Here is a 61,999-nt window from a genome sequence, read left to right as displayed (position 1 = left end):
TTTGTCTCTATGTCTTCTTGTTTAAATATATATAGGATATATAATATATAGGATATAATATATAGGATATATATAATACATAGAAAATTAAAACTAACACTTCTGAATTTTTTGAAGTTTTTGTGGAGCACATTTCTTTAAGTGAAACAACAGAGCTGGTGGAGGGAAAACACCTAGGTAAGTAACAGGATATTGGATACCTGGACTATGCCCCTCAAAACCCCACAATGCATGAGTGACCCAAGTTTAAGAACCACAGAGGCATCACCCCGCCTTCCCCATGCCCATCCCCACGCCCTCAAGTGCCTCACTCTCACTCCCTCCTCCACCCTCTTCCCGGACCTCTTGTCCTCGTACCTGCCCTCTTCACCACTGCCCCGTTTCTCTCCTTCTGCCCATCCTCTCCTGCCTCCCTGCATCCTCCCAGGACCACCGCCACCTCCCTGCTCTCACCTCCCTGGAGGCGGCAGCTCTCCCCAGCTCTCTCCAGTCTGGTCTGGGTCCCAGCTCCCGAGAGACTCCAGCTTTTATGCTTGAGGAGGAGGAGGAGGAGGAGGGAAAGCAGGGGAGGGGGTGCTCAGCAAACCAGGAGAAGACCAGAGGGAGGAGAGTGCGGGGTGTGGAGCGGGGCCCGCTGAGCGGTCGCCCACGGGAGGGGCTTTTCTTAGCTGCCCTGTGAGGTCAGAACAAGGATGCTTCTGAGGTCAGAACAAGGATGCCTCGCGGAGGGAAACGTTTCTCTGCCTCCGTTTCCCCCCAAGCCCCTCCAGCCCGAAGCATTTGCTCTGCCTTTATCCAAGGACCTCCCCCACCCTGTGTCTGTGTTTGTGGGCAGGGGTTGTCGGAAAGCTTGGTATTCTCATTTCTATCCACACCCTTGATTTCTCTTGACCTGCCGCCGGTGTTTGCAGCTCTCTTGTGGCATCCATGTCTCCTCTCGTGCACAAGGCACCTGGGTCACCTGTTTCCTTGTTCGTTGTGAACCTCCCCCTCCCTGGAAAATCAGCTCAGCGTGGGGGGGCGGGGGGCAGTTGAGTCCTCCTCATCCCTCAGTGGCTAGCACAGAGGTGCTCAACCAGGTGGGCATGTTCGGCTGTGCTTGTCGTGACTTGGGAGGGTGCTGCTGGCATCTGGTGGGTGGAGGCCGGGGTGCTGCTTGGCATCCTCCCGTGCAGAGGGCAGCCCCCCGCAAAGGACAATCCAGCCCACATGTCAATGGTACTAAGGATGGGAAGCCCTCGAGCAGGCCCTAAAACGGTACCCGGCATTCAATACATACTTGTTGGATGGGAATTCTTTGGCTGTCCAGTGTTGAGGTCTCTGCACCCTCATTGCCTAGGGCCCTGGTTGACCTCTGGTCGGGGAACTAAGATCCTACAAGCCATGTGGCAAGGCAAAAAAAAAAAAAAGTTGGATGAACAAATGAAATAAATGTGTGTGTGTGTGTGTCTCTCTCTCTCTCTCTCTCTCTCCCCCTCCCTATGCATTTCTGTTTCTCGGTTTATGTGTCTGTTTGGCTCTCTGCCTCTTGGCCCCGGACAGAGCAGTTTTCCAGAGGAAAGAACCCCGCAATCAAGGGGGGCACGTACTCCTGGCTTTGCCCTGTATTTCCTGATGTCTTGGTCCTCATGGGATACGGTTTCCTTGTCTCTAGGCTGAAGAGCCACGGCTCAGCCTCCGAGAGCCTTGCCTGTATTCCGCAGGCTTTTTCTCCAGCTCCTCATCCCCACCCCAGCCCTCCCACCCCCACAGAAGGACCTTCCTGGACCCCCATCCCGTCAGTCTCATTTTGAAAGGAAGACCCCAACGGGGCGTAGAGTGAGCGTGAGAAACAGGGACCACAGAGACCCCTGTGGGCTCCTCACCCCGTGTTGGTCCCTCTCCTCCCTTCCTGGCAGCCTTCATTTCTCATGGTGGGGGCAGTGGAGAGTTCCGATGGGGAGGAAATGACAGGAAGGTGTAAATGGCTTTGATGGGAAAGGGGGGGGGGGTGGAGAGGACAGACCGTGCTGAAGCCTAGAGGTGGTTACCTGGAGACTGACCTGATGGCAGTGCAAGGAAAGGGCTCAGGAGACCCGGCTTCTCTGGTTGACCAGTTTGTGAAAAGTAAATGTAGCTGGTCCAAATCTCATGAACAAAAACAAAAACAAACAACCAAACACACAGATGATGCTGGAGAAATGTTGCTTTCCTCACGTTTCTGTGGCCGAGGCAAACATCTCTCTGGAGCCTGCATCCCTCTTTGTTATCTGGAAATGTGGAAATGGACACCTCTTTCCCAACGTGGACTCTGAAGTGTCTGCCTGACATGTATTTGGCTCCTACTGGTGCCGAGTCTGCCGGGTTTTGTCTAAATGTCTGCGTTTCTTCTAATGTGCCCCTCACGCTATGGTAGACACTAACCTATACCTGGTCCTGGGGGTACGGCGGGGGGCTGGGGTCCAAACTGACCCTTCCTTCCTCCCTCCCTCCCTTCCTTTCTCCCTTATTTCCTTCCTTCCCTCCTTCCTTCCTTCCTTCCACAGATGGGTATTTTGTAGCTACCTGTACAGGGTCCCCACCCACTACCCTGATGAGCCCATGGCCCAGTTTTTCCACCCAGTGAAGGGAGAAAAGATATTTGTTGGGGGTTCCTTAGGAAGAAAAAATCTTCTGTGCTCTTTTTTCAACTTCTTATTTTGAAATAATTTTGGATATACAGAAAAGTTGTCCAAATAATTTAGAAATACTGAGTCTCTACATGTTTATGTTTTACCACATTTGATTTCCCTGGACACCCCTCCACCCCTCTCCTCTCCATACAGGTGCACAGAGATACTCTGAACTGTGAGAGTAAGATGTAAACATGATGCCCCATCACCTCTATATGCTTCTGTTTTTTTTCTAAAAGCAAGGACATTCTCTTACATAACCTTAGTAAACTGCCAAAATTGCAGAATTAACATTGATACAGTGCTAGTATCAAAGCTACAGACCTTACTAAAATTTCACCACTTGTCGCAGTAATGCCATTGATAGCAAAAGAAAACAAAAAGCAAACAAATACCACCTCCATGCCATGCCTCTCTAGTCTCCTAAACTGGAAGCCTTCCTCTACCTTCCTTGTCTTTCTTGACCTTGACATTGTCCTTGACATTTGGGGGCACACCAGTGACTTGTTCTGTGGGACGATTTCAACGTGGGTTTGTAGGAAACCCACAGAAGTTATTGTTGTGTTGTTGTAGGAATGATCTCCTTCTGGGCACATCCTATCGTGGGAGCCCGGGAGGTCCGTTCTTCCGCTCCTGGGATGCTAACTTTAATCACCTGGCTAGGATGGTGCCCACCAGGTGTCTCCACTGCAAAGCTCATTTTGTCCCTTTGTAATTACTAAGTGTCTTGTGGGGAGATAGTTGGAGAGTATGTAAGTGTGTTTCCTTGCTCTTTTTTTTTTTAAAGATTTATTTATTATTTTATGCTTTTATATATTTTTGTCTGCATTGGGTCTTTGTTGCTGCGGGCAGGCTTTCTCCACTTGCGGGGAGCGGGGGCTACTCTTCATTGTGGTGCACAGGCTTCTCAGTGAGGTGGCGTCTCTTTTTGCAGAGCATGGGCTCTAGGTGCATGGGCTTCAGTAGTTGTGGCACATGGGCTCAGTAGTTGTGACTCACGGGCTCCAGAGCACAGGCTCAGTAGTTGTGGCGCACGAGCTTCGTTGCTCCGCGGCATGTGGGATTTTCCCGGACCAGGGCTCGAACCTGTGGCCCTTGCGTTGGCAGGTGGATTCTTAACCACTGCACCACCAGGGAAGTCCACTTGCTTTTTTTTTTTTTTTTTTTTTTTTTAATTGGAGTAGAGTTGATTTACACTGTTGTGTTAGTCTCAGGTGTACAGCAAAGTGATTCAGTTATACGTATATATATATTCATTCTTTTTCAGATTTTTTTCTCATATAGGTTATCACAAAATTCCTTACTCTTTTGGGCGTCTTTGGAAGCATGTCTCTCTACAGACATGGCAGTGACTATAGGTATGCGTATATTATACATACACAGCTTCTCAGTCTCTTCCTAAAAAACCCGACACCCCAGGGGTTGTCATACCACCCTGTCACCATGAGGGGGAGCCAAACCTAGGACCATCCCGCACCTCCCAGAGTTTCCTGGTGTCCCTCTGTCATTGTTTCGTGTGTTAAACAAAGTTACAAATGAAACCTCTTTACAAGACAGAAATTGAGCCGCAGATGTGGAAAACAAACTTATGGTTACCAGGGGGTAAGGGGAGGATGGATAAATTGGGAGATTGGGATTGCCACATACACACTACTATATATAAAGTAGGTAACTAATAAGCACCTACTGTATAGCACAGGGAACTCTATTCAGTACTCTGTAATTACCTATATGGGAAATGAGTCTAAAAAAGCGTGGGTATATTTATAAGTATAACTGATTTACTTTGTTGCACACCTGAAACTAACACAGCGTTGTAAATCAACTATAATCAATGTTTATTAATTAACAAAAATTAATTTTTTAACAAAGAACACTTTGCGTGAGATCTCCCCTCTTGAAGAATCTTGAGGTGCCCAAGATCTCTGGAACACATTCATCTAGCCATACGGAGTACCTTTCCTGACCACAACAGCGTGAAACAAGAAATCAGCAACAGAAGGAAAACTGGAATGTTCACAAACACATGGAAATTAGACACCACACCCCTAAGCAACCAGGGGGTCAAAGAGATGGAAAGGCAAGTCAGGAAACACCCTGGGTTAGGGTGGATGACTCCGATTTCTGTAACTTGCCCCGAAAGCTTCCTGAGAGATTACACCTCCCACCCCCACTGTTAGAGCTAAATTTTCCTGGGGGGGGGGGGGCAAGGGGCTCATAAGGCCAAGGTATCAAGAGCAGCTGGTCCTCAATGTGCTCATCCGAAGGGTGGCAGAATATGCCACCCCAAAGTATGCCATGTGGGCCTATTGAGTCATCTGAGCTGTAAGAACCTGAAAAATGCAGCAAATGCGAGGAGAGACTTCCTCCCCGCCCCCTCCACACACACATTCTACTTCTGCTGGGAACACTCATTAGCATCCAAAGGGACTGATTATCCACTCCATCTATTTTCTATCAAGTACTTGAAGAAATGAGGTAAGAGGACTTAGCCTGCTCCCAACAAATAATATATTTAAGTGTCTACATTAGGATGAAGGTTGTAAATTGACAGACAGAGGAGAAAACCTGGGCAGGAAGCAGGAGGAACTGGGTTTTCTTTCTGTCTGCTGTCCCCTGCTTTAGACTCCTGAGAAACAAATAGGGAAGTAGAGATGGGGGGGACAGGGATAGGTAGGCAGGTAGATGGATGATTGATAGATGATAGATAGATAATGGACAGATGATATATAGCTGAAAAGTAGGGAAGATAGGTAATTGACAGATAATACATGGTAGATAGATACAAATAGATATAGACAGATATAGATATAGATATAGATAGATATAAATATAGATATTTGATAGATAGTTATAAATGGAAGATAATTGAAAGCTAAAGCTTAATTATAACTGCCTTACAGACTTTTGTGAAGACTGAATAACTTAATGTTTAAAGTATTTGGAACAGTGCCTGCTACTTAGGGAGGACTCAAAAATAGGAGATACAATTAGGTAGCTACATAGCTAGATATCTGCATGGATGGATGGATGGAAGGGAAAAACAGACAAAAAGGCAGAGAAAAAGACACAGCGGGTCAGAGAGAATATCTTCATCCTCAGAGTCGAGGGAACAGAATAGAATGTTTCCAGAGCAGCGCTGAGGGGATGATAAAAGGATAACTTCTGTACTGGATTTTTCCTCTATGCCAGGCACTGTGCTAACATCTTTGTTTAGACTGTCTCATTTAATCTGAAAAAGAGCCCGATAAAATGGGTACTATTACGATCTCATTTTACAGAGGGCAAGTGCAGGTTCTGAGAGCTGGAATAATGTAACTGTCCCAGGGGACAGAGAAGAGCTTGAGCCACAGCTCAGCTGCTCTTCAGCCAGCACTCCCACCACATCCTGGGTTCCACTGTCCGTCACATGAAGCAGGCAATGAGCATCTCGGTACATCAACGTCCTTAGGAATTTCAGAGTAATTCTTTAGTCTCAAATCCTAGAGGAAAGGTAACTCAGTTAAATGGTATACACATTCTGAGGTTCTCAACATATATTTACAAACTGTCTTTCAACAGTAGGGTGACAGTTTGCAGCTCCATCAGCACGACAGAAGACAGAAAGGTACCCATTCCATTTGGGGGAGTTGCAAATTTTGAAACAAGTTTAGTGAGAGGGGTGGGGACAGATGCAAGCACTGCTGGTGCAGAAGAAAGACCTAAGTGAATGATTGAAGTGGAAGAGAGAGAATATTTAGATTTTTAAAAGAGGGATGGGGGAATCGGGCTTCCACTACACAGGGCACGGGTTCAAACCCTGATCAAGGAAGTAATATCCCACAAGACACATGTTATGGCAAAAAAAAAAAAAAAGAAGAAGAAGAAGAAGAATGGGTTGGTGAGGTTGACACAATATCAGAAGGATCAAGATGTCCAAGAAGTGACAGGATAGGAACCCACGGTCAGGAAGAGAACTTTCAGAGTGGACCCTCCCAAGAGCACGTCTGTGTGAGGCTGGTGAGTCAGAACGGAGTGGAGCCAAGGAGGGGTGAGAATGCTGAGGGCAGCACGTAAAAAAGCATCGCTGGTGCCGATGGTGCGTTCACACCGGGGACTCAAGTGCAGTGATGTGGCGAGGGGCGTGCTGATTCATGCTGGGGCCTGCAAAGGTGGGAGAGCTTCCTGGAGTTCGGAAGATGGCAAGAGCTGTGAAGGGAAGCCGATGGAATAGTATGGCTTAGCCTTTAAAAGGCAAGTGGTCAGCAAGATGTGAAAATGTTTATTTTTATTTTTTTCAATTTTTAAATTTAAGTATAGTTGATTTACAATGTTGTGTTAATTTCTGCTGTGCAGGAAAGTGATTCAGATATATATATATATATATATTCTTTTTTTAATATATTCTTTTCCATTATGGTTCATCACAGGATTTTGAATATAGTTCTCTGTGCTGTAAACCTTGTTGTTTATCCATCCTGTATATAAAAGCTTACATCTGCTCACCCCAACCTCCCACTCCATCCCTCCTCAGCCCCTCCCCCTTAGCAACCACCACCAGCCTGTTCTCTATGTTCATGATTCTGCTTCTGTTACATACATAGGTTCATCTGGGTCATATTTTTGATTCCACATATAAGTGATATCATGTGATATTTGTCTTTCTCTGTCTGACTTCACTTAGTATGAGCATCTCTAGTTGCATCCATGTTGCTGCAAATGGCATTATTTCATTCTTTTTTATGGCTGAGTAATATTCCATTGTATATAGGCGTCACATCTTCTTTATCCAGTCATCTGTTGATGGACACTTTTAGGTTGTTTCCATGTCTTGGCTATGAATAGTGCTGCTATGAACATTGGGGTGTGTGTTATCTTTTTGAATTATAGTTTTGTCTGCATATATGCCCAGAAGTAGGATTTCTGGATCATATGGTAATTCTCTAGTTTTCTGAGGAACCTCCATACAGTTTTCCACAGCAGCTGCAGCTACTTACATTCCCATCAACAGTGCAGGAGGGTTCCCTTTTCTCCACACCCTCTCCAGCATTTATTATCTGTAGACTTTTTGATGATGGTCATGCTGTCATTGCAGTTTTGATTTACATTTCTTTAATAATTAGCAGTGTTGAGCCTCTTTGCATGTGCCTATTTACCACCTGTATTTCTTCTTTGGAGAAATGTCTATTTAGGTCTTCTGGTGACTTTTCGATGAGGTTGTTTGGTTTTTTTGTTGTTGAGTAAGTTGTGAAAAATTTTTAAAGAGAGCAGAACACAAGGCAACCTCTCACTGTTGAGTCAGAAGGAGCACAGAAAATGGTACATAGATGGTTGTTTGGGAGATGGGCTCCTTCCTGAGAGTGGCTGAATCTCTCCAGCTTTTGCTTCCCTCGTAGGTGCACAGATAATATTAGTGGAATGAAAGGGGGTAGCATATCGACAAGCGTGTAAAAGGAGAGAGCACTCTTTTGTTGGCTCTGCCTGGAATGCTCCTGCCAGATATGGCACAAGTGATTCTGTTCCTTCAGAGTCTGCAAACCTGTACACTGAAAAAAAAATTTTTTTAATAGTAAAATAAAATGAGCTAAAAGACCATAATAAAAAGATGGTGCTAGACCTTGGACATGACCATGGCAGGCTGTGTCCTTGTTAACAACTCTGGTTACCATGATGGTTTGAGGAGGGCTGTTACATGTCTTGATGGGAAAGGGGGATTCTCTCTAAACAGACACGGCAGTGTCTTTGAATTTTACCTCTTTTGAGTTAGGCGGGTTCTAAAATCCCATGCCCACGTGATGTGTGGTCCAGCCACTTGGCATTCATAAATATCTGCTAAGATCTAAAATTTTAGACCCATATTTGTCTTTTCAGTCTTCTCAGAGAATTCCCCTCACATACACACAGTAAAGCGGTGAACAGGAGTCCTTGGGCAGTTTAAAAACATTTTGCATGAAAGCTTTATTTCTCTTTCCTGCCTGAGAAAGGTGGTAAAGAGAGATTTCCTGGGCGTGGGGAGGTAGGTATCCTTTCCTGTGGCTCCCCTTTGAGCAAATACCTCTGTCCATTGTGCTGAATATTCCAGCCTCTCCCTCAATCAATTCTTCCCCATCTTGGACCAAAATCAAGGGATCGCGATAAACCCTCTAAAGGACATGGGTGTGTTATTGTTGCGGTTGGGGATCTGGGTTAGGATTAAGATCCCTCTTCCTTTCCTGCCCATAAATAACTCAGAGATCGGTGTCATTGCAACATCTCCCACTTCCCTACTCCTGTTTTCACCACTTCACGCCCCAGAAAGAAGGGATCTGGGAGTCAACATTCTGTCGTTGCCCTGACGCAGAGAGGAGCACTGAGGAAACATCCTCCCATCTCCCTGACCAACTGTGGGATTGTGGAAAACTCTGCAGGTCTGTGGACCTTCATCTCCTCACTGATAAACTGGGGAGCCGCTTGTACACTGGACTTTTGAGTTTTTCTTTTTCTTTTTTACTATGTTTAACGGACTCTTAAAATCTACTATGTCACTTTGTGAGTGGGGTGGAGGTGGTGCTATAGATCTGGTGTTCTTTCTTTCTTTCCTTCCTTCCTTTTCTTTCTCTCTGCTGCCACTCCCCCAAATGTTCTGAAGATAAAGTCATGATTCTGTGGATACCTCTAGTTCATTGCCTCCGGTTTTGGGTAGTATTCATAAAGTCATAATTATTGATTAAAAAAAAAAAACCATTCTCATACAAAGAGACAGCAAACCCGGGCCGATGATTTACTGGGCTTCCTTACAACAGACCAGCAGGATGCAGACCTGGTCAGGAAGAGGACTGGAAGAACCAGGGACACGTGGTTGGTGGGGAGAGATGCTGAAGCAAGGCTGCTGCTCAGAAGTGGTTGATGCCCCACCGGCAACCCCCGCACCTGTGTTCTGGTTCACCTCTGACTTGGCAGGAGTGGTGAACCAACCTCTCTCCAAACCACCATTAGCCCATCCCAGTTTCATTTGCAAGGACTTACAGTAAACTGGGGTTGCATTTTTTTTTTTAAACACCGTAGCACGATTTTATAAGGTTGCACAGCTGAATTCTCACCCTATTTCCGGGGTTTTGCACAACTTTTCCGTAAGAGTGTGTGCACCTCCTCTTCTCCCTCTTCCAGGCTGGACATCCAAGCAGCCCTGTGTGGCACAGCGGTACACACGTGCTCCTGCGTGTGCCCAAGCACGGGAGTCCATCTGGGTGGGGTGGGGGGCAGGGTGCGAACCAGCCAGAACCTGGAGTCCTGCCAGCTGGTCCTGCCTGTGCCCGCCTGCACCCCCACCAGCACCCCACACGCTTCCTACGGCTATGCGGAGGGTCTATTTTGTTTCAGCCGCTCAGCATCTCCTTCCCATCCCCATTCCGGCCACTGTGGCTGTCTTGGAGGAAGGCATGGCCCATCACCGGGTGTGGGAGCCATGGTGGGACCAGTGCTCCCCGGCAAGCAGAGCGGGGGTGGGGGTGGACGCCCGCGTGTAAACAGGTGACCCTCCGACTGTCAGAGCTCTGCATCTTCCCAGCTGTCTCTAACAAAGGGAGTTTTCTGGCTCCTCCAGCACTGTGATCCCCAGGGACACAATGGTGGAGGGGGTGGGACATCTCAATGGACCGTCCACACTGATGCTCGCGGTGTGTTGGGGGCGGGTGCCCCTAGCGGGAAGTCAGGGATGGAGGTGGGGGCGTGGGGGATGGAGCTTCAACAGCCCAAGCCCCGGGTGTGCTGGCGGCAGAGGCGGGAGGCCCTGATCAATGGTAGGAGCTCGACTAAGTATTATTGCTGCCTGAGGAGCAAGGGCCAGGCGCCGAGTGGGTTCCAGAAAGCGGTGTGTGCCTGCATTTCCTCCCCAGTGCAGACCCGTGAGAACTCATCTCCGTCACCTCCCGCGGGGTTCATCTAACCTCTAGGCTCAAGGACAAGGAGCCAGCCCCTGGGCTGAGCCCAGACTCCCAGAGCCTCACCAGCTGGGACGGCCCGACGTGGGGCCCACAGTGCTTCTCCCCCTCCGGGCAGCTCAGGGAAGGCGGCCCCCAGCACTGACGCAGGGCACTCGGCGGCTGCACAACTCAGCAGTACTTTATTACTCTCCAGATGCTGGTGAACTGTCGTCTCCCACGTGCGTCCCGCGGGCAGGCATCTCTGTCCATCCCATGCCTTCCTGGGTCGCAGAGAGACGAGCCAGACCAGGGAGCCCACTGCCAGAACCCAGGTCCGTCCTGTTGGAACCGTCCCCAAATCCGTCTTGGGGGTCTCCTGGGGACAAGACCCAGTCCCCTTCCTCCAGCCCTCTCTCGACCAGGGGCCCCACCTGCTGCTCCTCTTCCGGGCTCCCGGCCCGCCCTGCTCCCCACCCCAGAGCGGAAGGAGGAAGGGGAGGATTTGGGGGCTCCTTCTACAGGCGGGAGAGGCTGAGAGAACGAGGACGGGGTGAGATCTGAACCAGAAAGCGAGGTTTGGGACACACAGTGAGAACTGGGAAGGAACAGAGAGCGCTGCGGGACCGGGAAGTCCGGACGGAGGAGAAGCCGACAGCGGAGACAGACGGGGCAGAGGGGCCGGTGCGCGGCTACCCCAGCGGCCAGGGCGGGAAGGGGCCCCCGCCCTCGGGGCCCGGCGCCGCCGCCCCGCCCGCGCCCGCCGCGCGCCCGTGGATGCGCTGGTGGCGCAGCACGTGCTCACGGCGCCCGAAGCCCTTGCCGCACTCCCAGCAGGCGAAGGGCCGCGCGCCCGAGTGCGTCTTGCGGTGGCGCACCAGGTGCTCGCGCCAGTAGAAGGTCTTGCCGCACTCGCAGCAGGCGTGCGGCTTCTCGCGGGCGGGCAGCGGGCGCAGCGCCGGGCCCGGGCCGCCGGGGTGCGTGCCGCGGTGGCGCCGCAGGTGCTCCTTGCGCCGGAAGGCCTTGCCGCACTCGGGGCAGGCGTGCGGCTTCTCGCCCGAGTGGCTCTGCCGGTGGCGCAGCAGGTGCGCCGGCTTCAGCGAGGCCTTGCCGCACTCGGGGCAGGACGCGGAGCCCGGGGCCGCCAGGAAGGCGGGCAGACCGGGCGCCGGCGGGGCCGGAGGGGCCGGCGGGGGGCTGCCGGGCTCCTGCTTGTAGGGGCGCGCGGCCTGGGCGTCCCCAGTCGCCGGTTCCTCAGACCCGGGGGCCGCGTCTCCTGCGGGCAAAGGCGCAGAATCAGGGTGGGCGCGGGCACAGGCGGGCAGGGGCATGTGCGAATGGATAAGCTGGGTGGGTGGATGGACTCGTTGAGGGATGGATGGACTGGTGGATGAGTGGGTGGGGAAGTGGGGAAGGATAAGCGGGGCGGGGGGGGGGGCGGTAGATGAACCGCATATTTCTTCTTAAGCTTTTCAGACTGCTCTACGGAATTCCAAGGAGAAAAGTAACCTTTAAGTGTCACATCAGGACGGCTGTGATAAAAAACCTCTGCTGGTCTCTCCCTCTGAGCGGGCACGGTGCCGAACACGTTGGTGTGCTCACTCCACCCCCACTGTGGTCCCCGCCGACCAACACAGGAGGGCGCTGCCTCGGATCCCCAGTCACCGCTCGCCCTGCTCCCTCCCTGACGCGCCCTCCTCTAGAGGCCCACAGGCTCCCCTTGCTCTCGGGTCTTGATGGCGTTCATCAGAAGGGCCTCCATCCTGCCGTCTCCACGGCGGCCTCAGATGACCCCCAGCTCTCGGGCCACTCCAGCCACGGCCCAGCACGAGGTCTGCGGCACCCGAGTCCACGCGGGAGTCGTCCTTCTGCCTCTGGCGGCCATCCTCGGGTTTTGCCTCCCTGGTCTGCTCCCCGCTTTGACGCGGTTCAGCCTCATTCTCCCTTCCTCACCCTGATGCCTGGGGTCTGGGTGGAGCCCCTACCGGGCGCCCGTGCCAGGCTGGCCAATCAGAAGAGGGTGCTGCACCCCCACCGGGCGCCTGGGGGGGAGGAGCATGACTGCAGCAGGCCGCCCCCAGCGAGCCAGGGCTCTGGGGTCAGGCTGCCTGGGGGCAACCCTGGCTTGGCCGGCACCCCATCTTGGCCAAGTTATTTCACTTCTCTGTGCCTGCGCTTCTGCAGCTACAAAAAGCGGCTGATACCGGGTATGTCAAGGGCGGCCGCGGCACTATGGCAGCTGACGGAGCAAGGCCTGGTGCATCCCTGGCCCTCAAGGTCCCGTCTGACCCCCACTCGCTGTGCCCTCCAGGGCAGAGCGTGTCTACTGCCCCGGTGCCAGCACGGGGCCTGGTTCACAGCAGGGACGTTCACTGGACACATGAATGATGGACAGGAGAAGTCCCCCTCCCCCCACCCCCGCGGGCTGGGATGCTGTGGGGAAGGGGTGAGCTGCTCACCTGAGGGCGTCACCCCACCGTCTTCCTTTCCCACGCTGACCTTTGAGCCTTCTGCCGCATCCCGAGGCGCCCTCACAGCTGGTCCCTGAAACCAGAGATACCACGTTCCCCACTGAGCAACCTCAGCCACAGCCTCTACTTCTCCCCCTCAGTCCCCCTGCTTGCTCTGGGGGGAGCCGGCTGCCAGAATGGAGGCCGCGCAGCCACCCCAAGGGGAGGCCCGCGAGGTGAGGACAAGACCTCCAGCCGACCACCGCGTGAGGGGGCCGCCGCAAAATCAGATCCTCCAGCCCTGGGCCAGCCTCCAGGTGAGGACAGCCCGGCTGGGTCTTACCTGCAACCTCGTGAGAGACCCCGAGCCAGGGCCACCCCAAACTCCTGACCCACAGAAGCTGCCTGAGCTGATGTTTACTGTTCTGAGTCACTAAGTTTGGGGCGATTTGTTACACAGCAAACAGGTAACTGATGCACCTGCTTTAAATCTTACTTTAGCTTTTTAATGCCCTCTGCAAACTCCCTGACAAAATGCAGAAGGAAAACACAGAAGCTACTTTTAACCCAGTAAGAAACAAAGGAAGTTGAGAATGCAACTTTTCCCAGCTCAACCGGTGGACAGCTCGGAGCAGCATGGCAACAGCCTGAAGAAAGGTGGTTAAATAAAAAGCTTCAGATGGGCTACTTCTGGTCCCCTTACACTCTTCTTATTTTTCCTTGAGCCCATTCCCCCAGGAAAAGAGCAGAATTCTCCTGTTGCCGATGAGGGAGAGCTGACCCAGGGGTTTCAGGCACCCAATCCCCTTCTCACAGTTCACTTGTTTCAATGCTTTTGGACCCAAGCAGCTGTGAGGGTGAAGACCAGCAATGCCAGACAGTTCTACCAGCTGTAGGATATTACCGTAACGCAGCAGCTGCCCCGCCACGCACTTCTGTGGTGGCCTGGCCCCTGCCACGCCCTCAGCCCCCACCTCTGCCTGGGGCCCTGCCTGCACCTCCAGGCCCAGGCCGCAGGGAGTGGCTGAGGGTGTCCTGGGTGTGCTCCTGCACGCGCTCTTCCCTCTGCCTGGAACCCCTCTCCCTGTGCCCAGCCTGCCTCCTACTCCTGCGGGCTCCAAGCAAGCCCCGTCTCTGCCACCTGCCGCAGGCTCAAGGGCGTCCCCATCCCAGTGCCCATCACACCGCATTTCCAACAGCTTCACGGAGGTATAACAGACGTACCGTAAATGCCCGTATTCAAAGCACACAGCCCAAGGAGTTCCATGTGCGCACGTGCTCACGAAGCCCCCACAAGCTTCCCTGTGCACGTCTGTAGCCTTCCCCCTTCCCTCCAACCCGCAGCCACTGATGCGCTTCCCGTCACCATACAGTGGCGTCCACTTTCTAGGAATGTATGTACGCAGTGCCACACAGTAAATGGGTACTTTTTCTTTGGGGGGAGGGGGTCTAGTTTCTTTCACTCGGCATCATTATTTTGAGATGAAGGATGTCGACCTGTGAACCTTCTTTCCTTGGTCCTGGCACTAGGGAAAGGCTGGCCCTACAGGATGAGCTGGAATGTTCCTTCCTGTTCAGCTGTCTGGAAGTCACTTCCCCCGAAAGGTCTGGTCAACTCCCAAGCGAGCTGCCTGGACTGTCATACCCCCAGGGGGCAGGGACTGGCCCGTCCCGCTTCTGTGCTGTCCCTGGTGCCAATCTTTTTATAAACAGCAGCTTTATCTCGATGTGAGGCGTATGCCACAGAATTTACCTACTGAAAATACAATTCAGCAGTTTTTGGTATCTTCCGTTGTGTGACCATCACCACAATGGATTCTAGAATATTTTCATCAAACCCAGAATAAACCCCGTACCAGTCAGCAGTCACTTCCCACTTCCCTCCCGCTGCCCCCGGGAACCACTAATTCCTCGCTGCCTCTGTGGACCTGCCTCTTCTGCGCGGCACCGGGCAATGGAACCCTACAGGGAAAGCGCCCGTGACCGGCTTCCTCCACCTGGTTCTGACGCTCACCCACCACGCAGCCCGCCAGGGCTTCACTCCTCTATGACTACAGCGCCCTGCTGCGTGGACAGGCCGCGTCCTGTTGACCCACTTATCCGCCGGCGGAGGTGAGGGCTGTTCCCACTTTTGGGCTGTTACGAGTGACGCTGCCCTGCTACCACTCACGTCATATCGCGTGCGAGGTATGTGTGGACGTGTTTTCACTTCTCTGGGGTCACACACAGGCGGGGCTGCTGGCCCACGTGGCCGCTCCACATTCAACGCCAGGAACTGCCGGCCTCTTCCCCACTGCGGCTGCACCGTTTCACACCCCCGCCACCCTGCAGGAGGGTCCCGCCTCCCAGCGCCCCTCACCACGGCCCTCGATGGACGCTGAGCAAACGCATGGACGGAGGGATGAATGGAGGCATCCAACCATCTGCCTTTGCTCTGATGGCTCAGGACACGCTCCCTGAGGACGAGGGTCAAGATGAGGGTGTGCTGAGAGTGGGGCGCGGCTGGCCCAAGGCCACCTGGGTCCTGGGTGCCTCCAGCCACAGATCTGCTTGGGGGGTCTAGGCAAGTTACTCCCCCCCCAGGGGTCGGCTGTGGGGGGGTGCTGGGCAGCACATGGTCTCGCCTGGAGCCTCCTCTCAGACTGGCGGACACTGAGCGCCCAGCTCCCTGGCCTCAGCAGGGCCTGGTGACCCCAGGTGATACCTGCCCAGGTGCCAGCAGGGGCAGCCGGACACGGAGCCCGGGAAGCTGCCCTGCAGACAGTCCACCGCAATTCCTGGCACACAAGCCTGGGAACCTTACACAGCTCTGGGGGACCCTGCAGGCGTCCGGCGGCCTCTCTGGACTGGGGTCACAGGCACTGGACGCTGGGCCGTGCCAAGGCTGAGTGCCACCCCCAGGAAGATGCTGGGCAAGGTGTCGGCGCACAGCAGGGGACAGAGACAGGAATCTAGGGCCACGGCACGTGGGTGACGTCCTTCCCGCTGCCCCCTAACTGGCTCTGTGACCTTGGGCAAGTCACTAGACTTCTCTGAGCCTCATACCTTCACCTCTGAAATGGAGAGGATGACAGTTCCCAGAGCCCACCCCTCAGGACTGCGTGGGGACAGGCAAGCTGTGCTGACAGTGGGGTCTGGGGGAGGTTCAGCCCTGCTGTATCAACTTGACCCCTCAGAGGGACCTGAGACTAAGGTCAACCTCTCCGGTTAGGAGGCCATGTCTACACAGGCTGGGAAGCCCCCCTGACTGGCAATACTCATGCTATCCTTGTGACCCTAGGAGAGGACGTTCTGTGAGGGTCTCTCCGGGGCCCTGCCCCACCCGACTGGCCCGCTGGCAGACTTTAATCTGTGTCCTTTCACTGTGATGAACAGCAGCTTCCCTCCAGCTCTGAGTACTTCGCGTGAATGACTGAACCCAGGAGTGGTCCTGAGACCCCTGAACTCTGCACATGCGAATCACCTGGTAACCGCCAGTGCCCAGGCTTTTCCCCGAAAGGGCCAGAGAGCAAAGGTTTTCGGCTCTGCGGGCCCTCTGGTTCCTGTTGTGACCGCTCAGCTCTGCCTTGGGGAGAAAGTGGTCACAGGCAACACACCAGTGGGTGGGGAGACCATGCCCCTGTGAGGCTGAGGCCACAGCCCTGGAGGCCAGGGGATCTGGCCCTCAGGCTGCAGTCCACTGACCCCTGGGGTGCAGCCAAGAGCTGACCTTACCCAGAGGGAGGCCTGGTCTTTGCCCTCACCTGCTGGGAGGTGACCGCTGAGCCACTGCTCAGCACATCCTGCCTGACAGGGGCCTCGGGCTGTGCTGGACGCTCTGGCAACGTAATGTACGATGGAGGCTATGGGCTGCACAGAGCCTGCTCCGCCTTTTGGGCGGGCTGGAGCCCGGACAGCTCCAGGTACAGAGGCTCCTGGTTTGCGACGCTTCTTCCCTCCTGTGCACGATATCGCCAGGAGTTGGGGCCACCACCAGTCCCCTGGGAGGAACCCTCCTGGCCCCTTCCCCGCGGCGCCCCCTCCCCCTCGTCTGATTTAACACGCGTCCTTCTGCTGTCCCGAGCAGGACGCCGTCAGGGCGCTGAGTCCCTCTGCTGTGCTGTCAGACCCGAGTGTGGCCCCGGGGACCGGAACTTGCATGAGCATCACGAGGGCGGGCTTGTGGCCTCGCCCGCCCCCCTCGACCGCACCCTGGGCCGCGGAGGCCCCTCCCACCACCGCCCCCGCTCACCCAGAGCTCCTCCAGCAGCGCCACGGCCTCCTCCCCGCTCTGGGGCCGCCGGCTGCACACCCAGGCCTGCAGGTCGGCGGGCAGCGCGCTCAGGAACTGCTCCAGCACCAGCAGCTCCAGCATCTGCTCCTTGGTGTGCACCTCGGGCCGCAGCCAGTCGCGGCACAGGGCGCGCAGCAGGCCCAGCGCCTCGCGGGGGCCCGGGGCGTCGCCCAAGTGGAAGTGGCGGAAGCGGTGCCACGGCGAGTCCAGGCTCAGGCCCTCGGCGGCCCGGCACTCCTGCTTCACGGGCTGGGCGCCCGGGGCCTCCATGGGGACGGCGGCGCCTGCGGGGGGAAGGTCAGCGGTGAGAGCGCGGCTCCGGCAGCCCCAGAAGCCCTCGCCTCCCGCCGCGGGCGCGGGAACCACACCGCGGGGGTGCGCGGTGGCATCGCGGCCCCGTGCCTCAGCTTCCCCCCAGGCCAACACGCTCGCCTGCCTGGTGCGGCCGTCCCGGGCCTCGCTCTCCCCCCCTCAGCCTCCCCGCGCCCTGGCGACTTAGAACACGGCCTGGCACGTAGCACATGCTCGGGAAGATGTGGGTGGTCACGAGCACCACCCATGCCCAGCTGCGTGCCGACCCCGCGTCCCCGAGGCAGACACCTTAGGATGCCTGCTCCAAAGGCCCCCCAGCTCTTCCTCACTAACCAGTGCGGACGGAACTGTGTCCCACCCCACCCCCCAACCCCGCCCCCGGCCAGGTTCATATGTGGAAGCTCTAACCCCAAGGCGACTGTATTTAGAGATGGGGCTTTTACGAAGAAATGAAAATTAAGTGAGACCATCAGGGTGGGATCCTACAGGACCGATGTCCTCATAGGAAGAGATCTGTCTCCCCTGCGTGGGAGGACGTGGCAGGAAGGACGCGGTATGCAAGCCGGGAAGAGGCCCTGACCAGACACGGAGGGGACCTGCACCTGATCCTGGGTGCCCGGCCTCCAGAACTGCGAGGAATACGTGTCTGTGCTCGAACCCGCCTGGTCTATGGTGTTGTCACCGCCGCCCTGCAAGCCACACGCTCACGGGCCCCCAATCACGTCTGGGTACTGGGAAACGTGGGAGACTCTCCCTTCTCCCCTTTCTCCTTTTTTAAGACCCCCGCCCCGCCCCCCGAGGAAGCTGTGTGCCCTCCACTTCCTCTTCCCCAAGGAGGGAACACAGACGTGCAGTGGCTTTAGTTATGAGGCTGACACAGAGCAGTGGCTCTCGACCAGGGGCGACGTGACCCTGGGGAGGCATCTGGAAAGGCCTGGAGACGTTTTGCATCATTGCACGGGGGTGGGAGCATCCGGTGGATGGAGGGTGGGGATGCTGCTAAGGACCTACGTTGCACAGAACGCGCCTCCTTCCCCCTCCCCCCCCCCCCCCCTGCAGAGAAGGACCCAGCCCCAAATAAACCGCAATCCAGAACCGTGGTCCTCCAATGGCCTGGGGACCCCGAGGATCCCCAAGATCCTGCCGGGGGCACCTTGAGGTCACGGTATTACCTTCTGCACACCCATCCTTCCATTTAAGGACAGACTAGCCCGGCAGTGGCAGGGAAGACTTCCCAGAAGATCTGGCCCAGAACTGAGTCTCAAAAGATGCCTGCTCTGTTGTGAGAAAGTTCCTCTGGGACAGGCGTGGAGTCTGACCTGACGGAGCAAGGCCCTGGGCATCACGCTGAAGGGACTTATGACCTCAAGGAGCCCCGGGGACCCATCCTGCCAGCCATCCAATGTGAGCCCCTGGGTCCTGGGGTCACCTAGCTCAGGGGCTGCCCCTGAGAAAGCACATACTTAACTGATAAATAAGGTCACTCTGATCTCGGAGAGGCAGCAGTGAGCAGTGGCATGAAGTGAGATCTTAGCTCCCTGCCCAGGAATTGAACCTGGGTAGCCTGGATGAAAACCAGGAATCCTAGCCTCCAGACCAGCAAGGGTGAGAGGCTAGAAGCTGTTTTTCCTTGGCTCTTGCCCCCAGTGAAAATGTATTTCTCACGGAGGCAAAACTGTAAAAGCAGGTACAAAGTTTATTATTAGAGACACAGCACAACAAGTGGGAGGGCACACACAGAAACTGTTTGTTTAGCTAAGATAGAAGCGAGGCAGAGGTGCACACCTGGAGAGAAAGGGTGTGGGCATCCCCCCCAATGAGGAGGAGGAAGTAAAGAGGCAGTTAGATCATCTACACAGGACAGTTCTTCCAGGTCTTTGTTTACCTTTGGCCAACTATCTGGTTTCTTTTTCCACACGTGACCTGTCCTAGGACCCTCCCCATCACACGTGTGCAACTTTTTTCCAAGATGGGTTTCAGCTTACAGGCCTATGGCAAGGCCTTAGCATCACATATTATGGGGTGGTGCCCCCTCCTTTTTGACCCCCAAGGAGCCTTTCTGCACATGTGCAATGTCTCCCTTGCCCCAAGGATGGGGAGTGTATGTCCTCTTCATCTCTTAACAGGGTTTAGCCCCTCTCTGTCCCTCCCATAAAAGTGTCCAATATCTGGTTATTTACCCTGTTCCTGTTGCTGTTTCTTATATTGAAGTGCAGATATCGAAATACAGACAAGAGTCCTGGAGCCCATTTGTTTCTTGCCTCAGGAAATGTAAACATGGGGCTGGTAATGAACGTCCAGTCTGGAGCTCATCTTCTCACCCCAGGAGGTGTGAACAGGAGGCCAGCTGTAAATGCTGAGCCTGGAGCCCATCTATCTCCTACCTCAACTCCACACAGCCACTATGGAAAACGGTACTGAGGTTTCTCAAAAAATTAAAAGTAGGACTTCCCTGGTGGCGCAGTGGTTAAGAATCCACCTGCCAATGCAGGGGACATGGGTTCGATCCCTGGTCCAGGAAGACCCCACATGCTTCGGAGCAACTAAGCCCATGTGCCACAACTACTGAAGACTGCATGCCTAGAGCCAGTGCTCCACAACAAGAGAAGCCACTGCACTGAGAAGCCTGCGCACCGCAACAAAGAGTAGCCCCCGTTCGCCACAACTAGAGAAAGCCCGCATGCAGCAATGGAGACCCAACACAGCCCAAAATTAATAAATGATAAAAAAACTACTAAATAAATAAAAGTAGAACTATTGTTTGATCCAGCGATTCTACTTCTGCGTATGTATCCAAAGAAAATGAAAACACTAATTGGGAAAAAAAAAATGCACACCCCGCCCCCCACGTTCACAGCAGCATTATTTACAATAACCAAGATACAGAAGCAACCTAAGTGCCCCCTGATGGATAAATGGATAAAAAAAGATGCGAGACATACATACATATGTATGTACAATGGGATATATAAATACATATCTAAATAAATATAATGGAATATTATTCAGCCATAAAAAAGAATGAAATCCTACTATTTGTGAAAATATGCATGGACCTTGAGAGTATGATGCTAAGTGAAATAAATCAAGACAGAGCAAGGCAAATGTATAATTTCCCTTACATGTGGAATCGAATGAATAAATAAATAAATAAATAAAGCAAACTCATAGATACACTGAACAGATGGGTAGTTCCCAGAGGGCGGGGGAGGCAAAATGGGTAAAAAGAATCAAGACTTACAAACTCACAAAAGAATTAATTCCCAAGGATGTAACGTACCACCTGGCAATTATAGTTAATAATACTCTGTTGTATATTTTAAAGTTGCTGAGCGAATAGCTCTTAAAAGTTCTCATCGTGAGAAAAAAAAATTCTCCAACTCTGCACGGCAGTGGATGTTAACTAGACTTACTGTGCTCATCGCTTCACACATACACAAATATCAGACCATTATGTTGTACATTTGAAACTAATGTATGTCAATTATAGCTTAATAAAAAATAAGAAACAAAACACACACACACACACACACACACACACACACAAAAGGTCACTCCGCTGTGAAAACCAACCCGTTATTCAGTGCAGGTCCAGTGCCTCCAGTGGCCGCAACCGTGCCCTGTGCTTCCTCCACGAAGGCACCTGTAACACTCCTTGTCTGCATCCCTGTAGCATCCACCAGCCTCACCAGGCACCCTGGAGGCGTCAGGAGACCCCGACAGGCCTGTGTCTTACGCTGCCCCACCCGTCCCTCCCAACAGACCTGTGAGTTGAGGAGATAAGCTCCACTGTAAAGAAGGAGAGATGTGGACACTCAAAGAGACGGAGAGGCAGGATTCGAACCCGAAACTGTCTGGACTCGAATCCAGAGCCCACGCATGCTGGATGACCTTAACGGTTAAGAAGCAGGGTTGTGGAAGAACAGACCTGTGGTTGCCAAGGTTGGGAGGGGGAGGGGAGGGATGGATTGGGAGTCTGGGGTTAGCAGACGCAAACTATTATACACAGAATAGATAAACAACCAGGTCTTACTACATGGCACAGGGAACTATGTTCAATATCCTATGAGAAACCATAATGCAAAACAATACAAAAGAATGTATATACGGGTATAACTGAATCACTTTGCTGTACAGCAATTAACACAACATTGTAAATCAGCTAAACCTCAACAAAATAAGTTTTTAAAAAAGAAAAAAAAAAGGAAAAGTTAAAGGAAAAAATGAAAAGAGACACGGCTCTGGAGCTTGCCTGCCTGGCTTCCACTTTTAATGGGCCACTTATCGGCGGTGGTGACCTTGGACTTGGGGCGCGCCCTCTCTGGACTTAAACTCCCCACCTTTAGTACAGATCTAAGAGTAACTCCTTCTCCACAGGTTGCCAGGAGTCTGAATGAGATAAGCGCCCCCCCCCACCCCACCCCAGAGCGAGCATTCAGTGAAGACCTGCGGGCCCACCCCTGGCTTTCCCACCCCCACACAAGCGACATTTAGGGCTGGATACTCTGTGGTGTGGCGGCCGTGCTACGCAACCTACAATGTGTAGCAACATCCCTGGCCTCTTTCCGCCAGATGCCAGCAGTAGCTCCCCAACTGTGACAACCAACAACGTCTCCCGAGAGTGCCACGAGTCCCCTGGGGAGGAACAGTCAGCCCCGGTGGAGAGCCACCGGTCCACTGGACAAATATTTGCTCAGAGCAAAAGGCCATGCAGCAATCCCAGCCCTGCCGCCTCCCACCTATGCGTCCTAGGACAAGGCACAGCACCTTTCATGCCCTGAATCTCCCTTCCGGGCTGTAAAATGGGGAGAGAAGTCGAGAGAAGGCATACTAACCCAAGAGTGGCGGTGACAATCCAAGATGTAAGGAAAACAAAGATGTTGAGAACAGTACCGGGCTGCGCTAAGCAAGCCTTCGGCCAGGGTTAACCTTTACCACGACTGTTGCCTGGCGAGGTGCTGGCGACACGGCTACGAACAAAAGCACAGGCATTCAACCCAAGTACGAGCAGGAACCGGGGTTAAAATAGCAAATAGGAGAAGGGGGGCTGTGGCTGACAGGGAGGAGAGCAGCCTCAGAGGATCGCAAGGGCTGACAGAGCCTTGAAGCGCTGCACGCCCACCAGTTCAGCCCCTTGCAACAAACTAGGGGGGCGGGGCCCCCTTCTTCAAGAAAGAAAGAAAGGAGGCGACTCATCTCCTCCCGGGGACTCTCGCAACTCCACGAGAGTGCGCCCCAGCCTGTGAGGACACGCACCACGCGAACCACCTGCACCCCACCTGCGCCTGGACCGCGACCCTCCCCCGGAGCCCCTTCCCGCAAACCTCTCCGACCCGCTCCGTGCGGCGCCCCCAGACTCCACGGCGGGGCGGGCCCGGCCCGGCCCGGCCCGGCCCAGCCCAGCCCCCCGCCGGAGACCCCACCCCCACTTCCCGACCCTCCCCCCACTTCCCGATCCTCCTCCCCCCACTTCCCGACCCTCCCCCCCTCAGTTCCCAGCTCTCCCCCGCGTCCTCCGCCTCCGGGACCCACGACCCCCCCTTTCACTTCCCGACCCTCCCCCTCCCGTCCGCGTTCTCCTCCCCCTCCCCCTTCATCCCGGCCCCTTTTCATCCCCTCCCCCAACTCTCCCGTTCCTCCTTCCTCCGGCTTCCAGCCCCCTCTCCCCAAAGCTCGTCCAGCCGCCCCCCTCCAATCCCTCCCTCCTCGCCCCCCTCGCTCACCTCACTCTCGCGGGCGAGGCCCCCCAAGCCCCCTCGCCGCCTCGCACATGCGCACAGAGCTCACCGGGACTCCATGCCCCGGCAGGCTTTGCGCCAAACTCATCCGCTCCCCTCCCCTCAGCACTCACAGACACCCAGGGTCCGATCCCCCCAACTGCTCCGCCGGCCTCACCCAGAACTACATCTCCCAGGAAGCATCGCGGCAAAGGTGGCTTCCAATAGGCCCTCGCCGTGGCTCCCCAGAGCCAGAACTACATTTCCCAGGATGCATTTCCTTACTGGCCAGCGCAAATATGGCCTCTCTTAGCGCGCCAGGCTTTGGACTATATTTCCCAGAATGCAAGCGCCGGTCTTCCCATTGGCCTGCGCGCAGGCGGGCTCCGGGCATGCGCAGATGTGCGGCAGGAGGGAGCTTGTAGGTGGAGGGAGGAGGCGGAGCCATGGGGGCGTTGCCGTGGAAACCGGAGGAGGCTGGGGGGCTCCCGGCCCTCAGGAAATGGGGCCCCTGGACCTCAGCGGCCAGCGGGCGAGGAGGAGGGGCCCGGGCCAGAGTTCTACGCCAATCAGGGCCTGCGGGGTGCGTCTCCTTGACAACGGGTAGCGTTTCACCCCTTCCCCCAACCGGGCAGCAGCCGTGATGTAGGAGGTTGATGCGGGATCCGGACGTGAGCCGACCTCCGGCCTCAGGGGAGCGTGCTCCCGGGGCCGACCCAGGCGCCCTCCTCTGCCGTGTGAGCCTGGCACGCGGATTCTGGCCTCAGTTTACCCCACTTTGAGTCAGGGACGGAGCTGCCTGTATGTCCTTGACGTGCCCCTGTCAGAGGGGACCTCAGTCTCCCCACCTCAGCAAAGGAAGAGGATGAGTTAGAGCTCCGTGCACAGACGGTTCCAGGCCCGAGGACGGCCCAGGAGCCGCGTGGACCCAGGGCTAGTCACTGCCCGGTCTACACCTCGTTTCCTCAGTGCAGTAAGGGTGAGAAGGCCACTCCCCCCATCCCCACCTCCACCTTCCTGACCGGTGGGCAGACAGGGTGTGACAGTGGCTGGCACGTAGCCAGCATTCATTAGATGGACAATCACTTTTCCCTGGTTTCACAAGCGGTCAGTGGCTGAGTCAGAACCTCTTGTCAGAGACTGGATGAAAACCAACCTCGTCATTGTGGCCTAAGCTGACCTGGCCCACCTCTCTGCCCACCTCTCCCCTCTTGCCCAATGTGTTCCAGCCACAGCAGAATCTTTTTCTGCTCCAGGAACACACTGATCTTTGTTCCCACTCACTTCCGATGGCCCACTTGACTTCTCCACTTGGATTTTTTAACGGTATCTCCAACCTTACGGTGGGCCCTCCCCCAGCAAAGAAACTTGCTTTCCCCCCAGTTTTCTACCGTTACACAAAATGAATCCATGGGACTTCCCTGGTGGTCCAGTTGTTAAGACTCCACGCTTCCACTGCAGGGGACCCGGGTTTGATCCTTGGTCAGGGAACTGAGATCCCACAAACTGCACTGCACAGCCGAAAAAAAAAAAAAAGGAATAAAGGAATACATGGCATTTGGTACACTCACATTGTTGTGCAACCATCACCACTACCATCCATCTCTAAAACGTGCTTCATCTTGCAAAACTGAAACTGTCCACACTGACTCCCCACTCCCCCGACCCCAGCCTCTGGCAGCGCCACCATTCTACTTTCTCGCTATGAATTTGACTATTCTAAGCACTTCACGTAAGGGGGAATCATACATCATTTGTCTCTTGTGTCTGGTTTACATCACTCAGCATAATGTCCTCAAGGTTCATCCATGTCGTGGCAGGCATCACAATTTCCTTCCTTTTTAAGCCTGAATAATATTCCATTCTATGGATAGACCACATTTTGTGTGTCCATTCCTCAGAAGACTCTTCTTAAAACGTAAAACCTTTGGACTTCCCTGGCAATCCAGTGGTTAAGACTCCACGCTTCCACTGCAGGGGGCACGGTTTCGATCCCTGGTGGGGGAACTAAGATCCCGCATGCCGCATGGTGCGGCCTAAACAAACAAAAAGGAAAACCCCCCAAACAAAAACTTAAACCCTTTACCCTGGCCTGCACATTCCCGCATAATCGGACCCCTTCAGACCCAGGATTCCTCTAGCTTACGTGGTGCCTTTGTGCAAATTAGAAGCGGGCACCTTGCAGAAGGAGTGCGGGGTGGGGGCGGGGGGCTTGTCAAGTGGATGTTCCTCTAACAGCTTTTCTCAAAATCCGGTCCACAGACAAGCTGCAGAGCAGCCCCCAGCAGCCCCTTAGAAATGCAAATTCTCGGCTCCCACCTGGAACCTCTGGGCCCAGCACTTTCTTTTAACAGGCCCTCCACGTGGATGCTGCTCACCGAGCATCCACGCGCGGGGCAGGCACTGGAATAGCAACCACTCTACAGGGGTTCCGTGGGGAGTCACTTAGAACACTGCCTGGCACAGAGTAAGGAGTCAGTAGACACACATGAGCGATTTTTTTTTTGCTTTGCCTTTAATTGAGTCACTAATAAAGGCAAGCCCGACCCAGATGCAAAGTAGATCCCACCCCACCCCAGCCAGCCACGGTGTAATGAAAGAGCTTATTTCACTCCGGAATATCTACTCATCCCTGGTCCGATTCCTGTGTGCTGGGCACTTAATTATAAAGACACGTGCTGGGCAGGCTCAGAGGATACAGGGGCAGGCAGGGCAAACAGAATTCGAGTCCATCCCCGAGCTTCGGGGTCGCACAGCGGGTGCGTCAGGGCTCAGAACCTCCCCCTCCCCCCCCCCCCCCCCCCCATCACCAGCACCACCACCCAGTTGCAGCACCCTGGGTGGACCTGCTCATCAGCGTCTTCATCCGAATTGGAGGGGACCTAGCCCGCAGAGTCCGGTGGGAAAGATGAGGGCCCAATAAGGGGCGGCACTTGCCGGCCTAAGCCAATCGGATGCTCTCTTCTCCATTGCCATTGATTGGCCGAGGCTTAGGTGACACCCTTCTGACCAATGAGGTGTGGAAGCAGGTTGGTGGGGCACCTCCTGGAGACGAATCCCCAGCTGTCCCACCGGAGGTAAGCAGTCACAGTGGGCCTGCATTGTCGGGTCTGCGGGTAACACGTTACACGGCGGCAGCCACCGTGGGTTCCGTGAGGGGTGGCAGTCGGAGATCCCACTTAGGATGGAAGGGAGAAGAGAGGCGGGAACCTGGTCCCTTTCTTTTTTTTCCCCTCTCTATTTTAGTTTTTTGAGGCATCTCCACACTATTCTCTACCGTGGCTGTTACTGATTTACATTCCCACCAACAACGCAGGAGGGTTTCCTTTTCTCCACACTCTCCCCAGCATTTGCTATTTGTAGACTTTTTGACGATGGCCGTTCTGATTGGTGTGAGGTGATACCTCATAGTAGTTTTGACTTGTGTGTCTCTAATGATTAGCAGTGTTGAGCATCTTTTCATGTATCTATTGGCCATCCGTATGTCTTCGCTGGAGAAATGTCTGTTTAGGTCTCCTGCCCATGAACCTGGTCCTTCGTAGCATGGTTGAGCGGCTGAATTAAGCCACTGGCGCTGGGGCTCCCCTACCTCCAGACCCCTCTTTACAATCACGTCCCCTCAAGCCTTTTCACGTCAAGGTGTCTGTTCTGAAACACAAATGTGACAAAAGTTACACGCACATCCAAGGCAATTCCAGTTCCACGAAATTGTAGCCTGTATGGCTGTACAGGGTGCCACGCTCGGTTTAATGCACTCCTGTGGCCATCTTCAAATTCTTAATGCTTTTCTTTTTTTTTTAACATGAGGCTCTGCATTTTCACTCTTCACGGGGCCTCAAATTAGTAACATCACCCTGAAGATTTTTGCAGTATCCACACACCACAGCTGTCTCTCCAGCATTCAAGTGTACGGTAGTTATTGGTGAGGAATAGAGTGAAACAAGGACTCCCTGGATGTCCTCCCTCCACTTCTTCACCTGGTAACACTGTATATCCCTCAGTGGGCAATTCAGATGCCGTCTCCTCCAGGAAGCCCTCCCAGACCATGCCCACCACAATAAACCTGGACAAAGGGCCTCATCTGAGCTTCTGTGGTATGCCTTCCCCTCTACCTCATGCTCAACTGTGTGTGTGTGTGTGTGTGTGTTTGCCCCACGCACCCTCTGGTGAGGAACTCAATAACAGACCCAGATGTTGTCAGCTCCCAGCTTGGGGTATGCTCCTGAATGAGTAAATAAGCATGGGAGGAAAGTGGTTCTCACCCTACTTCACAGGCCCGAGGGCGAGAATTCCTTTGGCAGCAAACTTAGCCAAAGCTCCTTGGCTCCTTTGTAGCACCAGTATAATTATTACTCAAAGTAATAATTAATGTTTCTCTTTGTATGGTGTTTAAAGCAGGGAGATCCTCCAGGAATGGGAGGGTGTTGGGTTCACCCCCCGGTCTCCAGCCCCGAGCACCCAGAGGCTCAGGTAATGTTTACTGGATAAACAGGTGATAGATGAGTCCGTGAACAAAGGAGGGGATGAGTCCTGGGATGAATGGGTGGCGTGTCTGTGTAAGACTGCACTCCCCAGTGAGGTCCCTGGGGATGCCGGATCTGAGAGTGAGTCATCTTCGTCAGGCCGCAGGAAACACTCAAAGATGAATCCTGAAATTATGAATGAATTGCTTAATGATGGAGTCACACTGCCCCCATTATGTTGTTTCACCTGCACACTCACCCGGTGAGAAGGCAGAGCAGATCAAAGCATCAGCCCATTTTACAGTTGGGGTAAGTGAGGCCCGATGAGGTAAGTGCACTTTCCTCAAGTGACACAGCAGGAGAGAGGCAGGGGTGGGGCTAGACTCAGGCTTTAGGACCAGCAGTGGGTGTGGTGAGCCTAGTCTGAGGCCCTGGCCCAGCCCGGGGTGGGGGGGGGGGGGGAGGTGATTGTGGGGGGGGCAGCCCCTCCACTGGCCCGAATACCCCCTTCCCTGGACACGCAGACAGTGAGCAGGGCCCACATCAGGAAGGAGTCACACAGAAGTTTATTTTCTCATCGTGTGAAGGCTGGAAGCCCAAGAACAGGGTGTCAGCAGGATTATTTTCTTCTGAGTGCTGATTTTGGGTGTTGGCTGGGGGAAGCACATTTTAGTGAGTAGGCAAGGCTGCAGGTATGGAATTGACATGCAGTGAGGATCGGCTGCTTTTCAAAAAATTTTTTTAGTTTTATTTGTCAAGAGAGAATCCCAACCAAACCCAGAAATAACATTCTTGTAAATGTGAGATACAGGTCTCTGTGTTAAGGGGCCGTTTCCCAGTGCCACTTATTCTGGGATGCTGGGGCCCTCGTGAGCTGTCATTGTCACCCTGCAGAGGCCTTCCCCAGCCTCCCCCCCCCCCCCCCCCCACACACACACACACAGACACACACACACGCTGTGCAGCAGGAGAGAGGAGCTGAGAATTACCACCTTGCAGTCTAAGTCCAGGGTCGGGCCCTTCACCTGCACAAAGACCCTCTGCGGTGGCCCCTTTAGGGAGTCAGGCAGATGGGAGTGAGAACAGATACGGAACCAGTCACCCCAAACATCTTACGGCCTGTGCTAATGTCAGGAAAAACTGCCAGACGTAAATAAACGTTTATTTTTAAACAAACTCCTTCGGCAACAAGAGAGCTTTCCTTATACCCTCATAACCATTTGGAATTTAGGCTGAACTTTTTATAGCCCTGGGAGACAACTCACCGCCTGAAGAGGAAAGTTTAATGGGTTTTATAGTTTGTTTACACCAACCGAGGCCTCCTCTAACACAGGTTAACTTTCTCCTGACGTTTTTTGTAATTGCCAAAGCAGGTTTCCCTTGAACCGAAATCTACAGGATCTTAATATGTGTCTTATTCCGTAATAAGGATCACAGTATACTTCGTAATTAAATGTATTAAAAGCTTGTTAGCTTTATAGCTAAGGAGGTCTTTGGGGGTTTTCTTTGTTTTATTTAGTTCCCTGGTCAATCTTTTTCTTCCTTGGGTGTCAAGAGTTTTAGGAAGTGCAGCGTACTGTACGGGGCCAATTCAGCCTCATCCGGGGAATTTTATTCTTTAACAGATGTAGTTAGAAAAGGCTGTTAATGAGACATTTCATTCTTAAAGAAATGTTATAGCCTGTCTCACGTGCACAATGATGAAGGTAACATGAGTAAATGCCTTTAAAAGCACCCAGCACGCCACCTATTGCCAGCCTGGACCTTTCCTTGAGACCTTTATTATTCTCCCGGTACCCACTCCCTTGTCTCTGGTAACTGCACCCAGTTCTCCCGGGAGGCCGAGTGGGCCATTGCTTCCCTACTCCCCTCCCACCTGGTTTTGGGGAAGCGGGCTGCATCATCTGCTCTAGGAGCGATCATCTGACTCAGGACTGGCCAATCAGAACATCACCCCCCTCCCTGGCCACTGTGATTGGTTCAGGCCACCCAATCAGAGTCAACCAAACGGAATGAAACATGTGCCAGGACCAGTGAGAGCAAGGCAGGCGCCAACTTTCCCACCTAACTTTTAGGGAGGTAAGTGTAGTTTGGCAACTGCTGAAGGCTACCTTGCCACCATGTGGATGCCTAGAGTGCAATGAAATGGAGGCTAGCAGAGCCAAAAGCTAGATGGCAAGAGACCAGGCCTTGGTGAGACTCTTTGAGCTCCTGGATGAAACCACACCTGAAGCTGTCTATATATATATGGGTTTTTTTTTTTTTGATATACAAACTAACACAATTTTCTCCTTTTTTTTTTCTTTTTCTTTTTTGGTCTTAAACCTGTTTCAACTGTGTTTCTGTTTCATGCAATCTGAGCCCTAACTGTTATAGTCCTCCGAGTTTATGGTCAGATTCCTGGGGATTGGAATCCTTGAGATCTGTGCAGATTGCATGGAGCTGCCATACACCCGGGTCATAGAATTCTAAAGTGTTAGGGCCACCAGGGGCCTTCCAGGAAACACCAAGCAGTGACCAGAGTTTCAGAGACTGATACACATGGGATCGAATCTCAGCTCTACCCTTGCTCACTGGGGGTTCTGGACAAAAAAAGGTCATTATTATAATGGGGATGGCACAGGGAGGTGGTAGAGTACCGGGGAGGTGGCTGACCTGGTTGAGTCATGAAGGATGAGGAGGAGTTATCAAGGCAAGATGAGAGAGGGCAACAGAGGTAGAGGAAGCAGCTAGAGCACACACCTAGAAGTGGAAAGGTGGCAGCACATCCGGGAGAATTTCCATTAGCTCTCTGTGGCTATAGTCTACTGTTACCTTGGGGGTTGGGGCACGGCTCTGAGAGGTGAGTCTGTAGGAGCAGGCCAGAGCTACGCAATGAAGGGTCTCGGAGACCGGCCAGCTCTGACTTTCTCCCGAGGGTGATGGAGCCATAGGAGGGCTGTGGACAGGGAAGAAACAGTCACATCAGGGTGGTAGAAAGCTCTTTCTGAGGCTGAAACGGGGCGAGACCAGAGGCAGGGAGGAGAGGACAGAGCCAGGGGTGGAATTGTCCCCCTCCCTCCCGTGCAGCCCTCAGCACTCGGGATGCACGGAGAAGGTGAGAAATCTGGGGATGTCAATGAAGCAAAGAGGGTGGACGGATGTCATAGGAGCACCCACAGTGTCCCCTACACGGGGCTGCCAGACTTAGCAAATAAAATTACAGGACGCACAGTTCCAGCTGTATTTCAAGTAAACGACAAATGATTTTTTTGGAAGTATCAGGACATTTAGTAATAAAACATTTCTCATCCACATCTGAGCGGGCATCCTGCAGCTTCTCTGGCACCAGCCCGTCTCAGACTTTCACGTGGGTGAGAATCACTTGAGGATCAGGTTAAGATACTGATTGTGCCTCGGTAGGTCCGCGTGGGGCCTGGGATCCTGCACTTCTCACAGGCTCCCGAGTGACACCAGCGCTGCAGGTTGGAGGCTCACACTTTGAGGAAGGGTCCACCCTACCTTGTTGGGGGTGGAGGTGGAGATGACACAAAGCCCTCAGCCCTGTGGCCAGTCCACAACGAAAACCCAAGAGGCGATTGCGTCTCATTATGATACTAATAATTTGAATAGTGTGATTGTGTGTGTGTCCGTCCACGTGCGGTCTTTCTCTACATCTCAGGGGACTCCTCAGCAGTTGTGCTGCGAACTCTCCACCTCCAGGCCTCCCAGGGCAGCTGCTCCTGTCACTCAGAGGCGGAGGACACAGGAGGAGGGTTTGTAAATGGCTCTGGCGTGGGAGCTGATTCTCAGGCCCCTGCACCCTGGAATCCGTCTGGGTACAGCAACCCTGGGGGCTGACGTACCACTTCATCCAGCCTGCCTTCATTCAACACCAGCTGAGGCTTGCCATGCCCAGGGTGCTCTGGGGGACTCGGGGCTCTTTTGGTTACAGTGACAGACACCCAAGTGGAATTTGCTGAGGCCACAAAGGGGATTTCCTGGGAGAGACTCACTGGAGGGAAGGCAGAGCTGAACAACGCAATCTCAGGGGGGTTAGGGGGTGTTGGAGGGGTGCATCTACACTTAGCCAGGTCATCCTCTCTCTATCTGGCTTTTCCATGTAGCTTCATTTGCTCCTCCCGCAGCCTGGCTTCCTCCACATGGTGACAAAGGAGGCTGCCATCGGCTCCCAAGTCTCCCATACCCCACAGAAGTAGACAAAAGCTTTTCTCAATTCCAAAGGAGAAAAAAAATCCCAGGGCAGGTCGCTGATTGGCTGAGCTTGGGTCAGGTGACCACTGCTTGCTTCTTCCTTCAAGGTCAGACTCCGTTCTCTCCCCAGCCCCTATGATCTTTTTTTGGTTCCATGGCTTTCATTTCCATCTAGATGCTGATGAATCCCTGAAGGGGAGCATTGCCTTTGTTTTTACAGCCTAGCATCTGAAAACCCTGAATTCGGACGGAGGAAACTTCTGTAACAAAGAAACCCACACGTCTTAATCCGTGAGGATTGCTATAATAAAATACCGCAGACTGGGAGGCTTATGAACAACAGAAGTTTATTTCTCATGGTTCTGGAGGCCGGAAGTCCAAGATTAAGGTGCCAGTGTGGCTGTGTTCTGGTGAACGCCCTCTTCAGGGGTGCAGATGACAGGCTTCTCACCGTGTCTTCCCACGGTGGAAGGGACAAGGGAGCTCTCTGGGTCTCTTTTACAGGGGTGCTAATTTATACCATGAGCTCTCTACCCTCTCAACCTCATCACCCCAAAAGACCCCCACCTTCTAATACCATCACCTTTAGGGCTAGGTTTCAACATATGAATTTTGTGGGGACATACATGCAGACCATAACACCATACGTTATAATGGAACATTACAAGCTCGTTTCTCTTAAAACTTTTAATTATTGTAAATACACATAAAACTTACCACCTTAACCGTTTTTGCAGCACTGAAACTCTGTCCCCATGAAACATTAACGCCCCATTCCCCCTCCCCCAGCCCCTGGAAATCTCCATTCTACTCTCCATCTCTGTGAACTTGACTACTCTAAGCACCTCATGTAAGTGGAATTATATAGTATTTGTCTTTTTGTGACTAGCTTATTTCACTGAGCATCATATCCTCAAGGCTCATCCATGTCATAGCATGTGTCAGAATTTCCTTCCTTTTTAAGGCTGAATAGGGACTTTCCTGGTGGTCCAGTGGTTAAGACTTTGTGCTTCCAGTGCAGGGGGCGTGGATTTGATCCCTGCTGGGGGAACTAAGGTCCTGCATGCCTTGTGGAAAAAAACAAGACTGAATAATATTTCATTTTATATATATATATATATATATTATATATATATATACTGCATTTTGTTCATTCATCAATGGACACTTAGGGTGTTTCCATCTTTTGGATTAATGCTGCTGTAACACGGGTGTACAAGTTAGACATTTATTTTTTTCTTGAGCATGTAACAATTTGGATGGATATTGGGTATGGGGTGATGGAGATTGTCCCCATGAGATGGTTGAAGGGCTGTGGATTTTGGGGCTCCACCATTCCCTACGGTTTTGTTATCCTCTGTACCCAGCTAACAGGAGGGGAAAGAGTATGGAGCAGACATGCTCCTTTCTTAAGCACCCTGGTGTGGGAATGACCAGTGTCACTTCCATTCCTGTCCTATTGGTGGGAACCAATCACAAGTCCACACTTTGGCTTCCTAGGTGGCGCAGGGGTTAAGAATCCACCTGCCAATGCAGAGGACACAGGTTTGATCCCTTGTCTGGGAAGATTCCACATGCCGCGGGGCAACTAAGCCCGTGTGCCACAGCTGCTGAGCCCACAAGCCATGACTGCTGAAGCCCGAGTACCTAAAGCTCATGCACTACAACAAGAGAAGCCACCATGCTGAGAGGCCCACGCACCACAACGAAGAGTGGCCCCTGCTCTCCACAACTAGAGAAAGCCCACGTGCAGCAATGAAGACTCAATGCAGCCAAAAATAAAATAAATAAAAAATAAATTTACTTAAAAAAAAACCCCAAAAAGCCAAAAAAAAACGCCAAACAAGTCCACATTTAGATGCCAAGAGGACTGGTAAATATAGTCCCTGGATGGGAAGCCACATTCCAGGAATTATTCCATACACTGGAAGGGAAGAGCAGGTTTTGTGCTGAATTAGCCGTCTACTGCAACCCCATCCTGTGTTTGGGAAATATCCCAATGATACTGGTTTGGCTGTCTTAAGAGAGATGCAGAATTACCAATAGTTTAAATCAGATAGAAAGTAATGTTTCTCCTGTAGTATCTCAGCCAGTACAGAGCCTCTTTTCCACAAAGCCATCAAGTGTCTACCTTACTCCTTTTAGCTTCTTACTCTACCATCCTCCATGTATGGCTTCCACCTGGTGATCCAAAAGAGCTGCTCCGGATCTGGCCATTGGATCCATAATTTAGCCAGCTGTGTCCCCCTGCCAGCTAGACAAGTCCTGAATGATCTGATTCAGGGGAGCACAAACGTGTGACCTTTCTTACACATAGATCTCATGAGGGTGAAGTTCATACCCATGATGATCATTTGTATTATTTTTATCGTCATAGCACTTTCCCTCCATTCTAAGATACATTTAAAATTTTACCTACGCAGTGATTTCTGAAGGTGAGGCACAGACATACCTTACTATTTACATGTGCATTTAATACAGGACTTTTTTCCCCCCGGAAAGGATATTTTAAAATCAACAATACACATCTTGTGACTGAGGGCATACAGCGGCCACAGTCGTAGAAATAATACTACCAGTAAGTAACATTAATCACTGCTATCGCCATCGAGAGCTTACTATGAGCCAGGTATTGAATTAAGCAAATGTACACAGTTCATCTTGTTAAATTCAGGCTGTGAAAGGTGTTACTTAACAAGTGAGTTGTGCATTCCCACCTTTCTGACTTCCAAGCTTATGACTATTTCAGTGAGGACGATAAGAAAATAATTCTAAGTAACACTGATAAATCACCTGTCGCTTGGGTGGCAGCCAGCCAGCCAACTACAGACCCTGGAAAGGACCAGAGGGTCCCAGCCCGCAAGGACACTGTGGTGTCAACAGTAATTTAGAAAGCCTGTATTTACTAACAGAAACAGCTAAGCTTACAAAGTGCCCTCCTTGCAAGACGGGAGTAGGTGAATCCCTAGCTGCTATGCTCAATATTCTGTGACAGATACACTATTGATACCATGTGTAAAACAGATAACTAATGAGAACCTGCTGGGTAGCACAGGGGACTCTCTACTCAGTGCTCTGCGGTGAACTAGTGGGAAGGAAATCCAAAGAAGAGGGGGTACATGTATAGGGACAGCGGATTCACCTCGCTGTGCAGTAGAAACTAACAACACTGTAAAGGAACTGTACTCCAATAAAAATTAATTAATTGAAAAACTATTCTGTGACAGGAGGCAGTGTGCACAGGCATGGTTCAATGCGAGAGTCTGGAGCCAGACTCCACGGGTTCCAGCCCGGGCTCTGCATCCTCCGTGTGGGACCCCCGCCAGGCGCCTGGACCGCTCCATCCCTCCCTACCTGCTGAACGGGACTGGGTTACCAATAAGACTGAAGCAGGCGCCCAGGGTGTCACTGTCGCTTTAGAAGCGACTCACGGCCCAGAAAAGGAAGGGCCAGGGTGGCAGGCGAGGGACCCCTCCGCGCCCGCGGGCTTCGGCTGCTGGGGGCTGCGTTGGCACGGAAGGGGTTACAACAATAGAGACGCCAGGAGGACCGGGCGCGGCACGAGCGGCCCTAGCCGCCACTCTCCCCGGGGTTGGCGCCGGGAGACGACCGCGCAGGCGCCATAGCCCGGCGTGGGGGCGGGGGGCACCCCCCCCCCACCCCGCCCAGACACCCGGAAGTCTCCGCCTAACGGGCCGAGCCCGCGCCTCCTGTCCTGGAAGGGGGCGGGGCCCGAAGCCCCTCCGCTCGCGGCGCCATAGAGAGTGGACGGAGGACCCGCGTCCTAGACGCGTCCGGAAGTGGCTCCCCGGGGCGCCCGCTCCGCACCATAGAGCTGGGGGGGCGGCAGCTAGGGGGGCGCCGGGCTCGCCTTCCTAGAGCGGCGAGGACGCGGGGTGGCGGCTGGAGGGGGGGTGGGAAGGGGAGGGGGGAGCGGCGCGGGCGGAAGCGGCCAGGAAGGTCACTTCCGGCCTGGGCGCCCGTCCCCCTGACCCCAGGGTCTGAGTCGCCGCTGCCGCCGCTGCCACCATCCGCGAGGGAGGAGCGAGGAGGAGGAGTGCGGCGCGGCGGCCCCGGGACCGAGGAGGTGAGGGGAGGGCGCGGGGGTGGGGGGCGTGCGCCCGGGGCCGGGTGGGCGCGCGCCTCAGGGCGCCGGGCTGCAGCCGGGGGGGCGGGCGGGGAGGCGGGAGGCGCGCGCGCCTGGGCGGGCGAGTGCGCGTGCGCGCCGCTGGGGGGGCGTGAGCAGGCGCGCGGCCGGCGACGCGGGGCGGGGCGGGGGCGCGCGCCTGGGGAGTGCGCGTGCGCCGCGCCGCCGGGGGGCGCGCCCGCCGCGGGGTTCGGGGCCGGGGGCTCTGGCAGCAGCGTTCGCTCCACTCGCGCCCCCCCCCAGCCTCCGCGGCCGGTCGTGGCCGGAAGCGGTGGCAACTCCTGGGGGAAGTGGAGGTCCCGGTGGGGGAGGAGGCCGCGCGGCCCAGCAGGCCTGGCCGGAAACGGCGGCCCCGGGGGGTTCCCCCCCCGGCCTGCCCCCGCTCCTTCCCGCTTTCAAAGGAGCCGGGTCCCGTTGCCGCCCCGGGCGGGCTGCGTGCGGCCTTTGATCCGGCCGGTAATTACGCGCGTTCCGGCCGGCGGGAGGCTCATTCATTCGCTCTGGCGCGGGCGGCGGGCAGGAAGCGCGTGCGCAGGGGAGGCGGCGTGGTGGGGAGTGATGGGCCAAGGTCAGGCACCGCGTGGCCCGCGGGGCAGGGCGAGGACGGCGGCCGCGCCCGGTGGCCACCTGGAGGCCTCCCGGGGCGCCGAACCGCGCCTCCGAGCCCCAGCTCCCTGTCCCGGCTACAAAGGGGGACATCCCAGTTGGTGGAAATGAGTGCTCCTCGGGCCCGGGGGTCGGGCGAGCTTGGCATGGTGTGATCAGACGGAAGAGTGAGCCGCGGGGAGTGTGGACATTGGCTCTTACAGAGCCGGGCCCCGTGCTCGGCACCGAGGACAGGGAGATGAACAAGGGCCCTGAGGGAGCAGATAGAAATCGGGACAGAGGTCCGTGCCCCCTCCTCCCCTCACTATCCCCGTCATCATGCAGGGGGCTGAGGGAGCCAGGAAGACATCCCAGCCAGCCCAGTCCAGAGGGGCAGTCAGCGTTTAGGAGGGGACGAACTTGGTTGGGGTTTTCCGTGAGGTTTCTGGTGCCCGGCCCTGCGCTCGGCCAGTGCTGAGGATCCAGCTGGGAGTTGGGTCTGGCCTCGCTTCTGCGGAGGCACAGTTGCCGCTGATCCTGGCTTATGCCCTCTCTGAGGCTGTAAGCCTCTTTGGCTGCGTGCAGCTGGCATTCACCTACCTGCCTCTGCTGCAGTCCCCTCTGGCCCTCCTGCCTCAGCTCCAGAGAACGTTCAGATCAGGTTCCTTGTGTTATCTCTTGTCTTAGTCGTTTTCCTTCTGGAAGTCTTCCAGGTTTAACCCCCACGCGGCAGAACTAGAGAACAGGAAAGGTTTAGCACTGTGCTGGGCCAGGAGCCGCTCTGCAGCATGTTAGCCCAGGTCTCTGGGGTCAGACTGGTCTGGCTTCAAGTCTCAGCTCCACTGTTCATCACCTGTGTGAGCTTATTGCACAGGTAATGTATCAGCTTCTACTTGAGTAAAACAGGGATGATAAGAATACAGTAATGGTATTGACCTTGGTAGGAAAGCTCTTAACGCTTTCCTTTTAGTGCCAGAGCAGACCTCATAGGAGTGGGTGTAAAGTGTGTGGACAGGCCTCTGGGGCCAGGTGTTCCTAGACCAGCCCAGGCCTGGGCTCTGTCTCTTCCAGCCCTGTGACCTTGGACCTGCCACTTCCCCTTTCCCAGGCTCCGTTTCCTCCTCATTCCCCTAAGAGGGAGAGCACAGTCGACTGTTTACTGGCTAAGCCAGTTCATCAAGGCTGCTGCCCAGGCCCGGTGGTGTGCGGGGCGGGGGCCGGGGGGGGGGGGGGGCGACACAGCAGTGGTCGGTGGTCGTGGCCGTGGCGCAGTGCTCTGCTGCGGGGTGGGAGAGGAGGGTCGCTTGGCTGGGCCAGAGCCCTGTGGGCGAGGCACGTGCATGGAAGCCCAAGGCACAGGGCTGGGGGATTTGCCAGGATAGCCCTGGGAGCTAGAGGAAGCTGGAGGGAGGGCGTTCTGGTCAGGGAAGGATGTCCGGGGAGATGGCGTGGCCCGTTTTGAAGGATGGAGAAATTGGCCAAGAGGACCCTGGGACTGGGGCGGAGGATGGTGAGTTCCGGGCAGGCAGAGGTAATCTCACTCCATGGTCTCCAGCCACTGCCTGGCCACCTCGTGCCTTTTGGTGGTCACTCCTGGGCACACAGCTCTTGGGGCACCTGTGCTCAGACGTGGCCCGCAGCCCGCAGCCCTGGCTGTCTGTCCTGCCGTGCTGCCTGAGGTCTCCTGCCTGCCGTGGCATGTGCTGGGCGCTGCCCCCCCGGGGACTCAGCTCTGGCCCTGGCCTCCTGGGGAGACAGGCTGCGGATCTGACGACACTCTTGCTAAGCACTTGACAGGCACCTGGCCCTGTGCCCGGTACTCACTGTCCTGAGCCCCTGGAGGCCCTGGGATGGAGGTGGTCCCTCGCGCTTTGGGGGGTGGGACTGAGCCCCAGGCCCCACAGCAGCACCGGAGCACAGGTCTGAGTGATTTCAGGGCCTGGCCCTTTATCAGGATGCTGCCGCCTCTGTCAGCTTATTTCTTTTGGCCAGGCTTGGGGTCTGGGGGAGACCAAGGCTGTTTTGAAGGTATCTCAGGTGTCAGTCGTTGGTTTGTGGACTCGGGGCTCCCCCTCTGGTGGGGCAGCTGTTGTGAAGATTCGTACACGCGGGCCCGCTGGCTCCGGGGACTTTGAGACCCAGCCCCCGTCTCAGGTGTGACTTTCACAGATGGCCGGGACACGGGCGGTGAGTGCTGAGGTCCAGGTGTCAGGAGGCCTCACCGACCCATGAGGCGGGTGGGGAGTTTGGGTGTCACACTCCTAGGGTCAACATCCCTGTTGTGGGAGCACAGGGAGCTGTCGCCTTGCCCTGCTGTGCACCCAGCCCACTGAGCGGGGGTGGGGGGGGGATTGTGGGAGGGGGGCCCTGGGATGCTCTTGGGGTCCTGGGCCCGCCGTGGTGGGCTTTCCTTGGCTCTGTCTGCCTGACTTTTGGGCTCACAGGACGCTGACATCTCCCATGCCAACGGGGAGTCCTGTGTGGGCAGCCTGGTGATGAACGTTGCTGGGGACCCAGAGAGGCCTCCGGCGTGGCCCCAGCCTTGAAGCTCAGGGTCAGGCCGGCCGGAAAGTCGTGGCTCCCTGGGGCTCTGTGTGCAGGGTCTGCTAGGAGCTCGAAGTCCCCTGGGGGTGTGTGGGGGACACGCAGGGGTACGTAAGCCGGGGAGATCCTCCCGGGGACGTGGGCGTCATCTGTAATCGTGAAAGTAAAGGGAGCAGGTGCCAGTGTCCTCGCTGGAAGGGAAGGGGTGCCTTGGAGCCTGGCCCACTGGCTTCATCTTGGCCCTCCTGCCCTGTGGCTCTGGGGCGTCGGGTCAGCCACCGAACGGGTCTGAACTGGGCTTTAGAGTCCTGGTCCACGCCAACGGGGTGGTACTGGGTGCCTGGCTCCTTGTTGAACACGTCAGGCGTGCCATCCTGTTGGATCTTGACGCCAAGCCCTCGACGATGAGGAGGCCCCGGGGCCAAGCGCCTGCCCTGGGTGTGGGTGGTGAGGCCAGTCCTGACTGGCAGCCTGCCCTCCTGGCCAGAGAGGACAGCCTCTCGTCTCTCGGTGGTTGAGGGGGTCGGGATTGTGCTCCTGCTGCAGCCCGTGCCCGGTCTGTGCTCCATGAGTGCGCGCTGGTCTTATTTGGTAAGAGGGACAGTTGAGCTGAGGGAAGGAAGTCTGGGAAGGCTTCCTGGGGGAGGCGCTGTTTTCACTGGGCTCAGGCAGCAGATCTGCAGGCAGGTGGGCAAGGTAGAAGGCACCGCTCAGATGGCCAAGGCAGGAGAGTCTACACACGCCCTCAGGATGGGACGTCTGGCCTGTTGGCCCAGTTGAGGGGATGACAGAACGTGAGATGGTCCGTAGGTGCAGTTCTGATTTTTTTTTTCTGTCCTGAGAAGTATTTTGTTTGTTTAAACAATTTTTAGTTATCCACTGACATTTAAGAATCAGGAGTGTTCACAGATGTTTCGAAGCTCTAGAAACGCTGGGCGGCGGCAGGTGGCCGGGGCAGTGGCTGCAGGGCTCCCCACCACTCCCGGGTGGGCCTGCAGTGGTAACAGTGGCTCGGGGTTCTAGGAATTCCAGAAATGTCTGTCTTTCGTGGAGTGGGTGGGGAGTGGTGACTGGGGCCGTGCATGTCTACCCTGAGCTCACTCTCTTCCTTGCCAGCCTGGCCCCTGCTGGGCCCCTGGGGAGGGCTTCAAAGGACCGGAGAGAGGCCAGGCTGGGGAAATAAAGCAGTGAAATAGACTTAGGTGAGGCAGCCTGATCAGCGGAAGGAGGGAGGAGGCAGAGAGACCGAGGAAGCAGGGGTGGGAGCCCGAGGCCCCTCGACCCTGTGTCTGAGCATGCTGCAAGCCCTTCTCGGGAGCAGTGGTGTGCCCCGCTGGCCTCAGACCAGATGGAAGACACCTGAGTGGTCAGTCCACGGGGGAAACACGGACAGTTCCCAGGGAGCTCCCCCCAAAAAGATCCTGATGGCATCACAGAGCATTCCCCCAACCTTCAAGCCACAGGTCTGACGTGGGGAGGACCCTGCAGACCACTTTGGGGGTCCGGGGGGTCCAGGGGACACAGAGGAGGGAACAGATCGGATCTTCAGGCCTAGAGTGAGGGGTGAAGACGCCCACAGAAAAGGGGAGCGAGGGAGGAGCTGGTTGGGAGGTGGAGGGGTGTGCCTGCAGCCCCAGAGGTGCTGGGGGTGTCTGCCGCCCAGGTGGGCTGAGGAGGGGCTGGGGGTCCGAGGCGGCCCTGTGGAGTCAGTGGGTTGTGCGCTCCAGCCGCTCGCCTGCAGGGAGCGGGTGTGCGCAGGAGCGGACGCAGAGGAAGGAGATGAGAAGGGCCATCCCAGACAGTGGTGGGTGGTGGTGGGTGCCAGGAGGGAAGTGAGGCCGGCTCTGGGATGTGCGCGGTGCTTGTTGGGCCAGGGATGTGATACTTGAGCAGACCTTGAAAGGTGAGAAGGCGTCAGGCAGGTGGAGGACTGGGGCCCAGCCCTCTGGAGGGAAAGAGGGGGCCTGGGTGGAAGGTGGGAGGTGGGAATGAGGGGGCCGGAGGAGGAGGAAGTGAGTTTGCAAGGGTGACTGGGGCGAATGGGGCCCTGCGGGGCCTGGGGAGGAGTCTGGATTTTGGACTAAGTGCAGTGCATGTTGGAGGTGGTTTAGGCAGGGAAGTGATGTGAACTGACCTACCTTAAAAGAAGAAAAAGTAACCGTGTCGCTGTGACGTAATTCCTGTATTGTACAATTTGCCTACTTGACGTGTACAGTTGGTGTGTTCACAGGCGCGTGCAGCCATCACCACGCTGATTTTAGGACTCTCTCATCATCCCCGGAAAGGCTGTGTCACCCACTCCCCTCCCTCCCGGAGCCCCTGGGAGCCACTGGTCTGTGCGTTGTCTGGTTTTGCCTGTCCCGGACATTGCACGTGAATGAGATCACACACCACGCGGTCTCTGTCTGCTGTCTGTCGAGCTCCATCCATCAGGCAGCCCTGGTCAGTGCCTCCTTTTCCTGGCTGAGTAGTACTCCAGCTGCGGGTGGGCCACATCTGTGCGTCTGTTCCCCCCAGGGACAGGCGTTTGGGTGTCTCCACGTTTCGGCTGTTGTGATTTATGCTTCTGTGTACACGTGTCTGTGGGTTTTTGTGTGGACATGTGCTCTTTCCTCTCGGTGCCTGGCCAGACCGTGCTGGGTCATGCTGTGACTCTGGGTGTGGCCTCCCGAGTTGCTGCCAGCCCTTCTTCCGCGGTGGCTGCGCCGTCTCGGGCTCAGCAGCACCGCGGGGGGGGGGGGGGGGGTCCCAGCTTCTCCCATCCTCGCCAGCACCTCTGTTTTGTGTTTTCATTGTGTCCGTCTCAGTGGGTGTGCCCTGGGGTCTCTGTGTGTTTTTCTGTTTTGTTTTTTTAAACTGAGCCGCCCGGCAGGTGGGATCTTAGTTCCCTGCCCAGGGATCGAACCCACACCCCCTGCAGTGGAAGTGCGGAGTCTCAACCACTGGACCGCCAGAGAAGTCCCCCTCTGTGTCTTTGCTGAGCATTTCCCTGATGGCTGAAGATCTCGAGCATCTTTTCATGTGCTTATCAGCTCCTTGTATGTTGTCTTTGGAGAAACGACTGTTCTGATCCTTTGTCTTTTGGCTTATTGGAACTGAGTGCCTTGAAGAGATGAGCTGGTCTGTGGTGTGGGGAACAGAGTTTGGAGAGGTGTTGCGAAGGCGTGTGGGTCCCCCGGAGGGTGGGAGTTGGGAGAGGAGGGTGGTGAGGATGGGGGGCGGGGGAGGAGGGAGAGGGCCGTGACTGGCAGGTGAGCTCCGGAAAGGGAGGGAGCGTGCCGCTCGCTGTCCCCGGGGTTAAGGCTGAGAAGTAGCCACTGCGTTTGGTGACCAGAAGGCTGGCGTGGTGGTGGTGGTGGTGGTGGTGGGAGGACGGCAAGGGGCGGGAGTGGGGGTCACAGCGCGGCCCTGACCGCGGAGGGAAAGCGGCCAGAGGGGAGGGAGAGGTGCGGAGGGTGAGGGAGGCACTCCGGGGAGGTCGGGCAGAGAGAGGAGGCCGAGGGGGCAGCTGTTTCCTGCAGGAGAACCCGGGAGCGGGCAGAGCTGGGCGGAGGAGGGGAGCTTGGCAGCAGACGAAAGAGCGGGGTCGTTGGCGGGCCGGCATCCAGAGGAGGTGGGCGGGATTAATAACAACAATAATAACAATAATTTGTCTCGCGCTTAATAGCCAGCCGGGCCGTGTCAGATCTGCGCGCTCATTGAATCGCTCAAGGGCCTGGCGGGGGTGGTCTTCATCTCTGCGGAGCAGGGGTCCGAGCAGCCTGAGGCCGGAACTGCAGAGCGTTCGGGGCCGAGGGAGGGCAGGACCCATTGCTTTCGGCGTCCGCGGCTGTCGGCGTCCGCGGCTGTCGGCGTCCGTGGTCGGGCTGGCTGCCGGCATTGCCCTTCTCCCCCAGGGAGCCGCCCCGTCCTGAGAGCTGCCGGGGCAGGGGCCGCCCGGGGCCCTCAGCTGTGGGTGGGAAGGGGCGGCAGCGTCCGCCGCCCCCCTCTGAGGTCCTGGGCAGGACCCCAAGCCCCCGGATCAGGACGGGAGGCCCCAGCGGCTGCTCGAGTGGACGAGGGAGGAAGGGACCTGCGTGTGATGTTTAGTGAGTGTCCTGGGCTCTTCACCGGGGCCGCGGGTGGCCCCCGGCGCACGCTTCCTGGCCCTCTCACGCGGCTCCGGGGGTGCCTGCTGGTCCCGGTTGCCCCGCGGCGTGTGCAGGGTCCCAGAGTGGAGCCGCGGGGACGGGGCGCCGGGGTGTTCTCACGCCGTGGCTGCCTCAGTCTCCCTGGTGGGTGCTGCAGCCCGCCTCTGCTCAGGGTGGAGGCTGAAACGCCGCGTGGACTGGCCCTGAGTCCCCAGCTGTGCCCTGTGCCAGGCGCGCCGACCAGCGGCACCCGCGGGAGGCCCCGCCCAGCCCCCCAAAGTCAGGGAGAGCGGCTGCATCTTTCCAGAGCCCCGTGAACCTGTGCCCGGTCAGGGCCTGCTGCCGTGCCTGGAGCCGCGCGCAGACGCGTGGCCGGCCTGTGCAGCCTCTCGTGTGCCCCGTCTGCTGCCCCCAGGCCAGGGCTGGTCCCGTAACGTTCAGGGCCTGGTGCGAAACGAGGAGGTGAGCCCCTTGGACAAAAAGCCAGAGAAAAGCTTTTTCCTTCCTTCCGAGGTCTCTCAGCCTGTCGTGGCGTTTTTCACTTGGTGTTCCGCGTCACGCTTCCCGGGGCACGGGGTTGCCCTCAGGGGTGCGGACCCAGCTCCTGCCCCAGCTCGCACAGGACGTCCTGCGCAAAACACGGGATCCCTAGGTACGGTGCGCAGCAGTGTCGGGGCGGCGACCACGGAGCCCTGACCCCCACGCTCAGGGCCCCCTCCCCTGTCCGCCCACTGGCGGCCCTGCTGTGGCCCCCCGCAGGTGCCACGCCTGCCCCTTCCCAGCTTCCATCCTGCCATCCCGGGCTCGGCCCCCCTCAGGCCGCCGTCCTGTTCCCCCTCCAGGCCTTTCCTGTGTGTCTGCTCGGCCTGGTTCGCTTGCGCCTAGATCCCGGCGCCCCTCGTTCCTTTGCAGCGGGTGGGCACACCTTCTGTAACCGGCCAGAGCGTAAACGTTTGAGGCCTCACAGACTCAGAGGCGATGTTGAGGGTGTGTGTTGATACCCAGATACCGGTTAACATGTGACCACTTAGACCCAGTGAGAACCGTTCTTTGTTGGAGGGCAGCTTCCAGGAGAGTCATCGTGTGCGGACCGTCCCTTGCATTATCGTCTCAGCTCCGGTCTGGCCCACGGAGGGGTCTTTTCCTGCGGGCCGTGGGGGATTTTCCTCTGCCCGCCTAGGGCTTCCGGCTGGACTCAGGCGGATTAACAGGAGAAAAGCATTCGAGTTTTATTTGCATGACCTTGGGATCCCTCGCAGGAAAATTGAGGGCCAGAGCAGTTAGCAGGCTGGAGCGCCTCTTACACGCCACCGGGAGCAGGGGGGCTGCGGTGGGGCGTGCCCGTGGGGCCCGGGGGATGGGAGAAGGAAGGGCATGCTAGTAGATCCCTCTCAGGAGGTGTCTTGCTCCTGGTGCAGGGGGGCGCTTTCTTGGGGGGACTTGCCTCCTGCTTTTGGGGGAGCAGGTGGGTTCGGAGCGTTCTTGCACCTGCTGTTTTCCGAGTGCCTGGAGCTCGCGACCATCAGGGTGGCGGCGCTGCCAGTGTGGGCGGGCGTCCTGCGTCTCACGGCCTGGCTCCAGAGCAGCCCTTTCCCACCGTGCTGGCCTCGCTGTCCTCCTGGCTCTTCCCGGCCTGGACACTGGGGTAGTGTTCTGGGCAGCGTGGCTCCTGGTGCTCAGTAAGCACCTCTAGGTGCAGGGAACCTCTGGCCGCGGGGCAGGCCGCCTGACGCCTCCCCGTCCTCTGTCCCCTCCCCCAGAGCCCGTGGTTCCCTGGAGGGTGGATGGAGGCCGCGCAGGCCTTCTCGCTGCAGGAAGCTGGCCTGAGGTAGCCGCTCGGGCCGGGAAGTCCCTGCTTTATTGATCTGCACGCGATCGTTCCAGGGCAGCACGTGATAACTGCCTGGCAGACAAGTTTCGACACCAGGCACAGAGGAGCGGCCTCCGTCCCACCTGCTCAGCCCCCGAGCCCTTGGCCCCTCTTCCTTTTCTCTCTCTCACGCGTGTTTCCGATGTTGCTGGGGGTTGACTCAGAGGGCCCCATACGAATTCTTAATATCGTAAAGTTCACCCTCTTGTAAAGTGTATAATTTAGTGGTTTTTACTATACTTACAGAGTTGTGCAACCAGCACCACTGTCTGATTCCAGAACTTTTTTGTCACTCCAAAAAAACCCCGTGCCCACACGCCGTGCCTCCCCATCCCACCCCCGGCCTGGCAGCCGCGCGTCTCGGCCCGGGCGGGTCACATCGCGAGCCGCGCACTCTGAGGGGCCCCGCGCTGGCTGCTTCCCTGGGCGGCAGGGTCGTCACCCCTTGCTGGCTGTCAGGCGCACCCTGCTGGAATACCGCTTGGGGGTGGGATCCTGAGGTCACCCGGCGATGTCATCCTTGTCGGGCCCGGCCAGGCGGTTCCCCCAGCGGCTGCCTTGGCTGGCGCCCCCGGCCGTGCGGTTTTCATGTTTACCTGGGCTCTGAGGGCCCGCGCAGTCCCCGGTCCCCAACACCGCCCCACCCCCCCACCCCGATTTCCCTGTTGTGACGCATGGTCCTCGTCATCAGAAAAACCCAAGTTTTAGTTTTTTTCCTTTGTTACAGAAGTAATTATCCATTAATGTAAAAAAAATTGAGACAAGAAAGTGTTAAGATGGCTCTCCCTGTTGGCTGGGGGTGAGGGGCACTCTCCAGCGTCGCCTCGGAGGCTGTGAGATGTCCGCGGACCCGCGTCCCGTGCTCTGTGATTTACTTCCTACGTTTTCTCCCACCACGGGGCTGGCAGGCTCCTTCCGCTGCCCCTCCTCTAAGTCTTGCTGTGGTGAACTTTTTTCCCCTGTAAGAAGCATTTTCCAAGGTTTGGGTATTCCCTGCAGACGAGCTTCTGAAGTGGGCTTCCCCGGGCAGGGGCCGCGAGCTCCGCCGTGGCATCGCCCGACTGTGCCCCCGTCACCCGGACTGTGCCGGCTTACCTGGCTGTTGGCCCGCTGGGGGTGGGGGCTCGGGTCCGAGGGCTGGTCTGTCCTTCGTCTGTGGGTCTCACCACTTCCTGCAGTGGGTCCGAGAAGGGGTGGGGGGGGGTCAGGTTTGGGGCGTCCCCCGAGCCTCTGCTCTGCTCGGGCCCGCGCGTCGGGGCGTCACCCACACGCGTGCAGCACCTGTCTGTGTCTGGCGCTGTTGTGGGGCCCGGGGGTCTTGGCAAGGTGCTGACGTCGCGGGGCCGGGAGGCCTCGCAGGAGCTGACGCCTCCCCGCAGCGCGGGGCGGGGGTGGGGTGGTGGGGGGACGGCTGCGGGCTGGCTGCAGCCCTGCCCCGGGGGGCGGTGAGTCCGGCAGGCCGGGGTGGGGAGGCAGGGCAGCCCTCCCACAGCCCGAGGCTGCCAGGGTCCTGGGAGCCGCCACAGCCGGGCCCGGCACCGCCCGTGCTGAGGAGATCCTGGCTGCTGTCCAGGTGCTCCCTGCTGCGGCGGCAAGCGACCCCGGGATGTGGCCCACCTGCGTCTGTGAGCCCCCGTGTCCCCATCCGTAAGACAGCTGTCGTCGTGGTGCCCACCCTGAAGAGACCCTGCTTTGCAGACGGCTCTCCAGGCCTCTGCTGGCCTTCAGGCCCGGCAGGAGGATCCAGCTGCCCTGCCTCCCAGCCTCCACGCTGCCCCGCGCGCCGGGCCTGGACCTGCCCCCGGGCCTTTGCACCTGCGGCCCCTGCTGCCCACCGCCCTCTCCCTCCACGCTGCTCGTTCCCGCCCCTGGGGTCCCCCTTCCAGGGGAGCGGCCCCTCCCGGCCCCTCCGTGTGTGTCTCGGCACTTGCGTTGCCTGAAATCGGCTTTTCTTTCCTGTGTGCGTTGGTTGTCTGTCTCCTGGACGGGCAGGGACCTCCCCAGGGGGCGGGGGCCTCGGGGCCTGTCGGGCACGGAGTTTTTCTGTGTGGGTGGGGGTGGGCGTGGCGGAGCCGGGTGGGGAGAAGGGGGTTGATGGCATCAGTGTTCAGGGAGATGTGCAGCGCGCACAGCCAGCCTGTGGAGCCCTGCACTCCCGCCGGGGCCTCGCGCCAGGCCCGGATGAAGGTGGGCTCAGAGGCGGTGGCGGTCTTGGTTTTGTCATCACTCTCCGTGGAGGTGCACCCGTGTGCAGGGGAGGCTGGGCTGTGACGACCTGCGGGGCGTGAGGACCGGCTCGGGAAGCCTCTGCGTGCTTTCCTGGGGACCCCAACCCCAGCCCCGTCCGCTCCCCACGCTGCACGCTCACTCCCATGGGTGCCTCCGGGGCCTGGGCCTCCCCAACACGGCTGCCCAGGTCCCACCACGGACTCCGACCAGAGCGTCCCTGCTTCACCGCTGGCCTCGCCTCCGGCCACTGGCTCCATTCCTCGAGCTGCCTGGTTCAGGCCTCCACCTTCCCGGCGCATTTCAGCAATGTGCGCGTGCTTGGTGGGTGTCTGCCTCCTCCTGTCCCGACGGTCTGCTCACTGTCGGGTCCGGGGGCGGCCCTGCCCACAGGTGGCCCAGGCCCCGACAGGCCTCCGCGAGAGGCGTCCTCCTCCCCGGCCCCCTGGCTTGTCTTGTCCTTCGAGTGTGCCCTGCTCTTAGGGTCCTTGTGACCCTGTGTTGAGCGTCCGGTGGCGGAGCTGGGGAGAGCCAGGGCTGTGCCGCCACCGGGCCTGCGTCCCTGCCCCGCTCCTCCGCGCCTCCACCTCTGCCCGGACGTGGGGGCGGCCGTCACGCGGGGCTCGCGGGTGCGGGGTGACGCGGGGCTGCGTGCGCCTGGTGCCCCCGGGCCTGTCTTCCCTGCCGGCCCGCGAGCTCCGTGGGCAGGCCCGGCCTCCCCGCTGCTGCGCGTCTCCTGGTCTCAGGACTCGGTGAGTGAGCACGCAGGAGGGCCTGACCCAGACCCCGAGCAGCGGCTCCAGCGGTTCTGGGCACAGACGCGGCGCGGGGACGGCCTGCCTTCATGTCCCGGCCCTGCTGCCGCTGCCTCGGTGTCCTCACGACGGGGGTGATGGTGCCGCCTGCCCGGACGTCAGCCCCTGAGGACAGAGCCTGGGGGCTTGTGAGCGACCCGCTCGGCAGAGCACGTGTGTGTATTCTTTACCTAGACGGGCAGGTTCTCTGAGCTCCTGGCAGACTGCCAGTAGAGGCCACTGAGGGGCGGGCAAAGGAATGGGCTCCTTTCAGGGCCTGGGTGGTGGTGAGCCCCTTGTCCCTGGGGGGATGCAGGAGAAATGGGTCAGGCTTCTTGTGTCGAGATGTGTGATGCTTGGGGGCAGATGGCCCCGTTCCCAGATGCCAATTCTCCCACGTGGCATGGGAGGTGGAGGACTGTGGGGGGTCTGCATGCATGCAGACAGACCTGAAGGGTCCTGAACCCCAGAGGAGGCACGGAGGCGCCCCCTGCCCAGGTCCCGATCGGCTGTGCCCCTTCGTGTCAGAAGTCCTGCCCGCCCGCCAGTATCCTGACGGGGAGGGATGTCACGCCAGGGAGCAGGGCCCAGAGGGGACCAGAACGCTGTGGCCCCTGTACCAGGCTCTGGTGAAAAGCAGAACTGAAGGCCTCCCACCGCTGCCCCCCTGGGGCTGGGTGCCTGCCCACGTCTCCCCGCCCCCCACCCCCCCCACCAACCCCCACGCTCTGAGTTCACGATGCAGGCAGACCGCTGCCGGCCCTGCACCTCTGCACAGCCCGGAGCCCAGGCCCAGCAGCCCCTGCTCTGCCCGCCCTGCGGAGGCTGGAGGGGGTGGGGAGGAAGGCTGGGCTGTGTGCCCCAGGGGCCAGGCCCTCCACATGGCACGGCCCCGGGCCGTGGCGGGGCGCGGACGGGAGCCTGACCCTTGAGGCCAGGAAAAGGGGTCCAGCACGGGCTCTGGAGCAGGTCCCCTCGGAGGGAATTGACGCAGTCCGCGCGGGCGCGTGAGGGACGTGCACGTGGTGTCCACAGCCGCCGTGCTCTCTGTAGCCAGAGGGGAGACACCCAGGCTCCGTCACCTGAAGACAAACAGCACGCGGTCTGTCCGCGCGGGGGAGCGTTGCTCAGTGTGTAAAGGAAGGGAGTTCCCGGGTGGGGGGGCGGGCCTGCACAGCGCCTGTCCCCCGCCCGGGGCTCTGCATCCCGTCTGGCGTCCTGTAAACTCTGTGCTTCCGTCTCGTGCCTTCTCGCAGGGGCCCAGACATGGAGCTGCGGGAGGAGGCCTGGTCTCCGGGGCCGCTGGACTCCGAGGACCAGCAGATGGCCAGTCACGAGAACCCAGGTGAGGCGGCCCCGGGCGTCCTTCCCAGCGGACCCCACGCCCTCCCCGCCCTCCCGTGGCTCGGGGGGCACCGTCCTTCCTCGGGGGTCAGCCAGGCCGCCTCCTGGGCCTGTGTGGCGTCTCCAAGCTTCCCCTGGTGGGAGCCCTGGGCGGCGGCCTCCTCCCCACCCTCGTGGCCGGGCGCCCTTTCCGGGTGGCCCCTAGTTCTCCCGGGCAGGGAGCTCTTTAGACCAGGGTGGTGGACCCACATGCCAGTGGGGCCAGGACGTAGAGGGCTGGGGACGGGCGGCGATGTGCGGGGAGTGGCGGCCCACAGAGCAGGCCCGTGCCCATCGTGGGGCAGAGCTGGGTGTCTGGGTTTTCATGGGACTTGCATCTTTCTGGGTTTTTATCTTTCACTTTTTAAATATTGGCAACGTTTTATTTAATAAAGCGTTATTTGGGTTGAATAAAACGCTTCTCTGAGCCTCGGGGCCTGGGCTTTGCTTGTGGAGACCCCGCCTCGGCCCCGCTGACGCCTTCGTGGCCTCCCGCGTGCCCTCTGTGGAAGCTGTGCGCCCCGGTTCCGGGGCTTCTGTGCAGGGCGCCTGAGAAATAAAGTGTGAACTTAACCTTCATGCTGCTGTTGACGCGTCTTCGTGCGGCCATCACGTCTTTGTGCGTCTTGGCACGGGCTCAGCCAGCGTTTCTTGCTGTGAGGGGCCAGAGGGGAGATGTTTCCGGCTCTGTAGGCCTCATGCCCCTGCCGTGTGGGAGGGAATGGGCGCGAGCACGTGCTGATAAAACTTTATTCACAGAACAGGCTCTGAGCTTGTGATCCTGGTGCCAGCGTGCCCTAGTCGTCCAGGAGAGGTTCTGAGGGCCCGGATGGGCTGGGCGTAGGTTTCATAAAGCACTCGAGCCCCTTCTCCTGATCTAGTTCTAAAGTCCACCGAGGGGGGCGAGGGACGCTCCCTGGGCTGGCCCCGGGTGGCCCTGGTTACACAGGCGGAAACGTTGCCGGGTGTGCGGCCTGTGGGGCGCAGGCCCTCTGTGCCCCGGTGGGAGGACCCATGGCCCATCCTTCCCCACGTCACCCCACCGGGCCTGCCCCTTTCTCCTTCCCCTGTCTTTTATGTCTTTTAGCCTTTTTAAAGTTAACTTTATAACCTGTTCCATTGTGGAAATTTCAAATACCGATAGTGTGGTGGTTGTACTTCCCGCTGCCCAGCCTCAGCGGTGAGCCTGCTTCTTAGTTGTGCCTGCTTCTTTTTTTCTGTAGAATTTTAAAGAAAATTCCAGACATTATATCATTTCACCCATACATTCAACAACAAACGCTCGTCTCACCTGATGAAACGTGGCCCAGCACGTGAAGCTGTCCCCAGCTGTCTCCAAAACGCACACTTGCCTTGGAGTAAGGTGGTTTTAATTTTGCAGGCCGTCCACGCACTCGTTCTGAGGAGACCTTTACAAAGTACATGTGGGTTTCACGGCCCCTCTTCCGGACTGCTGCCCCGACCCCTTCCCCCACTGGAGTCTGTTGGAAGCCTGCCCGGCCCCTCCCGGCGTGGTGCGCCCACAGCGTGACACCCCTCCGCTCCGCGCGTACGCCACGTGGCCTGGGCGCGTCCCTGGTCCTGGGACTGCCCTGCTGGGTCCCGCCTGTGTGGAGCCTCCTGTGATGAGGCCGTGCCGGGTCTCTGCCCTGAGACCCCCTGGCTGGTGTCTGGGCGCACGAGCAGCAGGCTTGGCCTGGCGGTAGCCCCCGAGGGCCTGTGGGGGCGGGGCAAGGGGCCCGTGGGCAGGGCTGTGAGCCCTTCCTGTGCGCCCCAGCCACCTTGGGTGGGTCCTCTCATGGGGACCTCACGGCCTGCGAGGTCGAGGTGCTGATCGAAGGGTGCTGGGCAGAGCGAGGCCGGGCCGCCCCCCCGGTGAGGCAGCCGGGAGCCGCTGGAACTGGGGGCCCGGCCTGTCTGCAGGCCGCGGCCAGCGTCTGTGCTGGGCTGCCTCACGGGCGCACTGACCCCGACCCACCGCCCGCAGGTGGGAGAGCTTGCAGGCTCGGCCTGGCGCCGTAGCTACAGCGTGTTCAGAAAGAGACGCCATCCGAGAAATGAATAGTGACTAGAGACGTCCCGGTTCTGAGGCGGGAAAGAGCCTTCAGCTGGTGTGTTGGAAATCACGCACCAGGGACAGGTCCCGGCCTCCCGCTGTCAAGCCCGCCTCTCGCGTCCTAGAGCCCTTCAGAATCACCCCACGGAGGTCACCTCAGATGCCACGTCTGAGCCAGATGACAGCAGACCCCACGTAAAAACACAGCCACCACATACAGGCAGAACCCACACCCCTGGCCGCACTGGCAACACACCTTAGGTGCAGAGCCCCAAAATACACCTGGGTGGGCACAAGCCAACGCCAGGCCAGTGTGGCGGTAGCAGGGGCGGGCGGGGAGGACGCCCCAGATAGCCCTGGGGGTCACTGGAGGCCTTGGGGTCACACGGAGGCCAGCAGCTGAAGTCGGAGGTGTTCCGTCCAGACCAGGAGTGGGGAGCGCAGGGCCGCTTGGGCGCACGGCTCCCTGACACCCCCCAGGTGACGCGTCCTGCCCTGGTGGCACCCATGCAGAGCAGAGCCTGCCGGGAGGGGGTTCAAGACTGGGACCCCTGCCATTGACCACAAGGGGGGAGGGAAGGTCCGGATAAAATCAGGGTGGTCGCAGGGCAGGGAACCCTGCATTCGGAAGGGGGACCCTTGAGGAGCCAGAGATGCTGCCCAGAACGTAGCCTCCCAAAAGTCCAGGGAACTGACTACAAAAATGAGCGACACCGGAAAACTTTTGAGTTCAGTCTTCCTGCTCCCACTCCCCAGGAAGCTATTAGAATAAAAAAGAAAAGGGGCAGAACAGGATCTCCACTGTTAGGGAGGGTGGTCGGAGGTACACCCCCAGACAGGTGAGGATTGTTCAGGGTGGCCAGGGGAACAGCCGCTGGAAGAACGAGCTGAGGACAGCTCAGCTCAGGGCGCAGAACTCGGTAGACAAATTCATTTCAAAATGAAGTAGAAGGAGTTCAAGACTGAATAAAAATGACTTGTTGTTCCTTAAGAAAAATTGAAGGTGAAAGGAGGGACATTTTAAAATCAAAAAGAAATGAATAAAGATTAAGGCAGAGTTAAAGAAAAGGTACTGAAGTTAGGTAAAGAAAGCCCCTTGAAGAAGAAATGCAAAGGAAGATAATGGTACAAACTACGCGTCCAGAGAATATTCCTGAAATGTAAACAGTAGGTATCGAAGGAGCAAATCACAAATCTGAGAACATCAACTTGGATGCACAGGACATGTTCTATTCAAGTCACTGGGCTTTAAAGGAAGAAGCAAACCCTTCGGGGCATCTAGACAAAAAGAGCAAGTGACTTACAAAGCAAAGTAGACGGGATTGCTGTCAGACTTTGTCAGCAGCGCTTTGTGCCAGGAGAAAGTGGAGTCGTGTTTAATGATTCTCTGGGGAGAAAAGGTAGAGCCCAGGATCTCGTATTCAGGAAAACTGACCACGTTTGAAGGGCACAGGTGAACTCGTCAGCCAGCAGGAGCTGAGCAGATAGGGTTCTGGTGGGCCCCTCCCCAGGAATCTGCGGTCACGTGAACCTTGGGCAGCCGCCGTGGCTAGAGAGAGGGGCTGTGCGCGGGGGTCGGGCTGAGCGAGGGCTCCGGCGGTGGAGGTCTGGATGTGAGGGGAATGGGAATAGTTGACTTGCTTCCCCAGGGATTGTACTTGGCAGTGGTGGTGTTAGAATGCTTACGTTGAAGCTGTGTGATGTGGGATTAGCACGTGAGCAGTTATGGGGTATTCAAGTCCTCTCTTCCCCTTGTGAGGAACAGAGATGCAGATGTCCTGGAAAAGACCGCATAAAAGCCTCTTGGCCTGGATTTGTTATGGGAAGTATCAGAATTCATAGGAATTTTATCTTAAAAAAAAAAAAAAAAAAAGCAAGCAAGCAGTGATCATTTCCCCACTGCGGTGTTGAAGTTCTGTTTCCCACCAAAGGAAACCAGAGCCCCTTGGAGAAACGGCTGGTTGCAGGTCTGGGGTAGGACGAATGGGTGAGCCTAGAGCCTCTTGTGAGGCTGGAGGGCAGAGAAGCTGTCAAAGACCACCTGGGTCCTGTCCAAAGGACTCGGAGCCCCCTCGAGGAGGCTCCCACGTGCTGAAGATGAGGGGTGAAACCCACCAGGTATGTTTAAAGCCATGAACTCAGGATGATGTTAAGAAAGAAAAGACAACTTGGTTACCTTGGAGGATGGCAGGCAACCAGTTTATAACCGTGAAAACTGGGCAGGTAAGGGGACATGGGGTTCATCCTGCCGTAACCACGTGGAATTTCCCACTGGGTTCCAACCAGCGGAGGATGGAGCGTCAAAAAACTAGTCCAGCTCCTAGACGCACGAGAGACCACAGAACAGCCCCATTTTGCACTCCTCGATGAATCCGCAGACCTAAGCCTGGGGTGTCAGTAGCCCTTGACATCACAAGAAGAGAAACGCGAGAGCCCGTGCCTCCGTGGAAGACAGGACTACGCCTGCAGAGTGCCGGCGGGGGCTGTGGGGCTGGGCCAGCCCGCTGTGACTGGCAGCAGATGCAGGGGCCTAGGCGCGCGCGGTCAGCAAGGGTCCAGCGGGCTGTGGGGCTCCCGTTCTTCAAAAGGAAAATTGTAAGGAAAACCAGGAGATGGGGGACGCTGTGTATCACAAGAGACTTAAAGATGCACTGAAGTGAAAAGTGAGGCACCAAACAGGGGTGTCTGGAGACGCGCAGTCGGGTGACAGCCCCGCAGAAGTGCACGGGAATGATTCCTGCACAGGTGGGGGTGGGGGTTCCTTTTGGGGTTTGGAGGGGGTGCCCTGGGGAAGGGCACAGAGGGGCTCCCGGTGAGTGGCCAAGACCTGTGTCTTGACGGGGCATTTGTCTCACAGCTTTTATTGTGGTCAGTTCTGTATTCTGTGTGTGGGCTCTCTGCATGTCATGTGTTTTAGGACAGGAAGGAAAAACGTGGACATCCCGTAAAGCCACAGGTCCTGCCCTTGCCCAGAAGGTCTGCCTGGGGGGATCCACCCAGGAGTGGGGAGCTGTGTGGGCAGCAGGACGCCGCTTGGAGCTGGAGGACCTGGTGCCCTCGCGGCCTGAGCGGAACCCTCCTTCAGCCAGGGGAGGACAGTGGCCGTTAGTTGCTGTGGGAGGACGGGGGTGGCGCCTGGGACACCCCCTCCCGGTTCCCCCCCGGAACGGTGGCCACGCGTCATTTCTGTCCTCTTTCGTGAGTGACCCCTTGGGCTGGCCCCTGTGCTCGCCTCTTCCCGGGAGTTCTTGCATCCGTTTAGAGATGATGCTGTGTGGCAGGGAGGTTGCCCCGATGAGGAAGGGGCCCGGGGGAAGCCGCTGACTTCCTGCCTGACCTGGAGGGGTGCAGACTCAGCTCCTGGTGTCAAGAGCGGCCTGGTGCTTGGAGAGCGCGGGTACCTGCACCCACTCTCCGGGGGGGGGACCAGGAATCTGCAGGTTGAGCGAGAACCCCGCCTCCTGGAGTGATGAGACCCTCCTCCGTTGAACATTCTAACGCCTGCTTAAACAGCAGCGGGAGACTCTGGCAGCCCAAGGCTGCAGCAGAAGCCTGCGCCCGGGCCACCCTGCTCCCTGCCCAGCGGCCGCTCAGGCTGAATCTCCCCGCTTCTGGGCTGGAGGTCTGCCCCTCGCCCCCCACCCACATCCAGGGCACCTGATTGAGTCCCAGGTGTTCGACAAGGTAAGATGGGCTGTATTCAGTTCCTGTCATTGTGATGGTAACTGCTCTCCGTCGCTGAGTCAGGTGGCATATTGTCCAACTTTCTTGACAACTTTGAAAACAAAACGTTTATTTCAGTCAGAGGAGTTCAGGGTACTTGGGATGAGTCAGGTGGTATGTGGCTCATTTCGCGCCACGAGCAGCCTGGTTCCTGCTGTGCCCCTCCACACCCTTGCTGCCCGACGGCGCTGCTCAGAGCCAGACCGCTGCCCACGGTTCAGTTTATTCTCGCGCATCTCCACATCATGTGCTTATGACTGTATTTCTTTTTTTTTTTTCCCCGTGCTAGGTGGCTTGTGGGATCTTAGCTCCCCAACCAGGGATGGAACTGGGGCCCATGGCAGTGAAGGCAAAGCTTGGAGTCCTAACCACTGGACCGCCAGGGAGTTGCCATGACGCCACTTCTTGATTTCTGTTGACACTAAAGCAGCCCCCACCCCGCCCAGACTTTCTGCCTGGATTTAAAAAAAATTTTTTTTCTCCAGATGATTCCATGTCCCAGTAGCCTTTTCAGGACAGGCCCCATTCCAGTATTCCACGCTGTGGAGCACTGATCCTCAGAGTTAGGTGCTCAGAATCCCCTGCAGGGTGTTGTGTGGGTGCAGGAGCCCGGGGCGGCCGTCTCGGCACCCCGACGGCCGTGCAGACCATGCTTTGCGGCTCCCAAGCCGTGTCGCGGTTCCTGCTGCCCCCGTGTCTGCACCTGTAAAGACCCGAGTTCCACAGCGCCCACCTTGCAGGACTTAAACGCATGGACGCTAATTATTAACTGCGTGGGACCCTTATCTCAGGGGTATTGTTGGAGCAGTTAGTGCCCGGCCAAGAGCGGGAACACAGACAGGGATGCGGGCGGCCCTGGGGGGCTCGCAGGCTCCTGAGACGGAGCGGGAAAAGGGTGCTCGGTAGCTGATCATGGGATTCGTCTTTGAAAGACCCTCGGGCGGCACCTGGGGGCGTGGCCGGAGCCGGAGACTGATGGGCGGGCTGTGGTGGGGGCGAAACCGGAGGCCGGCAGGGGTCCCGGCCTGAGCAGCGTGCCCCACCTCCGTTCCCTAACTCAGGCCCGCGCCCTGGAGGGAAGCGCGTGTCGCTGAGGGTGCGCACAGACCAGGCTCCTAGAGCTGGGCAGGCTGGGGCGGGGGCAGGCTCTCACCTACCCTGGGAGGACGCTCAGGCCAGGCTCGGCGCACATGTGTTAGAGCCCTTGCTGGGCAGGCCGCCTGTGGCGCTGTCCCCAGTCTGCAGGTGCCGATACCAAGGCCCCTAGCTCCTTTATTGCCTGCACGGGGTATGCAGGACCCACAGAACCAGCGACCAGGGTGAGGATATCTGTAACAGAGGCTGCGGTATTTGGGGGTTGCACTCCCAGTTAATGGCGGGTCAGGACTTCCGTGCTGGCCTGTGATCCCATTAACCAGTCCGGTTCCCCCTTCCTCGTCTCTCCCCCACCCGCAGCCAGGATTGTCTTCCGAGAGCCCAAATGTTGGCTCCACCACCATTTCCCGGCTTGTAACCCGTGGTCCCTGGGCTACGGTGCAAACTGCCCTGCGGCTGCCTTAAGGGCTGACCGCGCTTTGCTCTCCCCGCCCCCAGCCTGGGACTTTGGGCTTCAGGAGTCGTTATGTACTAGGAGCCTTCCCTGGCTCTCCATCCATCACCCCCGTTTGTTTCTGTTGATTTCTTTCGCAGACATTTCTGGAGTCCCTACTAAGTCCCGGCATTATTCTAGATGTGAGGGGAACGGCCTTGAAGGAAGGAAAAGTCCTAAAAAGGATGTGTAATGACTGTTTAGGAAATGTCAGGGTGTTTGATGCTCCGAGGACACTAGGAGGGGTGAGGAGATGGGGACTGAGGGGAGGGACATCCACCTGGGTCACGTCTACCGCAGGGCTCTGGAGCGGACCAGCTACCCTCCAAGGGAGGTGCTGTCACCGCCCGGGTTACAGGGGCGCCTGAGAGGGCGCCTGTGGTGAGCGAGGTTCCCGAGGCCACGCAGAGTGGCAGGTGGAGGAGCCCCAGGCCGCTCTCGCACGTGGGCTCTCTGACGCCCTCCTCTCCCCTCTTGCCTTCCAGTGGACATCCTCATCATGGATGACGACGACGTCCCCAGCTGGCCCCCGACCAAGCTGTCCCCGCCCCAGTCGGCGCCCGCGGCTGGCCCCCCGCCCCGGCCGCGGCCGCCCGCCCCCTACATCTGCAACGAGTGCGGCAAGAGCTTCAGCCACTGGTCCAAGCTGACGCGGCACCAGCGCACGCACACGGGCGAGCGGCCCAACGCCTGCAGCGACTGCGGCAAGACCTTCTCGCAGAGCTCGCACCTGGTGCAGCACCGGCGCATCCACACCGGCGAGAAGCCCTACGCCTGCTCCGAGTGCGGCAAGCGCTTCAGCTGGAGCTCCAACCTCATGCAGCACCAGCGCATCCACACGGGCGAGAAGCCCTACGCCTGCCCCGACTGCGGCCGCAGCTTCACGCAGAGCAAGAGCCTGGCCAAGCACCGGCGCTCGCACAGCGGCCTCAAGCCCTTCGTGTGCCCGCGCTGCGGCCGCGGCTTCAGCCAGCCCAAGAGCCTGGCGCGCCACCTGCGGCTGCACCCGGAGCTGTCGGGGCCCGGCGTGGCCGCCAAGGTGCTGGCGGCCAGCGTGCGCCGGGCCAAGGCGCCCGAGGAGGCGGCGGCGGCCGACGGCGAGATCGCCATCCCGGTGGGCGACGGCGAGGGCATCATCGTGGTGGGCGCGCCGGGCGAGGGGGCCGCGGCGGCCGCGGCCATGGCGGGCACGGGGGCCACGGCGCCGGGACCCCGCTCGCGGCGCGCGCCGGCCCCCAAGCCGTACGTGTGCGTGGAGTGCGGGAAGGGCTTCGGGCACGGGGCGGGGCTCCTGGCCCACCAGCGCGCGCAGCACGGGGACGGGCTCGGGGCGGCGGGGGGCGAGGAGCCCGCGCACATCTGCGTGGAGTGCGGCGAGGGCTTCGTGCAGGGCGCGGCGCTGCGGAGACACAAGAAGGTCCACGCCGTGGGCGCGCCCTCGGTCTGCAGCCGCTGCGGACAGAGCTACTACCGGGCCGGCGGGGACGACGAGGACGACGACGGCGAGGCGGCGGGCGGGCGGTGCAGCGAGTGCCGTGGCGGGGAGGGCCGGTAGGGGCGGAGGCCCGGGGGGGCAGGGCCCCTCGGGCTTGGCGGGGACGACGGTGCAGGACCCAGAGACCCGGGAGAAACGGACAGAGGGCTGCCCCGGGGCGGCGGCGCGCTCGACCCCCTCCCCTCCCGCGGCGCGTGCGGCCCGAGGGGTGCGGCGGGCCTGGGGCGGGGCGCCGCGGGCGCTCAGCTGGCCGCCCGACCCCTCCCCTTGGCCGCCCCTCGGCCTGGCCTGCCCCTTGTAGGTTCTCGGCCGAGCCCGAATCAGGACGTTGTGTGAGAACTAGAGAGACCAAGAAACGACAAACCCACGAGCGAAATCGACCATTTTCCCTCTTTCTCTTCCCCCACGACGGGGGATGTTGCGAGGATGGCGAGCAGTTGGGCCCTTTCCACTCGGAGGGGCCCCAGAAAGGGAAGGGAAAGAGGGGTCCTTTTCCCTTTTAGAATTTTCTTTTAATCATACCCCCTTCCTGACCCCGCCCACCTGTTGTTTTCTCTCTTCTCCTTCGCGGGTCCCATCCTTTTTCCTCGCTCCAGCCCTTCCTCCCCGTCCTGGATCAGGGGTAGCAGAGGAGTGCTGGAGGGAACTAGCCCCTGTCCCAGGCGCACCCCGCAGAGAATGGGGTCCCGTCTCATCCCAGGCCTGGGCGCGGCTGGAGGAGGGGCGCGGGGGCAATAAATCGCACTATCTAATTGTCCCTGCTGTGCGTGGTTCTTGAGTTCGGGGAGACGGAGGGCTCCCCACTGGGCAGCAGCTGCTGAGGGGGTACCAGCCGTGGGCCGGGCCCGCGGGAAGAGGGGCCCGGGTGCAGACGGGGTGGTTGTCCTGCAAGAGGGACCGGCCAGGTCACCAGCAGCAGGTTCTGGGCCCCAGCGGAGTGGCCCTCAAGTATCCAGGCTGCAGGATGGGCAGGCCTGTGAGGAACTGGGGCGGTTGTTCAGAGTAAGGCCCGCCCACTGCTGCTTTTAAAAGGAGTCCCACAGTCAGGAGGTGGGGTTGCACAGGCCCTGCCCCTCGTGGTGGCGGGCAGCTTCGCCCCACGCAGCAAACAATCTCAGGCTCCCGTCTGGGCATCCTCCACCAGCCCCTGCAGCCCCTTCCTGCATCCAGCTTCTTGGAAGGCTTGGCCTGGAAGTTGTGCGTGTCCCCCTGCTCAAATCCCATGGTGGGGGGTGGGGAGTGAGGACAGTCACAGGGTCACATGTCACTGCAGAGGAGGCTGGGAACAAAACTACCCTAGAGGAGGAAGCTGGACTCTGGTGGTTGTGTGGGTACCTACCTCCCCGCCAGGGCCCCAGTGGAGGAGCCGCCACGGGGCTGGCAGGAGGACAGGGGTGGGCAGTTGCGTTCTGCTGCTTCTCATGTTCCAGGTACTAGAACAGTTCCAGGTACTGTGTCATGTGCTGGACGGACCTGCTCCTGCAGCATCACTGCAGCAGTCCGGGGACTGCTAGCAGGTCTGTCCTCAGGGTGGGGCCCTCTGATGCCAGTTCCAGTGTCCTGGGACCCTCAGCTGGAGGCTTGGGAGGCTGCAGTGGGTGTCCTGTGGGAGGAAGGGCCCTGCCAGGGGGTCTTTCCAGCCTGGCCAAATGGCTGTGGGTAAACGCCACGTTCCTTTTACCTCCCCAGAAAGAGGAGTTTACCAGCAGAGGGAGAGTTGAAGGAGGAAGCGGAGTTTCCACTTGGAGCCCTGAATCTCCCCCTGGCGCTCTGCTGTCCTTGAGCAGATCCTGCCCCCATCCTCCTCTGGGCCTCAGGTTCTCCTCTGGCTCAGAAGCAAGGTCACGGACAGCCACCTGGGGGGTGGGGATGTGACTCCCCAGGAGGAGTTACTGGAACATTTTGGGCGCGATTGTAGGTCAGAGAAGCATATTCTCAAGTGGCCGTCGCCTCGCTGGGAAGTTGGTTGCTGCGGTTCAGTTTATTTTGAGATCCTGGACCCCTCTAAAGGAGGGAGGGAGAAGTGTTTGTCCAGAGCGGGCACAGGTAAACACCGCTGAGAAAACATTGCCCAATGCCCGCAGGTCCCTTGACTCTCATCCAGCACTGACCTTGGGCAATTCTAGAGGCTGGGGAGGGAGGGAGAGGAGGAGTCCTGCCTGGCGGGTGGCTGGGGTGTGCCCTGTCACTTGGGTATAAGTAAGCGGTTGGGTTGAGTCATCCTCTCCCGCCCCCAGGAGGCAGTGGCAGGACCTGACACCCTGGGCAAGGATGCTGGGCCAGTTTCCACGGTGCCGCATATATAGGCTGTGTGACCCTGGGCGGGTGAGCTAACCCCTTTGACCATCGTCTTCTTACTCTGTGCAAAGACAAGCTCGCCTGTCTCAAGGGCTCCCTGGGGTGTCTGTAAGGGCCTGGCCCTCGGTCCCCGACAGCTAAGTCCTGTCCCCAGAAGGATGCTGGTGCAGGTTGAGGAGCCAGGGTTTCAGTCCCTGCCGGGCGGCGGGCACTGCTCCCCCTCTTCTCTCCGGGCCTCACATGCACTCACCTCCTGCGGGACACCTTAGTTGCTCCCACGCTTCGGCCGCTGTGAAGCAGCAGCTGCACCTTTGGATCTAGGAAACAGCCAGCCTCCTACGAAGGAGACGAGAAGTGGCCACAGCCTCAGCGTCACACGCCGAGGGGCGCCTGCCCGGCAAGCACACCGGTCCCGTGGGGTGTGGGGGTGCTTCTGAGGGAGCTTTCTCTGTTTAACGTGGGGCAGCGTTCTCAGGTGGGGCACCTGTACCCCAAAGGTAGCGCCTGGCAATGTCTGGAATCATTTTTAATTCTCAGGACCCGGGTGGGGGTGGGGTGGGGGTGGGTGGGTGCACCCGTCATCGAGTGGGTAAAGCTGGGGGTGCTGCTCGACGTCCTGCCGTGCACAGGACAGCCCCCTCCCCCACCACAAAGGATCGTCCAGCCCCCGAGGGCGACAGTGCTGAGGACGAAACACGTGCTGAGGATGAAACACCTGCCGAGGGGACGCGAGAGCCATCCTTTCTCCTCCCTCTTATCTTTGTAAAGCTGGGGATGATGCTCTGCCGCCACCTAGTGAGCATCAGGGAATTGCGGGGAGGTGGGCGGGGATCCTCCCTGCGCTGCTGAATTAGCTAAGCCTGTAGTTACCCACCGGCTGACTCGTTAGGGTGTGAAGTGGGAAACTTCTACTCAGTGACCTCAGGTCAGGTATTCTGTGACTTGTAGCCTAGAGGATCGGAACTGACACGCCTTCACACCGCAGGTCCCCACCCCATGGCCAGACACGCTAGGTCAGGGCGATGCCCCTGGATTTGCCAAGGGTCACCCTCCAGGAGAGGGTGCATGTCCTCTTGCTCTGGTGCAAATGTAAATATGCAACTATGTATCATATCATAGATTCCACATATAAGTGATATCACATGGTATTTGTCTTTCTCTTTCTGATTTACGTCATTTAGTATGGTCATCTCTAGGTCCATCCATGCAGCTGCAAATGGCAT

The 61,999-nt window shown here is 57.6% G+C and overlaps 2 protein-coding genes across 13 annotated transcripts; one reads left to right on the top strand and one right to left on the bottom strand.

The window, feature by feature from the left end:
* Nucleotides 1-10,645: 10,645 nt before the first annotated feature.
* On the bottom strand, nucleotides 10,646-23,469 carry ZNF444 (zinc finger protein 444). Of its 7 annotated transcripts, none has more exons than XM_057719651.1 (5): nucleotides 23,287-23,469; nucleotides 22,399-22,533; nucleotides 17,210-17,535; nucleotides 12,988-13,072; nucleotides 10,646-11,804 (listed from the first exon to the last, which is right to left on the bottom strand). In XM_057719651.1, the coding sequence occupies exons 3-5, from the start codon at nucleotides 17,519-17,521 to the stop codon at nucleotides 11,221-11,223; spliced, it is 981 nt and encodes a 326-aa protein (XP_057575634.1). In that variant the 5' UTR covers nucleotides 17,522-17,535; nucleotides 22,399-22,533; nucleotides 23,287-23,469; the 3' UTR covers nucleotides 10,646-11,220. The 7 variants fall into 7 exon arrangements, 5 of the variants coding, with proteins under 5 accessions (XP_057575634.1, XP_057575635.1, XP_057575636.1 ...); XM_057719652.1 differs by having other exon boundaries at nucleotides 23,351-23,431; XM_057719653.1 differs by lacking the exon at nucleotides 22,399-22,533 and having other exon boundaries at nucleotides 23,351-23,448.
* Nucleotides 23,470-35,682: 12,213 nt separating this feature from the next.
* ZNF787 (zinc finger protein 787) lies at nucleotides 35,683-59,235 on the top strand. Of its 6 annotated transcripts, none has more exons than XM_057719644.1 (3): nucleotides 35,685-36,024; nucleotides 49,490-49,578; nucleotides 57,469-59,235. In XM_057719644.1, exons 2-3 carry the CDS (start codon nucleotides 49,500-49,502, stop codon nucleotides 58,536-58,538), a joined length of 1,149 nt encoding a protein of 382 aa, XP_057575627.1. In that variant the 5' UTR covers nucleotides 35,685-36,024; nucleotides 49,490-49,499; the 3' UTR covers nucleotides 58,539-59,235. The 6 variants fall into 6 exon arrangements, with proteins under 6 accessions (XP_057575631.1, XP_057575627.1, XP_057575628.1 ...); XM_057719645.1 differs by lacking the exon at nucleotides 35,685-36,024 and adding an exon at nucleotides 46,677-48,409; XM_057719646.1 differs by lacking the exon at nucleotides 35,685-36,024 and adding an exon at nucleotides 50,840-50,974 and having other exon boundaries at nucleotides 49,491-49,578.
* The last annotated feature ends 2,764 nt before the right edge of the window (nucleotides 59,236-61,999 follow it).

Source organism: Hippopotamus amphibius, unplaced genomic scaffold (assembly GCF_030028045.1).
Source record: "Hippopotamus amphibius kiboko isolate mHipAmp2 unplaced genomic scaffold, mHipAmp2.hap2 H_1, whole genome shotgun sequence".
NCBI classification, from domain to species: domain Eukaryota; kingdom Metazoa; phylum Chordata; class Mammalia; order Artiodactyla; family Hippopotamidae; genus Hippopotamus; species Hippopotamus amphibius.
This window is presented reverse-complemented; position numbering and strand designations above follow the sequence as displayed.

Bases quoted from the DNA above. Each gene is read 5' to 3' on its own strand.
- ZNF444 (XM_057719651.1), bottom strand. From the start codon at position 17,521: ATGGAGGCCCCGGGCGCCCAGCCCGTGAAGCAGGAGTGCCGGGCCGCC. The intron at 13,073-17,209 runs GTGAGCGGGGGC...CTCTGGTTTCAG, and splicing joins CGCTGCTGGAGGAGCTCTGG to GGACCAGCTGTGAGGGCGCC. The intron at 11,805-12,987 runs GTGAGCAGCTCA...CTTTGCCCGCAG, and splicing joins CGGTGGGGTGACGCCCTCAG to GAGACGCGGCCCCCGGGTCT.
- ZNF787 (XM_057719644.1), top strand. From the start codon at position 49,500: ATGGAGCTGCGGGAGGAGGCCTGGTCTCCGGGGCCGCTGGACTCCGAG. The intron at 49,579-57,468 runs GTGAGGCGGCCC...CTTGCCTTCCAG, and splicing joins GGCCAGTCACGAGAACCCAG to TGGACATCCTCATCATGGAT.